Source organism: Haliotis asinina, chromosome 12 (assembly GCF_037392515.1).
Source record: "Haliotis asinina isolate JCU_RB_2024 chromosome 12, JCU_Hal_asi_v2, whole genome shotgun sequence".
Lineage (NCBI taxonomy): Eukaryota > Metazoa > Mollusca > Gastropoda > Lepetellida > Haliotidae > Haliotis > Haliotis asinina.
The window spans coordinates 5,504,306-5,576,394 of record NC_090291.1 but is presented as its reverse complement, the minus strand read 5'-3'; the positions used below and the strand labels follow the sequence as shown (position 1 = coordinate 5,576,394).

Sequence of the window (72,089 nt, the reverse complement as noted above, 5' to 3'; positions counted from 1 at the left end):
GCGGCAGCTGCAGCAGTGGTTGTTGCTAAATCTAAGGAGGAATGGATATTGTCACATGGTGAAATTGGATACCCCAACTCTGGGCCTTATAACATTCCAGTGAGTGAGTTAAGTCTTCGCGACTAAAACTAACCCTGTCTGTCTGTCTGTCTGTCTATCTGTCTGTCTGTCTGTCTGTCTGTCTGTCTGTCTGTCTGTCTGTCTGTCTGTCTGTCTGTCTGTCTGTCTGTCTGTATAAAACATTGTGAATTAAGGGCAGTAAAATTACTAGATTATCACAATGTGAGTTAAAACCAGGTAGGATATATCTTCAAAAGTAGAAAACTATTTTGGGACAATACAGTGTAACACTGAGCTATTGATCAATATTCATCAAATACATCAATTTCTTTTTTGAAAAAGAAAGATGATAATTAAATGAAAATTAACAGTGGTGAAAGAATCCTTACCTCTTTTTGACTTTGAAATATTTATCCTTTACAATCATGGAAAATCATGCAGTCAAGCAAGCAGGATATGGCAGAGATAAACGTTCTGATACAATATATTGTTTTGAGAGAGAATTTGAGATTGAGGCCAAGGAGCATGAGTCAGTGATTCTGACCCGTACTAAGCTGTCATACCAGTGTCCGTGCTGCTATTCAGAAAGGCGAATTGACATGGCTTCTTCCACTGGGACATTCAGGTAGCATTTGTTGCAAGCATGCACTAAAACGTTTTGACATTTTCATTTCACATGTGCAGGCTATCAAGAACCTAAACGCATACTCTTCTTCACTGGATCCCGGTTACAGTATAAATGTCCACATTTGTCACTGATAGTCACCGTTCCTTACATACTTACCTTTCTCTCGGCAGGTCATGTCTGGGTTGTCAGGTCTGCCAGTGCGACGTTCTAAAGTAAAACACAATCGCCGCTGCATCTGTACTGTATACACTAATATTTGTTCATGAGTCTGAAACTCCGACAAACTTTTATTACGACCCTTTAACATATTTATCATGTAGTAAAACCTTGCGTCACTTTACATCACCAGAAACAATTTAAATGCAAAAGAAAACCAAATACGCATTCCTTATCAGTCAACACCCTCACCCTTTTCAGCTTTTGATGTTACTTACCAAATGTATAACTGGCACTGGTGTTCGTATTATCAGCTCCCATCTTCACATAGTCGATATGCTTGAACTCGGGATCATTGACCTCTTTCAATATCACAGTTCCGACGGTGTCCCCGCTTCCCAAAATAATCGTCCCTTCATGCCAAGATATCCAGAAGGGTGTCCTCGTGGAACCAGCACAGGTGACAAGTGGTGTGCTCTCGTGACCACCTGTGCCCATACCGTTATTGGTGCACAGAAGACGTGCAGGATCACAATATTTTTTAATTCCAACTTTATACTTTTGCAAGCTGTCACGATCGATGAAGATCTCGTATTTGGGTAGGCTGAGACTTTTGTCAGGGTACAGCTCCAGTCTGAAAGCTCCGCAAAAGCCCACAGAGAATGTGAATGAACAATGTCCCCTCATGTCTAGTCCATGTTCATCGGACCACACCAAATCTGTTCCAACGTCCGAGATGGTCACTGCAACGACAAAAAGTCTACATCATGATATGAAAGTGAAATCTATCGCTTAACAATACTGTAAATGTTTGAAAAGGAGTGTCGTCGACAGGACGTGTGCAGGGGGTGGGTAAGGTCTGCGAAGCAGAGGACATTGGAGGCGAGGTGAGAAGAGGTGGTGTGGATGAGGTGAGGTGATGTGTCCGAGATTAGATGGTATGGTGAGGTATATAGCAATTCTGTATTCTATGTCTATGTTGCCTGGCACTGAAATTCGAAAACTTGACCAGCAATGACAATGCTTTTGACCGTCGCTTAAAATCACGATACACAGAGGACCTCACTCACTCAACCGTCGCAGCTGCCACAACAATGGGATCCTGGCAACTGCCTAGTTAACACACAGTTGGAAGGTTGTAGATTAGTAACGTCATAAAACAACTTTGTCATTAGGTTAGTATTATGTAATTTTATACCGAATAAACATTGAAGTGAATTTCTGCTTTGTTTATTATGTACTGTTCACTACTGGGAAAACTGTTGAACAATTAACGGTAATAGAAGGTTAAGAACGTTAATACTTTTAACATACGAAGAACCTCCGTGTGACAGCGTATATGAAGGGTTGCATGCCAAGACAACGTAAGTCAGACTTAGGTTGTTTTGGAATAATAGCATAGGTATATGCAGCTTGAGAAGCTCTTTCCAGTGCTATTAAGGTTGCTGGGGTATGATTTATAGTTTTCAAAAAACAAATAGCTTTTACAATCTGGTACTCAGTGCCAAAATGACCTAAGTCAGACTAAGGTTGTTTTGGCTGACACCAGTCATGACTTCGGCAGTTTTGCCATGGCAGATTGTGCTGACTTAGGTCATTTTGACAGGTAATGAAGAAGTCAAAAATGACTTTTTTGCAATAAATGTTGAAATATTAATGGAAACTCGTGTAACGACTCATAATCCTTCATTGTATGTTTCATGTTATGAGTTAAGCTTATTTCCACCTCGCTATCTATAGTAAAAATGGAAATACTGTTTTTCGTCTCTCCTGTAAAGTTGCAAAAAATGACTTAGGTTGTTTTGGCATGCAACCCGTCATATGAGAGTTCACAGAACTACGTTGTAACAACGACAGCATCTCTTTGTGACAACGTAAAATTGTCAGCTAGGTGGCATTCAAGATGATATTGTCTATGTGGTGGCGAGTGGTCCTGTGCGTAGTGCTCAGGTCACCATCAGTTGAAGTTAAGCACCGTCGAGCTCGGACAGTCCTTGGGTGGGTGGCCTTGTTTGGCAGTTTAACTCCTGAGAGTTTCTAGGACTTCGGTCCTGCCCCTCAGCGAAGCACATGGGAAACATGTGGTCTCACCTTAGGCAAGTGAGTTTGTTCAAATTTGCCTCTGTTCACCCAGCAGAAAATGGGTACCCGGTGAGATAGAGTCCTGTGACTATAACCTTCTAGCGCCTAAGAGGGCAGCTTGGGTTATCAAAAACTAATTGTACACATTTTTGTAGAAAATATAAGCTCCATAAGGACCCAGAACTGTCTTTAAACTCCCATTAAATTTGTCAGGGAAGCCAAGTTCCTGGGCCTAATTTTCGATTCCAATTGAATATTCATGCCACATATTAAATCCCTTAAAGCCAAATGACTGAGAGCATTTGAGTTGTTAAATATCTCCAATTCAAAGTGGGGAGGGGATCAAACTACCCTCCTTCACTGATATATATATATCATTGGTGCGATCTACACTTGATTACGGCTCGATCGTATATGATGGAGCCTGCAAAAGCAACCTTTAACTACTTGATTCTGTCCACCAAAAAGGCCTAAGACTTTGTCCTGGGTCCTTTAGAACTTTTCCTGTTTACAGCCACTACGTTGAGGCAGATGAGCCTTCCCTTCCTCAACGCCATGTATATTTAGCTTTACAATATCTTGCAAAATTATATTCTAACGAATCGAAGCCTGAATTCCACTGTGTCTTTAATCCCCTTTATGAAGATCTGTGCAACAAGAAATCTTCTCTTGTTCCGCCTCTGTGGCTTTAAGCCATTCATTGCTGCTGCCGGCATTGGGCTGGAAAACACATCTCCTTCCCGTCTTCATTTTTCTCCTCTTTAGCAGTTGGTTAGGCCGGAAACTAACCTAACACTCACTACATTTCACAAATCGGACACAAATCGTTATGACTTACAGTATGAACAAGAATATCATTAATTTATGAAGATCTGTGCAACAAGAAATCTTCTCTTGTTCCGCCTCTGTGGCTTTAAGCCATTCATTGCTGCTGCCGGCATTGGGCTGGAAAACACATCTCCTTCCCGTCTTCATTTTTCTCCTCTTTAGCAGTTGGTTAGGCCGGAAACTAACCTAACACTCACTACATTTCACAAATCGGACACAAATCGTTATGACTTACAGTATGAACAAGAATATCATTAATTAAAAAGTAAATATAACGATTACAAATCACTATTTCCAGATGCGTCCAAGGACGGTATCTTCAAAATCATAATATTTCCCGACTCTCTTAAAAATCTTTCTTGCAAACATCCACTTTTAATTGAAATTATTGAAATTGTATTATCTTGCCGACATATGACATCTCAGAGCATCAAACTTAAGTCCACTTCTTTTAAAAAAGCTTTTAATAATTATGTGCAGTGGTAAAAAATTGTTTTGACATTGAAATGTTTATCCCTTATGGTGGAGACGTATACAATCAAGCTAGCAGACCATGACAGAGATACAAGTTCTAGTACAACATATTGTGTTGAGAGAGACTTTGAGATAAAGACATTTTGATTTGACATGTACAGGCTGTCAAACATCGAAACGCATACTCTTCTTCACTGGATCCCGGTTGCAGAGTAAATGTCCAGGTGAGGTGAGGTGGTGTGTTCGAGGTTAGATGGTACGGTGAAGCATAACGCAATTCTATATTCTGCCTTGCATTGAAATTCTAAAACTTGACCAGCAATGGCGCTTTACTTGTTCTTTTGACTATCACTTAAAATCATGATACACACACATACAAAATCAAAGGCCAACCTCTTAGTTCATGTGTGCACAACTGAACCCTATCCCCTGCCTCCACAAAACAGAATAAAAGACTCCACAACCCACCTAAAATAAATTATGAACGGTCCATTTTGTTTATTTGTCAAAGATATGGACATAGGAAGACACTATTGTCGTGAAGGCAAGTGAATTATATTTGCCAATATTCTGCATCGGTGCTAATCAAACTTTGCAAGTAACATTTCAAGTATGTCCAGGACACACACATGCTGTTCAAAATCCCTTAAATACATGTACTTTCAAAATAATTGCACACTGAAAAGTACTTCTGGGCTACCGAAACACTATACTTACAATCAACGACTGAAATATACACTGACAGGCAAAAGAAACGTCGTTTGTAAACGTGGTACTAACTGGTGTAATTTTACACACCATATTTATGATGACCAAGGCTACAATGCAAAGACAACAAACTATTATTGGATAATCAATAGTTTAATATTGCATTTCTGGTTACTTGAAACATGGTAATCGTCGATGACGTCACTGAAGGGAGCGAGAGCCAATGCCGGTGTGACCACCGTTAGCAGTGACAACTGCAGCGCACCTCCTGGGCATGGAGTGTACGAGCCGATTCACAAAGGCCATAGGAATTTGTGCCCACTCTCGGGAACGCTGCCCGTAGTTGGTCTCCAGTTGTCGACCGTGGTCTGACGTCATTGAGGCGTCTTTGGATCTCATCCCACAAATGCTCAATGGGGTTCAGGTCAGGGCTCATGGCCGGCCATGGCATGGTTTCCACATTGTGTTGATCCAAGAATGCCCTGGTGAGTCTGGCGGTATGCGCACGTGCATTGTCCTGCTGAAAAACATGGTTCCGATGACGTGCAAAAAACGGCACAACGTGGGGTCTAAGGACTTGATCAATGTACCGGGCAGCTGTCACACCATTCCCTCGTCCTGGACCAAGGTTCTGGAAGATTACAGGCCCAAGTTTCTGGTTAAGTCTGATTCCACCCCATACCATGATGCTCGGACCACCCCAGTCGTTTCTCTCCATCACACAAACATCTTGGAAGCGTTCTCCCCTACGACGCCAAACCCTAGTCCTCCCATCGGCTACGGACACACAATATCGACTTTCATCCGAGAAGATCACTCTTCTCCAACGTCTCTGATGCCAGTGTTGACGCAGTTGTGCCCAGTTTAGACGTTCACGTCAGTGACGTGGTGTAAGAACTGGACCATGAGCAGGACGTCTACAAAACAGATGACTGGCCCGAAGGCGTCGCCGAACTTTACGGTCGCTGATCGCTCTTTGATGGATGCCGATGGTGCCTAGAGCTGTGTCTGTTGCCCTACTGAAGCGATCTTGCACGTGTTGACGGACGATTCAGCGGTCTTGGCGTTGTGTGGTTACCCCGGGACGACCACTACGTGGACGGTCATCTGCGCTGTTAGTAGCGTGGAATCGCTCTCTGAGACGTTCAATCGTTCTAACAGAACAGTTGAAATCAATGGCGATGACAGAAGCGCGTTGTCCAGCATGAAGACGTCCGATGGACTGTTGACGTTGATCACTTGTTAACCGTAATTTGTAATTACAGAGTTATATTTATTCTTGTTTGTGTGTTCAAAGAAATAGTAGTGATGCTCTAAAGTGTTGATATTATAGTGAAGCAGAAGGGATACAGCCGTCACTGACCCCCAGTCCTACATAGAACAAATCCATCAAAATTACATAAACAGGGGAGGCAACTCAAGGAAACGGATGACAAGACAGAAGAACTGATCAGAGTTTGAAAATTCATGTATGATGATAAAATACGATTGAACATTTTACATTTCAAACGGTGCTGATTAGCTGGAACTCTTTCATTTGTTGAATATTTTCCCAGGTTTTGTGAAATATTTTTCGCAATCAACCCAACAATTGAATGTAATGCGTGTGAATGAATTTATTTCTGTTGCGAAAATGATGGATGAAAAATGATTACACACTGATGGATTTTGCTGCATAACAGAAACGTATTTGATAATTTGCTGCAGTTTAATCAACAACTGATAAAGAAAATTAATTCCATCCTGTTTGAAAAGAGTTGGATGGTAATCTGAAAAATATCAGAGATTATGATAATGTGTGAGAGGAGAAAATATATGATAAATTATGAATTGATCCAGCCATTCTTGCCAATTGTGTTATCATGTGAGACTAATATATGTAACTCTATCAATATAAATGCTACCCAATATAATTGAGATTTCAAATTAGCATCCTGTAAAAATTGGTTTGTTAATTCATAAGAATTACAGTTTAAGGCTATTGTTAATGTGTCTATTGTTAGTAGGCTTTTCAATCCTTGGATAAGCTTCAGAAAAGTATTTGAAGCCCTTTCCATTTCTCCGCGATATTCTTGGACTGCTGCACAGTTTCGTAATGTGCCGTTCAAAGGAAATTTGAAACCAGGAAATGCAAATTGAGATTTGCCGCCATTGTGCAAATGTGACCTTGTTCAATTTAACCTCGTTTTGTTACAGATGAATATTCATGGGGTCTCATTAAGAATGGTCTATTGGTGCAAATCACCTGGGACGATATTGCTGTTATCATTACCGCTAAACACACTGCCTCTGTAACAGATGTTAAACCTACATAGTGAACCTACTATAAGTATGTGTGAAACCAATCAATAAAAAAAGAAATGTGCCGTAATTAACGATTTCATTTCACAATTAACTAAGTTCACCAATCAACACACATCACTATGTATAACTATGGCAGTATATAATTATGTGGCACAACAAATTCTCAGCCGCACTAACCCAACTTGCAACTGCAGCTAGTTAGGGTATGGTACCGCAGACATTGATTTTTTCTGTTCTCTTCAGTGGCATAAAATCCGATGTCAGATTAAAAAGGACGTTCGCCGACTGCATCCTGTCCTAAGATCATGATTTTGGAAGAGAACGGCGATTGTAGTCGACGATTCCATAATCGGGACATATTATTCCATTGTGAATTGAACAAAGAAGCTTTGAGTGGAGCTCTGTAAACCCCAGAGAGCATGTGAAACGTGTAGTGTCACTTTACGCAAGCGGGTGTGTTCAAAACAGCCTCTGCTCTCCCAGCAAAAGATCGGTACCCAGTGGGGTAAGTCATGCAACTATATAATCTTCAACCGATAACAGTTGTGAGTTGGAGACCTCTACACTTTGGGTGCAGACAAGAGATTTCAAAGGCCAGTTCCACATATCTAGCATGATTTTCCTGAATCTTGACAACCACGTTGTTGTCAAAAGGGACAGAAAATTAGATACCATTAATGTAATCATCTTCATGATGCTCGTCTATCTCCAGTTGAGGCGACGAGTAGCTCATAAGATACTTGAGTAACTTTAACTCTAAGCAAGGCAATAGTTATGAATCCACATATGACTACCATTGTCAGTCCAGCTCATTATCTCCTCATTCTGGTTGGAGGATGGAAGGTGACTTGGACTTTCACTCAACAGAATGAATAACTTCAAACATGCTAAATTAATCACGTAGTGAGTCCATTGATATCAATTGTTGATCACAGTGGTGTAGTGGTTTGCATGCTGGCCTCTCACGTCGGGTTCGAACCCCGATGGAGACACCAAATATTTGTGACCTGGGTCTCATACTGTGATATGTTCCTGATCAAGGCACTTCGTCTATATTGCACTCAGTCCAATCAGCTGTTAAATATTTGTACATGAGAAGCGGGTGTACGGGCCTGTACATCTGCCTAGCGGTTAGAAGCAGTTTTGATACTACGATCCCGTCAGAGCAACAATGTAACGCCAGCATTATTATCTATCCCAACACTGCAGCCTGCGTGTCATGGGGGCCGTGGTACCGGTGTAATACACAGACACTTTGATGATCTGCGCCAAGAGATCAGGTGGTAGCAAACCAAGGGCACCGAGAACAGTGCTGAACCTTCTGCATTACCCAGGGTGTCTGAAGGTCTGTGCTCCAGGTGGAGAACACGGGTACTCTCCTGATCTGCATCAAGAGATCAGGAGGTACCAAACCAAGGGCACCGAGAACAATTGGGACTCTGACGACAGCGTCAGATGCAAGCGAGACATTTCAAGGGCAACGGGCGCATATTTATCATGCTTCTCCTGAATCTTGCCAGTCGCGTTTCTGTCAAAGGTACAAAGAAATTCAGTGACATGAATAAAGCCATTAGCTTTATCAAGGAGCAAAACATCAAGTTTGTCAGCAGGAATTTTTCAAGGTTGTGTGTTCCTATTCCACAGAAGTTTAAAATCATTTTCCATGATGCCCTGGACATGTTCAGGGTCGTACCGTGGATGGACCCCGGCGTCAATGCTACCGGCATGGCGGAGACAGTAGTAAAAGCAGCGAGCCATCCCATCATGCCAAGATATGCTATTTGTGCTAAGGAATGGCATCGCTGACAAGGTGTTGGACAGTCTCAATAAATTCATTGCATATTCGACATTTCATGTTGATATTTTCTTTTAGAAGCACATTTAGGCGACTGTGGGTAGGGCGTGACTGGTCCTGAGCAGCAAAACGGAAGACCTCAAATTCACATTTAAGACTAGCCGAATTCAGTTTGGCGATGGGGTCGGTTGGATTCCAATTCTGTTCCACACACTGCATTTACGCACGATGCATTGGCTTCTCAGAGAGCTTTTCCACAAATGACAGACTCCCATTACTGTTCCAGACTCCCTTCTGGTCAGGCGGTCAAGACTGATATTTGATATACAAGTTACGTGGAGATGTCACATAAACGACCTGACGTTCAGACACTGTTGTTCAGTGTCAGTTAAGTAAATACTGAACAGATAAATACGTCAAGTTACGAAATTGTCGACTGCGGTGTATATTTTATTCCTTCAAATACTATTGATATCAATACTGCTCACTTTAGTAGATGTGTTAAATCTTTGGCAGTCATCACAATACACGTACGAATACCATTCTCATTTTGTAACAGTATCTTGACATTAGCTGACTCCTACCTCCATACTGTGCCGTGATATCATCAAATCTTCCACCGTACTTCATAAAGCATGAATGTTCTTTTTATACAACTCATACGCATTAGAATTATCAATAGCTGTGATGTAAAACTGCCTAGTCATTTATTAAGAAATGAAAGATACGTAACTTTCACATGTGGTGTGCTTTGATAATAACTTTGTTCAATACTAAATGAAAGGTTACCCCTGTGACCGCTCCTGAATGAAACGAATAACACATATTAATACATACTTTTGTTGGTAAATGTGAAAAATGGTCAACCTACCGCCTGATATGAGATGTGTATACACGACCAGGACATACAAGTCCAGCAGAACCTGCATCTTCGGTGACATCTCGAAACTGGGAAATTGGCAACTCTGATATCAGTCAAGCCATCCGTGTTGTCATAACAGCTCGTTGTGAGCGCCCTCTGACAGCATTCCCACCTCCAATGTTCCCCCACTTAGTCCCCAAAGTGTTGGTCGATATCGTTAGAAATATCACTTCATGTGTGTTTGGTTGTTTTGCTGTGCATCGAACAACATAACAGTTGCAGAGTCACTTGTTACTTACAGCTTTGTTGAACGCATTGGTGGCTAGAATGAGAAGAAAGTTGTCATGCATGTGATTTAATCCTCGTGGGTCAAAATAAACTTGTCCCTGACGGATCTTACGTGATGTGTCAGTAAGTACTGTACGTATAGGGTATTCTTATAACGCCCCAAGCACAACAGCGCCACTTTTCAGAAAGTCATTCAAACAATACCATAACATACATGCCATGACGGGTGTCCATACATTATCAAAGATGGTGGTCCCATGTGATGTGAAAAGCACAAACAAATGTTCTACGAAGAGTGTCGACGTATTATTTGCCTTATAAAAATGTTGTCAGTCTCGGGCTCACAAGATCGTGTGAAGCATGGTCGTATAAAACAGTTGATCTTGAGGGACAAACAACTAGTTTTGCTTCATATGTAACTCGTGTGTGAGTTTGTTACGCGCAGCTGTTCCCACTTAACTACATTGAGGAGTCTTGTGTTAAATTGATATTCTATATACACCACACCAGACAGAACATAGCTGACAACCCAGATGTGCCGTGCGGGTAGATATGGCCCGCTTGCAGCCAAAAGGCATTCTTCATTGTAATCTGTTAAGTTTCAGCTCAATTAACTTGTACAAGAAACTATTATGGATGACAACTTCTTTAATCCTTTTAACACGACGTTTCAAGGCTAATTCTTGCCCCTTCGTCAGGTGGATAATGAGCAAAGGTAACATTGCAGAATATATATAGGTATACATGAAGCCAGAGAGGTAAGATGGGTATACAAGCACATAAATGTAATTAGGTATGTACAATCATAGAGGAGAGATGAAAAGGAGGAATGTTTTATCAGTACATGGTTGTCTACACAGCTGATAGATTGAGAGTCTGTGAGTCCTTGTTGACACACCAGGCAGAGGGTAGTTACACGCCTTGATCTCTATTGATCTGAGGTTCTAATCTTCTGATGTTGATTGCTTCCCAAAGCTTCCTTCTCCGCCAATCACTGATGCTGGAAGCCAGGATCTCGGTGTTTTTCCAGGTGATGTAGTGGTTTGGATAGTTGACGATGTGTTCAGAGAGGGCAATCAACATCAGAAGATTAGAACCTCAGATCAATAGAGATCAAGACGTGTACCTACCCTCTGCCTGGTGTGTCAACAAGGACTCATAGACAACCATGTACTGTTAAAACATTCCTCCTTTTCATCTCTCCTCTGTGATTGTACATACCTAATTACATTTATGTGCTTGTATATACATCTTACCTCTCTGGCTTCATGTATACCTATATATATTCTGCAATGTTACCTACGCTCATTATCCACCTGACGAAGGGGCAAGAATTAGCCTTGAAACGTCGTGTTAAAAGAATTAAAGAAGTTGTCATCCATAATAGTGTCTTGTATTACCTCACCGTCTTCTAAATGCCTTTGAAGAATTAAATTAACTTGATATTCTGTAGTGAAAATCTTGTGCTGTGGGGTTCATGGCGGCCATGTTGAATTTCCTTCGAAACTTCTTAACAGCTAAAACTTCACGTGGCAAATAAACACAACAGACTATTTTATGTTTAGAATTTTTAAATATGGAACCCTGATTAAATATATAATTTAATATTTAAACGACTGCGTCAAAAAACCACAAAAGACACGAGTAAGACTCTTCTTTCTCTCGAGATTGTCCTCATGTAGGGCACACCTGCAACAGGTCTGTTCACTGATCCATAATGCGATCTTCCTATAGGGAACATTTTTCACTGATCCATGAGGTTGACCTAATAGAACACAGGTAGCTCTGCCAAGCTTATTCACCGATCCATGAGCTGTAGCAAGCTAATTCACAGATCCATGGGGCTGTCCATGAACAGGGTATCATGTACCCAGCTTATTCACTGATCCATGAGGTTTTCCTTCAATATAGGACATACAAAGCTGCACCAGGTGAATATGAGGTTGTCTTCGTGGAGGCACCTCTGTGCCAAGCATATGTGGTCGTCACGTCCTGACTCGATTCTCTACAGGGTAGAGATGACATCCATTGAATAGAGATGAAACTCACGCGTAAGGATGACTACTCATGGGTAGGGATGGCCTCTTCTGGGTAGCAAGACTACACTGGGGTAGAGATGTCGTGTGTCGGGTAGGGATAACCATACCTGGGTAGACATGACAACATCTAAGTAGGGATGACCACTCCTTGATAGGGTTGACGACACCTGGGTAGACGGGAGCAGGACAGTTCCCACCTGGGCAATACCCACCTGGGCAATACCCACCTGGACAATTCCCACCCAGTTATTTTCATTATAATCCCCACCATACCACATGAAGTTTAAGTATAGACTGACCAACAAAGATGAAGTCATCATTATGAAAACAAATGAAACACTTTGATGTTAATCATCTGCCAGTGGTAAAAAAATGGTTAGGACTGAAAAATTAAGAAGTCAGTGTGCGTATTAATAGTTTGTCTTATAATCATAATTAGTTTCTTGTTACATTTGCATGTATTTTGAAAGATGTTAAAAAACACAGGGTCTGCATATACGTATAGTGACTTTATAACATGACTAATATCTAAACATTGTACAGATTGCCAAGGTGAATCATATTTCACACACCCGCTATTCGCGACCTAGTGCATGTTTTCTCTAATACAGATTAATTCTCGCACTTTACGACAAGGTGTAGTCAGTATAGATTAGTACATCCACACACATAAACACTGCCTGATACACATCGGCATTTGCTATGTACTTGGGTAAATGGGTATAATCAGTTTTTTTAAGTAAGAAAATTTTCAGATTTCTCTATCAATGGCAAAGCCGTTATTAGTTTACGAATTCAGTTAAATCAAATGTGTGTTTATTATGATAGATAATAAACCAGGGTCATAGCTACCAAAACTTACGTATGATGTTTGCTATGACAGCCGGGCCAACCCTCAAAACTATCTAAATATAAAGCTTTGCATGTTTATATGAAACAAATTACTTGCTACGAGTATGTAGACATCATATTTTCACATGACATGATTAAATATCGAGGTAAAAAAACAGAGAAATAGGATCAAGTTGGATCAGTCACTATGCCATCCAGGCATCAGAAAAAAATACTGCTGGGATATTTTGTTACAAACGGACTAGGAATACCATATTCCGCATCTGTGACCCCTTAATATAATGCTTCTGTATTAAGAGCAGGTACATCTGTGACCCTTTAATATAATGCTTCTGTATTAAGAGCAGGTACATCTGTGACCCTTTAATATAATGCTTCTGTATTAAGAGCAGGTACATCTGTGACCCTTTAATATAATGCTTCTGTATTAAGAGCAGGTACATCTGTGACCCTTTAATATAATGCTTCTGTATTAAGAGCAGGTACATCTGTGACCCTTTAATATAATGCTTCTGTATTAAGAGCAGGTACATCTGTGACCCTTTAATATAATGCTTCTGTATTAAGAGCAGGTACATCTGTGACCCTTTAATATAATGCTTCTGTACTAAGAGCAGGTACATCTGTGACCCTTTAATATAATGCTTCTGTATTAAGAGCAGGTACATCTGTGACCCTTTAATATAATGCTTCTGTATTAAGAGCAGCTACATCTGTGACCCTTTAATATAATGCTTCTGTATTAAGAGCAGGTACATCTGTGACCCTTTAATATAATGCTTCTGTATTAAGAGCAGGTACATCTGTGACCCTTTAATATAATGCTTCTGTATTAAGAGCAGGTACATCTGTGACCCTTTAATATAATGCTTCTGTATTAAGAGCAGGTACATCTGTGACCCTTTAATATAATGCTTCTGTATTAAGAGCAGGTACATCTGTGACCCTTTAATATAATGCTTCTGTACTAAGAGCAGGTACATCTGTGACCCTTTAATATAATGCTTCTGTATTAAGAGCAGGTACATCTGTGACCCTTTAATATAATGCTTCTGTATTAAGAGCGGGTACATCTGTGACCCTTTAATATAATGCTTCTGTATTAAGAGCAGGTACATCTGTGACCCTTTAATATAATGCTTCTGTATTAAGAGCAGGTACATCTGTGACCCTTTAATACAATGCTTCTGTATTAAGAGCAGGTACATCTGTGACCCTTTAATATAATGCTTCTGTATTAAGAGCGGGTACATCTGTGACACTTTAATATAATGCTTCTGTATTAAGAGCAGGTACATCTGTGACCCTTTAATATAATGCTTCTGTATTAAGAGCAGGTACATCTGTGACCCTTTAATATAATGCTTCTGTATTAAGAGCGGGTACATCTGTGGCCCTTTAATATAATGCTTCTGTATTAAGAGCAGGTACATCTGTGACCCTTTAATATAATGCTTCTGTATTAAGAGCAGGTACATCTGTGACCCTTTAATATAATGCTTCTGTATTAAGAGCAGGTACATCTGTGACCCTTTAATATAATGCTTCTGTATTAAGAGCAGGTACATCTGTGACCCTTTAACATAATGCTTCTGTATTAAGAGCAGGTACATCTGTGACCCTTTAACATAATGCTTCTGTATTAAGAGCGGGTACATCTGTGACCCTTTAATATACTGCTTCTGTATTAAGAGCAGGTACATCTGTGACACTTTAATATAATGCTTCTGTATTAAGAGCAGGTACATCTGTGACCCTTTAATATAATGCTTCTGTATTAAGAGCAGGTACATCTGTGACCCTTTAATATAATGCTTCTGTATTAAGAGCAGGTACATCTGTGACCCTTTAATATAATGCTTCTGTATTAAGAGCAGGTACATCTGTGACCCTTTAATATAATGCTTCTGTATTAAGAGCAGGTACATCTGTGACCCTTTAATATAATGCTTCTGTATTAAGAGCAGGTACATCTGTGACCCTTTAATATAATGCTTCTGTATTAAGAGCAGGTACATCTGTGACCCTTTAATATAATGCTTCTGTACTAAGAGCAGGTACATCTGTGACCCTTTAATATAATGCTTCTGTACTAAGAGCAGGTACATCTGTGACTCTTTAATATAATGCTTCTGTATTAAGAGCAGGTACATCTGTGACCCTTTAATATAATGCTTCTGTATTAAGAGCAGGTACATCTGTGACCCTTTAATATAATGCTTCTGTATTAAGAGCAGGTACATCTGTGACCCTTTAATATAATGCTTCTGTATTAAGAGCAGGTACATCTGTGACCCTTTAATATAATGCTTCTGTATTAAGAGCAGGTACATCTGTGACCCTTTAATATAATGCTTCTGTATTAAGAGCGGGTACATCTGTGACCCTTTAATATAATGCTTCTGTACTAAGAGCAGGTACATCTGTGACCCTTTAATATAATGCTTCTGTATTAAGAGCAGGTACATCTGTGACCCTTTAATATAATGCTTCTGTATTAAGAGCAGGTACATCTGTGACCCTTTAATATAATGCTTCTGTATTAAGAGCGGGTACATCTGTGGCCCTTTAATATAATGCTTCTGTATTAAGAGCAGGTACATCTGTGACCCTTTAATATAATGCTTCTGTATTAAGAGCAGGTACATCTGTGACCCTTTAATATAATGCTTCTGTATTAAGAGCAGGTACATCTGTGACCCTTTAATATAATGCTTCTGTATTAAGAGCAGGTACATCTGTGACCCTTTAATATAATGCTTCTGTATTAAGAGCAGGTACATCTGTGACCCTTTAATATAATGCTTCTGTACTAAGAGCAGGTACATCTGTGACCCTTTAATATAATGCTTCTGTATTAAGAGCAGGTACATCTGTGACCCTTTAATATAATGCTTCTGTATTAAGAGCAGGTACATCTGTGACCCTTTAATACAATGCTTCTGTACTAAGAGCAGGTACCGCTGCAAAAAACACTGAATTATTTCAACTTATCCACACGTCTGGTTTATTGTTCTGGTTTATTGTATAATACATTTTCATTTAGACAGTTAAAAGTATCGACTAATTGTATGACACATATCCCTACACACACATAGCCCCTCAGAACAACCGTGTTTGTAAACAGTCTGACAAACACACGAGACGTGTTTATGCAAATCGTTTATTGGTGGAGAAGGAGGCGATATATGTTTTCTTTTTTATGGGTATAGCGTGTATGATGCGTGTATAATATTAAGTATTTCATCATCAGTGATAGTGTCAATGTCAATATCATGAAACCCAATATGTTACTCCCAATACGACCCCAGAACCATGTAACAAGTACAGGGGAAAAACACCCATTCAAAACCACACCTCTACAGGTCAAGCCTGACCCTTTCACCTTATCCCATAAGCCAGAAACTCTGGGTGTATTGAGACACGACCCAGAACTTAGATACCACTTCTTTATATCGTTGACTGCTTACTAAATAGCATACTATACAATAGCGTCTGAGTAGTGTCTATGAGCAGTACTGCCAGCAAACGAAAAAGAGACGACGCTGCCAACTGATGAGCGAGTATGATGCGTGTATAGTGTCAAGTATTTTATCATCAGTGATAGTGTCAATGTCAGTGTCATGTATTACATGTTGAATAATAAACCAGACGTGTGGATAAGTTGAAATAATTCAGTGTTTAATGCAGATGTACCCGTTCCTAATACAGAAGCATCATATTAAGTGTGTGTGTGTGTGTGTGTGTGTGTGTGTGTGTGTGTGAGTCTGTGTGTGTGTGTGTCTGTGTGTGTGTGTGTGTGTTTGTGTGTGTGTGTGTAAGCCAGATATTGGAGTGTTCACTAATATGTGAGTATTTACTGCTACCGCGTGGCACGTGTCGCAAAAACGACGTGGGGGTTACTACCTTAGCAGTCCTCACATATAGAACTACATCCCATAAGTACTACAGCTTAAACAACACATGTTATGGTCCAGTGCACAGACGTGACATTGCAAAGGAAAAACACTTCACAGACTCATATCATTAAGAATTGATCATCTATATCATCCACATTTTCTCCCAATCTAACATAATCTTAGACTTGACTGATATGTGGCAAATAAATAATATATCAAACTCTCAAGCTACCAATACACTCACTATGAAAATTGTCACACAGATTTCGGTAGTTTCAGTACCACCACGGGCCGATGATTTACAGATGTTCAAGCCCATGTTTTATGAATACTTATAATCTTACTCCATGCAAAGAGAACACACCCATTCCTCCCCACTCACGCCAGGTCCAATGTATCGGTAATGAAAGCCCTCGCAACACACGGAACATTTCAGAATGTTTGCGTCAAACGATGCTGGAAGACTGCAGCGACAGTGCAACCAGATATGGATAGACCTGGAAGAGTATGGGCTTTAGGTCAGTTCATATACAAGAGCATGCGGCATGGCGATCAGTGGTTACTTGGATAACAGTGCAGTATATGTGAGTATACTACCTCACCTTGGCTATCGTCGTCGCGTAGGAAGTTTGTATTTTGCTCTTGGGAAACGGGTGAGGTAGCCACTCTGGAAGCACTGTTGTAGATGCTGTCGCATTTTCGGGATATCATACGCTACTTTAAAGTCTACCGGTAACATTTTAGGAGCAAAGCAAAATTCAACTGCATTAGCTATTGCGAATAACAACGCAAATACTTCCATTGTCCTGGCGCATGATATCGGGCATTCTAACATGAAGATTTCGTTCTTGATTAACATATATTTGGGCTAACTGGATTTCCAAACTCTCGGTCGGGGTGCACTGGAGACTGTCAAGAAGTTAAATAGAGTCGTCTAATTTATCATCTCTATGTAACTATAAAACCCAAAAGAGAACTGGAATTATGGTGTCTTTGAAATGATGGGATCTGGGGAACGTTCTAAAATGAGGGTTGGGTAATCCACAGCTTGTGTTTATTCCGGGATGGGACAAGCTCTGTTAGCTCAAGACCGAAAATGTTGGGAAACTGTTTCCTTAAGAGAATGTTAACAGCTTCCACGTGACGAGAGATCAGCCAAGCGCCGGACAAAAGGTCGTCTCTATCACTTGAACAAAGATATAAACATTCCGGTAGCTACTGGGTGGTGATGACGGTCCGGAAACACAAGATGGCGTCCGACAATCATCCCTGAAACGGTAGGTAATCAAATGTCAACCAGCAAACGAGAAAGTAAATTTTGATGTACTCAAAACGAAAGAACTACAATGTACTTCTTCAAAATACGAGAGTAGAACAGAAAACGTAGCTTACATTGGAGGGAATAACTTCCCGAATACCATTTTGACTCTCTGGAGATGTACAGGAAAGGGAGAAGGATATTTTTCGACGAGAGGAAAAAACTGGACTCTTACTTGGCGTTTTAAGGATAGAATGCAATCTAGTGTACCGAGAAGGCGTTGACGCATCTTCCCTGAGTGGACTATTTGCTGAAGCTTGTGAGACGGGGGCTGGCTCAACGTTACACTGATCGACATCTAATTTACGAGGAGTCTTCCTACCAGATTTCTTATCATGACGTTTGTGGCTATTTTTTCATTAAAGTTGTCAGATTTATGGTCTTGTTGCCTTGATCTATTCACTGACCTACCGATAACTTTGAAGCTAAGATATGGTAACAGACTGTCATCGATGGACACAGACAGGTTTCCTTTGGGTGCAGCCGGACAGCATACGGATCCCCTTTGCTCCCAATTACCACAAAACAAGCCCTCTCTGGTACATGAGTTACACCACCAGACTGGTATAATGTCCGGGCTAAGTGTATCTGTGATAGACGTGGACCCTGGCTGGACTGTAGCTTGGCTGGACTCTCAGAAACAGCTGTCACGTTGAGTGATACCTGATCTTTGCCGTGGTTCTTTTCCGGTTCAGGTGTGTTGGGGCCACCTGAGGGTTTAGTTGATTCCACAATCTTGTTCGGTTGCATTGCAGCTTGTGGCACGGTTATATCAGTAGGTTCCAGTGTGAAGTCTGCCATGTTAGATTTTAGCTGGAAGTCGCTTACACCTGCCCGTTCACGTTGAATTTCTAAGTAGAAGAAGTTTTGCAGATGGAATAGGGCTAACAGTACTTGATCGTGTCTGTGTTCTTTGAAATCAAACAGTTGTTTAAGCAGAGAATTCAGAGATTCCGAGCTGTTGTTTGTGATGCCGTTTTTTGAAGCTATGCCACGCGATGTTAAGACAAACTGAGCAACCCTGTTGAAGATGTCTTCTTTCATATTGTGATAGAAGTAGTTTTTAACTAGTTGTGTCCAGCTGGATGTGAGTTCTTCATATTGGATGTTGAACACTCCCAGGGAGTCTCTAAATGACTGGTATAGACTGTCACAGCTATCTGTGACCTTTTGCTTACGCAACCAGTAGCGAAAATCCTGCTTTATGTGACTCCAGCAGTATACTATCTTCGTCTGTGAGAGCTCTTTCTGTATAGCTCTAGTGATGGCTTTCTCTCTGTCCGCTACAAATAGTATCCGGCTGGAATCAAGGATAGGCAGTTTGTCTCTGAGTGCATCCAAGAAATATTGATGGACCCTCGTAAAATTACGTTCATGAATAACGAATGCCAATGGGGTCACTAGTTCTTTTTTTAAATTGCCGTGATGATAAACTATAGTAGTTACATTGAAATCTCCCAAATTGAATGTGGTGTCATATCTAAGAATGATAGGTGTTGTGGGTTTCCTGTCAGCCATGACTTTGAGGTCGTCCATGATGGTATCTAGTGCCAATACTATTCGGAGATCTGGATAGGTGGTGATACCAAGGACAAAAGGTTCAAGGTGATAAGCAAGTTCTTGAACACTGTATATAGTATCTTGATTAAGTCTCTGTTGATTTTGTCGAAGTTCCCCTTGGTTCCGGACATGTTTTTATTTCGTGGGTTCAAGATGGCTTGGAATGTGCTGCAAACGGATGGATCACTTACTAAATCGCGATACGTTGCGGACGGACCTTTGGTGGATTCCCTGGCCTTTGCTAGGATAGACGAAGCAGTTCTGCGATGTGCCTGATTCCCATGTACTCTGCTACCATGGGGCTTGGGCTTGTATGCTATATGGTCTCCTTTGTAATACACTAGAACCAAATGGGGATATCTGGATGGCGGAATTCCTGTTTAGTGAATGGTGGTGGGACGTCTTTCAGAATCTACTGAGAAATAATATTTCTTGAGCATTTACTTGCCTGCTTTTATCGTCGTTTCGGAGATTTTTCTCCCTAAACTCCCTTTATGAGTTGTAGACTTCTTCTATATAAACCTAAAGTGTGCTTCTCACTATATATTAGGTCATCTCTTGTTTTCCCAGAACAACCGCGTTTAGAGTTGGTTTTTTTTTTGTTTGTTTGTTTGTTTGTTTTTGGGGGGGACAGGTTTTAGCAAAACCACTTCCCAGGTTTTACTTTTCCTAACTTTATACGAACATTCAAATGATACATGAGTGTTTGTTTGAAATCAACTGAAAAATATCTTTCAAGATTTAACTGTAAAATGGTTTTACATTGTCTATCAAAACTTCGGAGAAGTGTTTTCTCTAACATATATACCATCAATGATGGGTAATTACAATGTAGATAATCATTTAATGAAGCTACGTAAAAATGACTGAAGAGCGCGTAAAATCAATTTAATGACAGTAACTATAAGTAGATAATTTAAGTCGGGCCGAACAGAGACTTAACACTTTAGGTCGAGGCTGTGTTGAGAATGGAGAGCGAAAAGGGTTTCTCTTTAATTGGCCGGTTTTCCTTACATGTTGCATTTTGTAACATGAAAAGGGGATATTTAGGTACATGTAGATCTAATCTATGGATTTAATTACAATTCAAGATACATGGGTTAAGTTTAAGCTGCTTTTGACAGCTCGGGCCAAGCCGGACTCGTAAGCTTGTGATACTGTGCCTTTATTGAGAGTGTATAGAAAATAGGGTTCACTTTAAGCAACGTGTTTGTTTCAAAAACAACGCTTTGAAACTCTGTAAAGCCGTATTTTGGTAGATATGATACTAAACTATGGATTTAAATAGAATTTGAGATACATCTGTGAGGCGTAAGGTGCTTTTGAGAGGTCGGGCCAAGTCGGGCCGAACAGAGACTTAACACTTTTGGTCGAGGCTATGTTTGAAAGACAGGTAATTCACTTTAACAGACAGGTTATCTTTACATGTTGCATTTTGTGATTACACGATGCCATTTAGAAAGTGGTCAAATGCAACATATGTCATATTTGGGATTTCACTTTCTTAGTACAGTACAAATTCTAGTACTTTTTTCGGTTGAGTCCCATCCGGGATTCGAACCCGCACTCTCAGAGTCAGGCACCTAATCGCCAGCACACAAAGTCAGCCGCCTAGCCCGCTCAGCCACCGCGACTTCCACAAAAATGAAAGTCGGACAACTGGTAGTCTAGACTGCGTACTTTGTGTACCCCTCTGATGAGTGTAAATTGGCACGGCTCCCACGGCCGAAAGCTGTGATTACACGATGCCATTTAGAAAGTGGTCAAATGCAACATATGTCATATTTGGGATTTCACTTTCTTAGTACAGTACAAATTCTACATGATCTGTGATTCCTGCGTATTATAGAAGCAACAAAAGTGTAAACGGCTGTCAAAACATGATCTAATTTTACGCAAGTTTTAAGGGGTGTCGATATGTATCATTTAATGCGCATGTGGCATCTTCTAAGCAGTCAAGTGTTGTTGGGAAGGTGGTTCATGATGTTATGAATCGACTTCTTCACCGTAACGTAGTCTGTGCTTAGGCGGTGTTATACATACCACACTCCACGAATATTCAGACATCTGTTGTAACTAGAAAAAACAGAAAACCAAAACAATCGACGGTACTTGTAGCGCGAGTAAATACAACTCCCCTGATTATTTATATATATATTGTTATAGGTTTTGTGTAACCCTACTGGCTTGCAGGCTTATTTATAGAGTTGGTGTAACTCTGCACAATATTTCATTCTGAGATTTCGTGTGTACGCATGAAAATATATATATTTATATCACTTGTGCAGTTGTGCATAAGGTCAAAATAATGCATCACGTGGTGCGACAATGAAACACTTCAATCAGAGATTTTTGTGGATGACAAAATATTTATAGCACTTGTGCAATTTCGCACAATACCTCTGTGGGTCATCACGTGACACCGGGGTAACCGGAGCTCAGGGTCGGAACGTGATCCATATGGCGAGGTAGTAAATTCTATGTTGAATCGCCATCGGAAAATGTCCTGCTAGCAGTACATATGACACTACTGCGGACATGTATACGATAGCCACGGGGTACGAACGACTGTCATGTGGGGCACCTTGCGTGATCTTTGTACCTGTGACTTGTGAAACACCTGATGATCTTATATCTGCCTTGGTGTAGTCTTAGATGGGAGTAACTCACAACTGTACAGGTAAGTGTAGCTACTGGGGAACAAGCCTATCTGGCACCTTAAAGAATATGTGGAATATGACGGCATCAGAGCGTGGTTGTGAGGGCTTTACCCGCTTGGTTTGTTGGATTTTATCAATTTAGGTAAGGGGCACTGATGCGGAGCAACTTCCGTGGACTGGTGGTTTCGTTTGTTATTGTTGTTTTCCTGTGAGTACCCGGATGATATCCCAGATAGTTCACCTCCCATATGCGCATTGCGCATTTGATAGTTTATGTGTAGACTGATCAACAAAGATGTAGTCATTTTACGTCGTTATTATGAAAGCAAATAAAATACCTTGAAGTTTACTTACCTGCCAGTGATAGAAAAAAACTGTTACGACCGAAAAACAAGGAAGTCAGTATAGGTCTTTATATTTTGATTTATAAACCTAATTAGTTCCTTGTCACGTTTGTATGCATTTAATTTAAACAACCCATACGGTCTGCTTATACTTACAGTGAATTTGTAAGATGATTTTAATATCTAAACATTGTATAGATTGCCAAGGTGAATCACATTTCACACACACCCTATTCGCGACCTAGTGTATGCTTTCTGTAATACGGATTCTGCTGAATGCTACAAGAATTAAAACAAAATGCAAATATTAAATTTCAGACAGACGAAAGATATAGCAACAATGTCAGGCTATTACCTCGTTCAGAAATGTATCCGTCAATATCCACATAAAAGAGCGATATTCCATTCATCTGCAGCTGGTAAATAATCCTTCTCTATGTCTTGTGTCTTTCAACAGTCTAATATGCGAAAAAGTGACACATCGTTTGAGAAATTTTTACATTGGTGTACATGTATACATAGTCTCTCTGGTCACCCAGGACAGCACACCTGGCAACTAACTGCACGATGTCCGCCATTATTTAGCCAATAATGAGCAACAATCAATAAATCAAGGCAGTGGCGGTTACTTCTTGGTAGGACGGGTGTTGTTTTTACACTCGTACTTTACGACAGGGTGTATTCAGTATAGATTACATAAATCTACACTCATAAACACTGCCTTTTGGTAAATCCGCTGTGGAAGTAATTAATCAATCAGTGTGTTATCGGTTAATCCTTTGATCGATGTTTGTTTTTGTAACTCAGCTGATAAACTCTCTTACATCACTTACATGCACATATTACATAACATACAATATATTTGCCATTACAGACCTTAATTTATAATGTTGAGTATTTACTCCAGACAGAAGAAACGCCAAATGGGAACCTATGTCGAGTAATTTTAGTGGTGTTACCACTATTTATACCCGTTATAAATTCATTAACTGACCATCAAGCGAATGATGACAAATAACATGTGTAGGTTTATACCATCAAACGCGGGTTACAGCAAGGAAGATGTAATCTCTGTGTCGCATGCAGCCTGAAAACACTTTTGGGCAGAAACTGTTTTGAGCACACCAACGGAACTTCGTACATAAAAAATGCACATACGTGTTTGCTGTGTACTTGGGTATAATCAGTTTTTCTACATAAGAAACTTTTCAAATTTCTCTATCAATGGCAAAGCCGTTATTAGTTTACGAATTCAGATAAATCAACTGTGTGTTTTATTATGATAGATAATAAACCAGGGTCATAGCTACCAAAATTTACGTATGATGTTTGCTATGACAAGCGGGCCAACCCTCAAAACTATCAAAATATAAAGCTTTGCAATCTTTGGGACTTATATGAAACAAATTACTTGCTACGTGTATGTAGACATCATATTTTCACATAACATGATTAAATATGAGGTAAAAAACACAGAAATAGGATCAAATTGGATCAGTCACTATGCCATCCAGGCATCAGAAAAAAATACTGCTGGGATATCAGACAAAGAATACCATGGATATTTTTAAATAACGGCATGTGATGGGCATCCGGCCTCCTCACTTTTTAGGGTGAAGAAATTCTGCTAATTCTGAGGACAGAAGCCCAGTCCTTTTGTCCGTCACGGTCGAGGGAGAGGGTTCTGACCAATTTACTGCTGGGATTCGTAATTAGACAGTTGGTGAGAAACATTATTCGCTCCGCATCAGTGCCCCTTTAAATTAAACTTCACACGAACTGGTCTAATCTGCAAATAGTTACCCAGATCTGGACAATAACCTTGGCTGACCGTTTTGAAAGTATTCTCAACGGGTTTGTGAAAGAACGGACGAGAAGTTTATTCGCGTAAATCAGGATGATATAGAGAACATACAGTCATTGAAGATGCAGTAACATATGATGAGATATACTGGTTATAATTTTAGAAAAGACTTTGAGCAGTTTTAGCGCAATCGATAGTTTCAATACTAGAGGGCTATAATCTGATTTCATAAGTGAGGTAGATTTCTCTACATGCAGGTTATTACAAAGATAATTTTGGAGTATCTTCGTATACGTTCCACATTATGATGCGTACACGATAAAATAACTTGAAATTCGTCACAAATAACATTATTTGCACAATTGTACATGTTTTGTTTTCTAGATCAACATTAAACCATCGTCCCGTTTCAATGGGTAATCTATGATTAGAAGTTCTTAATTTTGTTTTGGTGGTCTGAAAGGTACTAAGTGAAATTTTATATAAATGATAATATTTTCTTTTAGATGAATTTTGGGCATCTTCATACCATGATTGTTTGAACTGGTCAATTAATGAAGTTTTGACAGTGGATGCTAGGGAACGTTTGTGATTGCCAAATATAAATATAAGGGAGTCCGACGTTTTGAAGAATACTTTTGACTGCTTTTAGTTGGCCGAAATCAGCATTCTGGAGAGATGATCTAAACTTCATAATGTTATACAGAACGCGGGGATATACAGAATTTACTAATTTCAATTATAACCTTACACCAGTAGCTGATGATTTTTACTTTTATGTGAACATCAATATGGTATCTGCCCAATCCACCATAATCCATAAAATGTGGAGTAGACTGTTTTACTTTAAGAATATATTTACAAAACGTTTGGTGCGTTCATTTCAGCATGATATATGATAGAGTTTTCATAGCCCCACACTTCCGAACCGTACAGTGGAATTGGTAGGACGCATTGATCGAAAAGTTTAATTTGATAATCGACTGGTATTTGTAGATTTCTCATAATTTTGAAGATGGTAAGCAGGGCTCTTGAAGCTTGTTCCGAAAGTCTCTTAACTGCATTTGAGAATTTACCAGTAGCATTAAATAATATTCCCAAATATATATATTCTCGAACAACCTCAACTTCATCATAAAAAAAGTACAAATTTGAATATATTAGTAACATAGACTTTTGAAACTATCATAATCTCAGTTTTGTTAATCTGAACTTTAATTTTCCATAAAACACAATATTCTGATAATTTATCCAAAGCTAACTGTATAACTTAAATGCTTTCAAGCAGTAGGAGAGTATTATTTGCTTATTGTAAAACCAGCAGCTTAATATACATATCAATTAAGCCATTTACAATTATTGTGAATCATAGTAAAACCTCGTACATTGTTTTCACAAAGGAAGGAATCAAAACCATTTAAATGTGTATAAAGCACGTGACACCGGGGTCACCGGAGCTCAGGGGTCACGGCCGTGGTCGGGTCGGAACGTGGTCCCTATGGCGAGGTAGTAAATCCTATGTTGAATCGCCATCGGAAAATGTCCTGCTAGCAGTACATATGACACTACTGCGGACATGCATACGATAGCCATGGGGTACGAACGACTGTCATGTTGGGCACCTTGCGTGATCTTTGTACCTGTGACTTGTGAAACACCTGATGATCTTATATCTGCCTTGGTGTAGTCTTAGATGGGAGTAACTCACAACTGTACAGGTAAGTGTAGCTACTGGGGAACAAGCCTATCTGGCATCTGTGCGTGGTTGTGAGGGCTTTACCCGCTTGGTTTGTTGGATTTTATCAATTTAGGTAAGGGGCACTGATGCGGAGCAACTTCCGTGGACTGGTGGTTTCGTTTGTTATTGTTGTTTTCCTGTGAGTACCCGGATGATATCCCAGATAGTTCACCTCCCATATGCGCATTGCGCATTTGATAGTTTATGTGTAGACTGATCAACAAAGATGTAGTCATTTTACGTCGTTATTATGAAAGCAAATAAAATACCTTGAAATTTACTTATCTGCCAGTGATATAAAAATAACTGTTCGGACTGAAAAACAAGGAAGTCAGTATAGGTCTTTATATTTTGATTTATAAACCTAATTAGTTCCTTGTCACGTTTGTATGCATTTTGAAAGTTAATTTAAACAACCCATACGGTCTGCTTATACTAAGAGTGAATTTATAAGATGATTTTAATATCTAAACATTGTATAGATTGCCATGGTGAATCACATTTCACACACACCCTATTCGCGACCTAGTGTAAAGTTTTCTGTAATACGGATTCTGCTGAATGCTACAAGAAATAAATTAAAACAAAATGCAAATATTAAATTTCAGACAGACGAAAAGAGCCATATTCCATTCAACTGCAGCTGGTAAATAATCCTGCTCTATATCTTGTGTCTTTCAACAGTCTAATATGCGAAAAAGGGAAACATCGTTTGAGAATTTTTTACACTGGTGTATACGTAATCTCATTGGTCACCCAGCACAGCACGCCTGGCAACTAATTGCACGATGTCCGCCATTAGTTAGCCATTAATGAGCAACAATCAATAAATCAAGGCAGTGGCGGTTAATTCTTTGTAGGACGGATGTTGTTTTTACACTCGTACTTTACGACAGGGTGTATTCAGTATAGATTACGTAAATCTACACTCATGAACAATGCCTTTTGACAAATCCGCTGTGGAAGTAATTAATCAATCAGTGTGTTCTCGGTTAATCCTTTGATCGATGTTTGTTTTTGTAACTCAGCTGATAAACTCTCTTGCATCACTTACATGCACATATTACATAACATGCAATACATATGCCACTACAGACCTTAATTTATAATGTTAAGTATTTACTCCAGACAGAAGAAACGCCAAATGGGAACCTATGTCGAGTAATTTTAGTGGTGTTACCACTATTTATACCCGTTATAAATTCATTAACTGACCATCAAGCGAATGATGACAAATAACATGTGTAGGTTTATACCATCAAACGTGAGTTACAGCAAGGAAGATGCAATCCCTGTGTCGCATGCAGCCTGAAAACACTTTTGGGTAGAAACTGTTTTGAGCCCACCAACGGAACTTCGTACATAAAAAATGCACATACGTATTTGCTGTGTACTTGGGTATAATCAGTTTTTCTACGTAAGAACATTTTCAGATTTCTCTATCAATGGCAAAGCCGTTATTAGTTTACGAATTCAGATAAATCAACTGTGTGTTTTATTATGATAGATAATAAACCAGGGTCATAGCTACCAAAATTTACGTATGATGTTTGCTATGACAAGCGGGCCAACCCTCAAAACTATCTAAATATAAAGCTTTGCAATCTTTCGGACTTATATGAAACAAATTACTTGCTACGTGTACGTAGACATCACATTTTCACATAACATGATTAAAAATCGAGGTAAAAAACACAGAGATAGGATCAAATTGGATCAGTCACTATGCCATCCAGGCATCAGAAAAAAATACTGCTGGGATATTTTGTTACAATCAGACAAAGAATACCATGGATATTTTTAAATAACGGCATGTGATGGGCATCCGGCCTCCTCACTTTTTCGGGTGAAGAAATTCTGCTAATTCTGTGGACAGAAGCCCAGTCCTTTTGTCCGCCACGGTCGAGGTAGAGGGTTCTGACCAATTTACTGCTGGGATTCGTAATTAGACATTTGGTGAGAAACATTATTCGCTCCGCATCAGTGCCCCTTTAAACTTCACACGAACTGGTCTAATCTGCAAATAGTTACCCAGATCTGGACAATAACCTTGGCTGACCCTTTTGAAAGTATTCTCAACAGGTTTTTGAAAGAACAGACGAGAAGTTTATTCTCGTAAATCAGGATGATATAGAGAACATACAGTCATTGAAGATGCAGTAACATATGATGAGATATACTGGTTATAATTTTAGAAAAGACTTTGAGCAGTTTTAGCGCAATCGATAGTTTCAATACTAGAGGGCTATAATCTGATTTCATAAGTGAGGTAAATTTCTCTACATGCAGGTTATTACAAAGAGAACTTTGGAGTATCTTCGTACGTTCCACATTAAGATGCGTACACGATAAAATAACATGAAATTCGTCACAAATAACATTATTTTCACAATTGTACATGTTCTGTTTTCTAGATCAACATTAAACCATCGTCCCGTTTCAATGGGTAATCTATGAATAGAAGTTCTTAATTTTGTTTTGGTGGTCTGAAAGGTACTAAGTGAAATTTTATATAAATGATAATATTTTCTTTTAGATGAATTTTGGGCATCTTCATACCATGATTGTTTGAACTGGTCAATTAATGAAGTTTTGACAGTGGATGCTAGGGAACGTTTGTGATTGCCAAATATAAATATAAGGGAGTCCGACGTTTTGAAGAATACTTTTGACTGCTTTTAGTTGGTCGAAATCAGCATTCTGGAGAGATGATCTAAACTTCATAATGTTATACAGAATGCGGGGATATACAGAATTTACTAATTTCAATTATAACCTTACACCAGTAGCTGATGATTTTTACTTTTATGTGAACATCAATATGGTATCTGCCCAATCCACCATAATCCATAAAATGTGGAATAGACTGTTTTACTTTAAGAATATATTTACAAAACGTTTGGTGCGTTCATTTCAGCATGATATATGATAGAGTTTTCATAGCCCCACACTTCCGAACCGTACAGTGGAATTGGTAGGACGCGTTGATCGAAAAGTTTAATTTGATAATCGACTGGTATTTGTAGATTTCTCATAATTTTGAAGATGGTAAGCAGGGCTCTTGAAGCTTGTTCCGAAAGTCTCTTAACTGCATTTGAGAATTTACCAGTAGCATTACATAATATTCCCAAATATATATATTCTCGAACAACCTCAACTTCATCATAAAAAAAGTACAAATTTGAATATATTAGTAACATAGACTTTTGAAACTATCATAATCTCAGTTTCGTTAATCTGAACTTTAATTTTCCATAAAACACAATATTCTGATAATTTATCCAAAGCTAACTGTATAACTTAAATGCTTTCAAGCAGTAGGAGAGTATTATTTGCTTATTGTAAAACCAGCAGCTTAATATACATATCAATTAAGCCATTTACAATTATTGTGAATCATAGTAAAACCTCGTACATTGTTTTCACAAAGGAAGGAATCAAAACCATTTAAATGTGTATAAAGCACGTGACACCGGGGTCACCGGAGCTCAGGGGTCACGGCCGTGGTCGGGTCGGAACGTGGTCCCTATGGCGAGGTAGTAAATCCTATGTTGAATCGCCATCGGAAAATGTCCTGCTAGCAGTACATATGACACTACTGCGGACATGCATACGATAGCCATGGGGTACGAACGACTGTCATGTTGGGCACCTTGCGTGATCTTTGTACCTGTGACTTGTGAAACACCTGATGATCTTATATCTGCCTTGGTGTAGTCTTAGATGGGAGTAACTCACAACTGTACAGGTAAGTGTAGCTACTGGGGAACAAGCCTATCTGGCATCTGTGCGTGGTTGTGAGGGCTTTACCCGCTTGGTTTGTTGGATTTTATCAATTTAGGTAAGGGGCACTGATGCGGAGCAACTTCCGTGGACTGGTGGTTTCGTTTGTTATTGTTGTTTTCCTGTGAGTGCCCGGATGATATCCCAGATAGTTCACCTCCCATATGCGCATTGCGCATTTGATAGTTTATGTGTAGACTGATCAACAAAGATGTAGTCATTTTACGTCGTTATTGTGAAAGCAAATAAAATACCTTGAAATTTACTTATCTGCCAGTGATATAAAAATAACTGTTCGGACTGAAAAACAAGGAAGTCAGTATAGGTCTTTATATTTTGATTTATAAACCTAATTGGTTCCTTGTCACGTTTGTATGCATTTTGAAAGTTAATTTAAACAACCCATACGGTCTGCTTATACTAAGAGTGAATTTATAAGATGATTTTAATATCTAAACATTGTATAGATTGCCATGGTGAATCACATTTCACACACACCCTATTCGCGACCTAGTGTAAAGTTTTCTGTAATACGGATTCTGCTGAATGCTACAAGAAATAAATTAAAACAAAATGCAAATATTAAATTTCGGACAGACGAAAAGAGCCATATTCCATTCAACTGCAGCTGGTAAATAATCCTGCTCTATATCTTGTGTCTTTCAACAGTCTAATATGCGAAAAAGGGAAACATCGTTTGAGAATTTTTTACACTGGTGTATACGTAATCTCATTGGTCACCCAGCACAGCACACCTGGCAACTAATTGCACGATGTCCGCCATTAGTTAGCCATTAATGAGCAACAATCAATAAATCAAGGCAGTGGCGGTTAATTCTTTGTAGGACGGATGTTGTTTTTACACTCGTACTTTACGACAGGGTGTATTCAGTATAGATTACGTAAATCTACACTCATGAACAATGCCTTTTGACAAATCCGCTGTGGAAGTAATTAATCAATCAGTGTGTTCTCGGTTAATCCTTTGATCGATGTTTGTTTTTGTAACTCAGCTGATAAACTCTCTTGCATCACTTACATGCACATATTACATAACATGCAATACATATGCCACTACAGACCTTAATTTATAATGTTAAGTATTTACTCCAGACAGAAGAAACGCCAAATGGGAACCTATGTCGAGTAATTTTAGTGGTGTTACCACTATTTATACCCGTTATAAATTCATTAACTGACCATCAAGCGAATGATGACAAATAACATGTGTAGGTTTATACCATCAAACGTGAGTTACAGCAAGGAAGATGCAATCCCTGTGTCGCATGCAGCCTGAAAACACTTTTGGGTAGAAACTGTTTTGAGCCCACCAACGGAACTTCGTACATAAAAAATGCACATACGTATTTGCTGTGTACTTGGGTATAATCAGTTTTTCTACGTAAGAACATTTTCAGATTTCTCTATCAATGGCAAAGCCGTTATTAGTTTACGAATTCAGATAAATCAACTGTGTGTTTTATTATGATAGATAATAAACCAGGGTCATAGCTACCAAAATTTACGTATGATGTTTGCTATGACAAGCGGGCCAACCCTCAAAACTATCAAAATATAAAGCTTTGCAATCTTTGGGACTTATATGAAACAAATTACTTGCTACGTGTATGTAGACATCATATTTTCACATAACATGATTAAATATCGAGGTAAAAAACACAGAAATAGGATCAAATTGGATCAGTCACTATGCCATCCAGGCATCAGAAAAAAATACTGCTGGGATATCAGACAAAGAATACCATGGATATTTTTAAATAACGGCATGTGATGGGCATCCGGCCTCCTCACTTTTTAGGGTGAAGAAATTCTGCTAATTCTGAGGACAGAAGCCCAGTCCTTTTGTCCGTCACGGTCGAGGGAGAGGGTTCTGACCAATTTACTGCTGGGATTCGTAATTAGACAGTTGGTGAGAAACATTATTCGCTCCGCATCAGTGCCCCTTTAAATTAAACTTCACACGAACTGGTCTAATCTGCAAATAGTTACCCAGATCTGGACAATAACCTTGGCTGACCGTTTTGAAAGTATTCTCAACGGGTTTGTGAAAGAACGGACGAGAAGTTTATTCGCGTAAATCAGGATGATATAGAGAACATACAGTCATTGAAGATGCAGTAACATATGATGAGATATACTGGTTATAATTTTAGAAAAGACTTTGAGCAGTTTTAGCGCAATCGATAGTTTCAATACTAGAGGGCTATAATCTGATTTCATAAGTGAGGTAGATTTCTCTACATGCAGGTTATTACAAAGATAATTTTGGAGTATCTTCGTATACGTTCCACATTATGATGCGTACACGATAAAATAACTTGAAATTCGTCACAAATAACATTATTTGCACAATTGTACATGTTTTGTTTTCTAGATCAACATTAAACCATCGTCCCGTTTCAATGGGTAATCTATGAATAGAAGTTCTTAATTTTGTTTTGGTGGTCTGAAAGGTACTAAGTGAAATTTTATATAAATGATAATATTTTCTTTTAGATGAATTTTGGGCATCTTCATACCATGATTGTTTGAACTGGTCAATTAATGAAGTTTTGACAGTGGATGCTAGGGAACGTTTGTGATTGCCAAATATAAATGTAAGGGAGTCCGACGTTTTGAAGAATACTTTTGACTGCTTTTAGTTGGTCGAAATCAGCATTCTGGAGAGATGATCTAAACTTCATAATGTTATACAGAACGCGGGGATATACAGAATTTACTAATTTCAATTATAACCTTACACCAGTAGCTGATGATTTTTACTTTTATGTGAACATCAATATGGTATCTGCCCAATCCACCATAATCCATAAAATGTGGAATAGACTGTTTTACTTTAAGAATATATTTACAAAACGTTTGGTGCGTTCATTTCAGCATGATATATGATAGAGTTTTCATAGCCCCACACTTCCGAACCGTACAGTGGAATTGGTAGGACGCGTTGATCGAAAAGTTTAATTTGATAATCGACTTGTATTTGTAGATTTCTCATAATTTTGAAGATGGTAAGCAGGGCTCTTGAAGCTTGTTCCGAAAGTCTCTTAACTGCATTTGAGAATTTACCAGTAGCATTAAATAATATTCCCAAATATATATATTCTCGAACACCCTCAACTTCATCATAAAAAAAGTACAAATTTGAATATATTAGTAACATAGACTTTTGAAACTATCATAATCTCAGTTTTGTTAATCTGAACTTTAATTTTCCATAAAACACAATATTCTGATAATTTATCCAAAGCTAACTGTATAACTTAAATGCTTTCAAGCAGTAGGAGAGTATTATTTGCTTATTGTAAAACCAGCAGCTTAATATACATATCAATTAAGCCATTTACAATTATTGTGAATCATAGTAAAACCTCGTACATTGTTTTCACAAAGGAAGGAATCAAAACCATTTAAATGTGTATAAAGCACGTGACACCGGGGTCACCGGAGCTCAGGGGTCACGGCCGTGGTCGGGTCGGAACGTGGTCCCTATGGCGAGGTAGTAAATCCTATGTTGAATCGCCATCGGAAAATGTCCTGCTAGCAGTACATATGACACTACTGCGGACATGCATACGATAGCCATGGGGTACGAACGACTGTCATGTTGGGCACCTTGCGTGATCTTTGTACCTGTGACTTGTGAAACACCTGATGATCTTATATCTGCCTTGGTGTAGTCTTAGATGGGAGTAACTCACAACTGTACAGGTAAGTGTAGCTACTGGGGAACAAGCCTATCTGGCATCTGTGCGTGGTTGTGAGGGCTTTACCCGCTTGGTTTGTTGGATTTTATCAATTTAGGTAAGGGGCACTGATGCGGAGCAACTTCCGTGGACTGGTGGTTTCGTTTGTTATTGTTGTTTTCCTGTGAGTGCCCGGATGATATCCCAGATAGTTCACCTCCCATATGCGCATTGCGCATTTGATAGTTTATGTGTAGACTGATCAACAAAGATGTAGTCATTTTACGTCGTTATTGTGAAAGCAAATAAAATACCTTGAAATTTACTTATCTGCCAGTGATATAAAAATAACTGTTCGGACTGAAAAACAAGGAAGTCAGTATAGGTCTTTATATTTTGATTTATAAACCTAATTGGTTCCTTGTCACGTTTGTATGCATTTTGAAAGTTAATTTAAACAACCCATACGGTCTGCTTATACTAAGAGTGAATTTATAAGATGATTTTAATATCTAAACATTGTATAGATTGCCATGGTGAATCACATTTCACACACACCCTATTCGCGACCTAGTGTAAAGTTTTCTGTAATACGGATTCTGCTGAATGCTACAAGAAATAAATTAAAACAAAATGCAAATATTAAATTTCAGACAGACGAAAAGAGCCATATTCCATTCAACTGCAGCTGGTAAATAATCCTGCTCTATATCTTGTGTCTTTCAACAGTCTAATATGCGAAAAAGGGAAACATCGTTTGAGAATTTTTTACACTGGTGTATACGTAATCTCATTGGTCACCCAGCACAGCACACCTGGCAACTAATTGCACGATGTCCGCCATTAGTTAGCCATTAATGAGCAACAATCAATAAATCAAGGCAGTGGCGGTTAATTCTTTGTAGGACGGATGTTGTTTTTACACTCGTACTTTACGACAGGGTGTATTCAGTATAGATTACGTAAATCTACACTCATGAACAATGCCTTTTGACAAATCCGCTGTGGAAGTAATTAATCAATCAGTGTGTTCTCGGTTAATCCTTTGATCGATGTTTGTTTTTGTAACTCAGCTGATAAACTCTCTTGCATCACTTACATGCACATATTACATAACATGCAATACATATGCCACTACAGACCTTAATTTATAATGTTAAGTATTTACTCCAGACAGAAGAAACGCCAAATGGGAACCTATGTCGAGTAATTTTAGTGGTGTTACCACTATTTATACCCGTTATAAATTCATTAACTGACCATCAAGCGAATGATGACAAATAACATGTGTAGGTTTATACCATCAAACGTGAGTTACAGCAAGGAAGATGCAATCCCTGTGTCGCATGCAGCCTGAAAACACTTTTGGGTAGAAACTGTTTTGAGCCCACCAACGGAACTTCGTACATAAAAAATGCACATACGTATTTGCTGTGTACTTGGGTATAATCAGTTTTTCTACGTAAGAACATTTTCAGATTTCTCTATCAATGGCAAAGCCGTTATTAGTTTACGAATTCAGATAAATCAACTGTGTGTTTTATTATGATAGATAATAAACCAGGGTCATAGCTACCAAAATTTACGTATGATGTTTGCTATGACAAGCGGGCCAACCCTCAAAACTATCAAAATATAAAGCTTTGCAATCTTTGGGACTTATATGAAACAAATTACTTGCTACGTGTATGTAGACATCATATTTTCACATAACATGATTAAATATCGAGGTAAAAAACACAGAAATAGGATCAAATTGGATCAGTCACTATGCCATCCAGGCATCAGAAAAAAATACTGCTGGGATATCAGACAAAGAATACCATGGATATTTTTAAATAACGGCATGTGATGGGCATCCGGCCTCCTCACTTTTTAGGGTGAAGAAATTCTGCTAATTCTGAGGACAGAAGCCCAGTCCTTTTGTCCGTCACGGTCGAGGGAGAGGGTTCTGACCAATTTACTGCTGGGATTCGTAATTAGACAGTTGGTGAGAAACATTATTCGCTCCGCATCAGTGCCCCTTTAAATTAAACTTCACACGAACTGGTCTAATCTGCAAATAGTTACCCAGATCTGGACAATAACCTTGGCTGACCGTTTTGAAAGTATTCTCAACGGGTTTGTGAAAGAACGGACGAGAAGTTTATTCGCGTAAATCAGGATGATATAGAGAACATACAGTCATTGAAGATGCAGTAACATATGATGAGATATACTGGTTATAATTTTAGAAAAGACTTTGAGCAGTTTTAGCGCAATCGATAGTTTCAATACTAGAGGGCTATAATCTGATTTCATAAGTGAGGTAGATTTCTCTACATGCAGGTTATTACAAAGAGAACTTTGGAGTATCTTCGTACGTTCCACATTAAGATGCGTACACGATAAAATAACATGAAATTCGTCACAAATAACATTATTTTCACAATTGTACATGTTCTGTTTTCTAGATCAACATTAAACCATCGTCCCGTTTCAATGGGTAATCTATGAATAGAAGTTCTTAATTTTGTTTTGGTGGTCTGAAAGGTACTAAGTGAAATTTTATATAAATGATAATATTTTCTTTTAGATGAATTTTGGGCATCTTCATACCATGATTGTTTGAACTGGTCAATTAATGAAGTTTTGACAGTGGATGCTAGGGAACGTTTGTGATTGCCAAATATAAATGTAAGGGAGTCCGACGTTTTGAAGAATACTTTTGACTGCTTTTAGTTGGTCGAAATCAGCATTCTGGAGAGATGATCTAAACTTCATAATGTTATACAGAACGCGGGGATATACAGAATTTACTAATTTCAATTATAACCTTACACCAGTAGCTGATGATTTTTACTTTTATGTGAACATCAATATGGTATCTGCCCAATCCACCATAATCCATAAAATGTGGAATAGACTGTTTTACTTTAAGAATATATTTACAAAACGTTTGGTGCGTTTATTTCAGCATGATATATGATAGAGTTTTCATAGCCCCACACTTCCGAACCGTACAGTGGAATTGGTAGGACGCATTGATCGAAAAGTTTAATTTGATAATCGACTTGTATTTGTAGATTTCTCATAATGTTGAAGATGGTAAGCAGGGCTCTTGAAGCTTGTTCCGAAAGTCTCTTAACTGCATTTGAGAATTTACCAGTAGCATTAAATAATATTCTCAAATATATATATTCTCGAACAACCTCAACTTCATCATAAAAAATTACAAATTTGAATTTATTAGTTACATAGACTTTTGAAACTATCATAATCTCAGTTTTGTTAATCTGAATTTTAATTTTCCATAAAACACAATATTCAGATAATTTATCCAAAGTTAACTGTATATCTCCAACGCTTTCTACCAGTAGAAGAGTATTATTTGCTTATTGTAAAACCAGCAGCTTAATATACATATCAATTAAGCCATTTACAATTATTGTAACTCATAGTAAAACCTCGTATATTCTTTTTACAAAGGAAGGAATCAAGACCATTTAAATGTATATAAAGCAAATAGAAACCAGATTCTCCCATGTCGAACACCAGTGTTACATGAAAACAGGCGTGACGTGACGTTTAACACATGACTGATATGCTAGTACATGTTACGAACAGTCGAAGTACGTTAACCCCGTGTTCTTCGTTACACTCCTTCACTGGGGGTCTAACAAAAGCCAGTAGGAGGTCGCGTCAGGTAACCTTTGAGCGACCTATGATCGTCCAATGAAACGCGAGACCGCTAAACTGCATGATTTGTTAATCAGATAACGGCTACTGTTACGGTTAGATGTGACTTACAAAATACACCGGTCACTGACCCTGATCTCTCACCAAACGAAAACCCACATGTAACACTGATATATAACCTGCAGCATGTACGCTTTTTGGTGTGTGTTGACATGGTGGTTACCATTAGATATTTCAGCAAGCTGACATCCTTTAATGGTTTTGATGTGAATGTTTTCTTGACAGAGCGCTTACAACCGAAAGTGGATTTAGCGGCAGATGTAAATTTGTCGCAACTAGAGTTGGTAAATTTATCAATATAGTTTCTTGTAAACCAAGCTGGTTCAAAATCAACGTTCAGACTGGGTGATTCGCAGCAATGTACCAGCAGTAGGTCTATACAAGCCTCATGCAGCATTATGCAATAATGAAAGCAAATGACAGTCGTTCTCGCCACTGTAGATGAACCAGGTAGGTAGTTTTATCAAACATACACTCCTAGACAGAGGATGTTTTGGAAGATATTCGAAAGTTCCCAAACCGTAGGTCTATACAAGCCTCATGCAGCATTATGCAATAATGAAAGCAAATGACAGTCGTTCTCGCCACTGTAGATGAACCAGGTAGGTAGTGTTATCAAACATACACTCCTAGACAGAGGATGTTTTGGAAGATATTCGAAAGTTCCCAAACCGTAGGTCTATACAAGCCTCATGCAGCATTCTGCAATAATGAAAGCAAATGACAGTCGTTCTCGCCACTGTAGATAAACCAGGTAGGTAGTGTTATCAAACATACAGTCCTCGACAGAGGATGTTTTAGAAGATATTCGAAAGTTCCCAAACCGTAAGAGATAGTTTAAAGGAGATTTAGTTTACTAGTTATAGTTGTACGGTAATAATGAACCCACTTTGCCATGTGAAGAATTATGCGGAGGCCTGTAAATAATCTGGACCAGACAATCCAGTGATCAACAGCATGAGAATCGATCCATTATGAGGTTCAGGTTGAGGCAACATTGATTCGACCGGACGTTGTACAGGCAGAGAATCAGTCATTCAGCAAAACGGTAATTAAATATAACATATAATACACGGGCAACTGCCTTAAAGGGGCAGTAGGGTAGTCATGTGGTTAAAGCGTTGGCTCGTCACGCCGATTACCCGTGTTCAGTACCCTACATGGGTACAATGTGTGAAACCTATTTCTGGTGCTGACCGCCATGATATTGCTGGCATATTGCTAAATGTGGTATTAAACCATACTCACTCCAGAAGGGAACAGATTCTGCGGTGGATCGTTTATGGAATTTTATCGCTGGAATATTGCTAAAAGCGGCATGAAACTAAACTCATTGACTCATCACCACCTTTAACGGTACTACTGCATATTAGCTTGATCACGTTTTGCTCTAAAGGCATGCGGCCAGTGCCTTAAAAGACTTAACATCGTAAGATTGGAGGATGTGGAATTTTTTGTTAGGAAGAAGTAAAACAATTATGTGTTGACAGTGCATTCACAGGTTACTTGTTTCATGCTTCTTCATTATGTAAACAGTGAGTGAGTTAAGTTTCACGTCGCGCATAGCAATATTCCTGTGATACGGCGCCAGTCTGTAAATAATTGAGTCTGGACCAGACAATCCAGTCATGAGCATGAACACAGATCATCGATCTGCGCAATTTGGATATGATGACATGTGTCAACCATGGCAGCGAGCCTGACCACCCGATCCTTTTAGTCGCCTCTTACGACAAGCATGGGCTATTCTAGCCCGGATTCTTCATGGATCTCATTTACAATGAAAATATGACAGAATAATATGTATGCATTATATTGATCAAACGTTATTGGATGAATCACTCTCCACCAAATTTCACTTTTTCAGGTCAGGAAGATGAACTCTGAAGAGACTAGTCCAGTGATTCCCGTTGTGGTCGGTGTCGATGTTGGTGGTACCAACACCGACGCTGTGATTGTCAGCAAAGGCAAGAACAACTCCACTGTGATAGCCACAGTGAAGGAGTTGACGTCGGCGGACGTCACTTCCGGTGTCCGAAATGCCGTCCATGCCGTTCTCCAGCAGGCAACAGACAAGGGACATCGGGTGGCGGTAGTGCAGGTCAACATTGGTACTACCCACTTCGTGAATGCTGTTGTAGAGGGTAGAGGACTTGCTCGGGTCTCTGTGATACGCCTTTGTGGCACAGCGTCTCTAGCTCTTCCACCTTTCAGCGATTTTCCCCCAGATCTCAGAGAAACCATATGTGACAGTGTTTACCTTCTTAATGGAGGTTATAGATTTGATGGTAAGGAGATTGACCCTGTGGATGAGAAACAGATTACTGACGCCCTTTATCAAATAAAGGTAAACAATATCAGGAATATTGTAGTGTCAGGAATATTTTCTCCCGTGAAATCCGACCAAGAAGAAGCAGTTCTTAAAATTATCGCAGACACGTTCCCAGAAGCGTCAGTTACACTTTCTCACAAGATTGGACATATTGGATTACTGGAAAGAGAGAATGCTGCCATTCTAAACGAGTGTCTGAAACCACTTTGCAAGAAAACAGTTGAAGGTTTTCAAACTGCACTAGCAAGTGTTGGTCTATCATGTCCAATATACTTGACTCAAAACGATGGCACCATCATCAGCTCTAATGAAGCTCTACTGTACCCCGTGTACACCTTTGCATCCGGACCAACAAACAGCATGCGAGGAGCGGCTTTCTTATCAGATGTCCAGGATGCCATTGTTCTGGATATTGGTGGCACCACCACAGATGTAGGAGTTCTGAAGAACAGGTTTCCAAGAGAAGCTTCAACTCACGTAAAGATTGGAGGGATCAGGACAAACTTCCGAATGCCGGACGTTCTCAGTATTGGCCTTGGTGGAGGGTCGTATGTCACAGAAAGCCCAGAGGGTTCAGTTACTATTGGACCGCTCAGTGCTGGGTTCAATCTGAAGAATGAAGCCTTCATATTTGGTAATGGTGACACCGATTCTGCACGAAGCTTAACTACATCTGATGTTGCTGTTGCTGCTGGATTGATGAAACTTGGAGAGGAAAGATATGTTGAGCATTTATCCAAGGAATTGGTTGACAAAGTACTAGCAAAGATAGTGGTTATGATAGAAGATGCAATCGATATGGTCAAACTGAGTGGGGAAACTGTACCTGTCCTTCTGGTGGGTGGCGGGAGTGCTTTAGTTGACAGGAATCAGAAAATAAAAGGAGCCTCTGAAGTCATAGTCCCCGAACATTCAGGAGTTGCTAACGCCATTGGTGCTGCACTAAGCCAAGTGTCTGGCAGCTATGATAGTGTCGTGTGTCTCCAGGATATTGTGGATAAACATCAGATGGATGAAGCTGTTGAAGTCGCTGTAGCGGCCCTCCCGGATGATGTAGATGAAAAGAAAGTTGATCTTACTGTGGAACAAGCTCGAAAGCCTTTCTTTGCCAAAGCCAGAGATATTGCATTAGAAGATGCAGTGCGTAAAGCTAAGGACATGGCAATAGAGTGCGGTGCTGACCCGTCATCCATTGAAATTACACAGAAGGAGGACATGACACTCTCCTATATCCCAGGACAAGCAGTGAGAATAAGAATAAAGACAATCGGAAATTTGGAGGAATTGCAATCTGCCCATGCGATAGAGTGGATCCCAATTCCTTTGGGTAAAGGCGAATCAATGTCTGTCAAACTTGAAAAGCAAACAGGTACTTCAACTGGGAAAAGGTTAGGTGATGACAGTGAGACAGGAGACGCTACAAAACACCCAATGGATCCTCAAATTGACCCTATTACCGGAGAATGGATTCTCTCAGAATGGGACCTGGAAGCAATTGTGATTGGTGCAGGTATTTTTGGGTGTGGCGGTGGCGGAAGTCCTCACATTGGCCGACTCAGGGCTCTTGCGTATATGCGGAAAGGCAAGAAAATACGAATTATTTCTCCAGAAAAACTATATGAACAGGCAGATTCTGACAACGATCTTGTTGCTACAGTAGCATTCATGGGGGCTCCTCTGATTATATATGAACAACTGGTGTCCTCCAACGAAACTACCGGAGCGTTCAGATGTATGGAAGATCTTTATACAATTGGTGGATATAAGGATGGCATTTTGAAGAATTCAGAGGGAGCTGAAATCCAGATGAAGGATGGGAGGGCCTATATAGAGAATTACCAGACAAGGTTAGCAGTGGAACAGCCAAAACGGATAATTGCTTTTATGTCTGCTGAGATAGGAGGAATGAACGCTATAGAACCTCTTCTTGTGGCTGCTGACCTTGGTCTGCCTGTTGTTGATTCTGATGGAATGGGAAGGGCTTTTCCAGAATTGCAGATGTTCTGTCCGTATATATATGGAGTCCCTGCTCACCCTGCAGCTCTGGTGGATGACAGAGGCACACGAGCTGTGATGCTGCAAGCACCTTCACCGAAACATCTTGAAAATCACTTCAGAGATACAGTTATTGGGATGGGATGTGCAGCTGGGCTGTCCCTCAGTCCTCTCAACAAACCCACTATTATGGAAAAAACAGTTCTGTATTCCGTCAGCCACGTGTGGAGCGTTGGTAATGCTGTTCTGAGGGCCAGAGTGGAAAAGACTTCCCCTATCGAGGCCATTTTGAAAGCAGAAAGATCCTTCCACATCTTAACTGGTAAAATAAGCGAGGTGCAGAGGGAAACAAGTGGTGGATTCAACAGGGGTAGAGTTCTGATAGACGGCCTTGATTCATTCGCTGAGCAAACCGTCTTGGTTGAATTTCAGAATGAAAATCTGGTTATTTTCCCCTTGGATGCCGAGAAGAAAGCAGGGAAGGCACTGGCCTCGGTCCCAGATCTCATCACCATGGTTGATGCAGACACAGCCGAGCCTATTCCCACCGAAAAAGTGAAATATGGACTCCGGGTTGCAGTTCTCGTACTGGCCTCCCCGGAAATACTACGAACTGATCAGGCTTTGCGATTTGTCGGACCGAAAGCCTTTCATTATGACGATGTTGAGTTTAAACCAATAGGGAACCCCTATCCTGTTCATCCAATACCTCCAAGACGCTAAATAGTTTGCGGACTGATTTTCTGAAAACAAAGACAGTACAAAGACAGATTCTTGTTTATTATTTATTGTGTGTCCGTGAAAACTGTTGTCGAACTGTGGTGTAACGATTCTTTGATACGCATCGATCCATGGTCTGACGATACAGTGAATCGATACAGGGTTTTACATTATCGTATATTCCGATACTTCAAATGGGCATCGATGCTTAACCTTGAATGTTACCGAATTGCGATATCCGTCAAGATGTTTGATGATTAAAATATGCATGCTTTTCCTCTTCATAAATACAAGCTTTCTCGGAAATTCGTGGGTCAAATACTGTGTCAGACATGACGCTCGCAAGGTCTGTGTATGAACTTGTCACGTTTCCGAATGAACATTGATCAACGTTACCGGACATTGACGAAATACTTATAAAACAGTTGGTTATGTTTACTTGAAATCACTGTACATGTATACGAGCTCGGCATATGGCTATATATAGACTGACCATGTAAATACACTGAAATTAACACCCAGAAGTGTATGAAGCACTGCCCACAACTCTGTACTCTTTTAAAATAGCCTATGATAATGTTTTGTTCGTGGAAACCATGTTTTTTTTAAAGCTACTGTTTGAATGCATTTGGATTTCTACAAGTTCTACTGTTCCTATAGTATTATGTTTTCTGTTCTGTCATTTAAACATTTTCTGTGTTTTTATCTTAATGTGTTTTATAGTTGGTGCTGGAATTAAATGTTTAAGTATCGTGACACGCCTCGTGTCGCACCCTTATATCTAGCTTCAGTGCAAAGTACTTTGGCAAAATCGTAGCGACTAAAATTTTAGTGTGGTGATAGATGGTATCGCAGTCTGTATGCCAATACCAGCACTGTGTTCCGGCATGTTTTACAGTCGTCATATTGTCAGATGTACACAATCAAAGAGAATATAGGTAACCTTCCCTGGATTTAGCAACACCTGTAGGCTGAAGTTTGGGCCATGTAAATCTTTTTTTCTGGAGCGAGAGGCCATATTGTGTTTCTAAGGGCAACCCAAACAAATGCATCAAATGGTGATATATTTGTTTTTTTTTTGTCGAAATGCCCATTTCACCCTCAAAGAAACAGATCTACATCGTTTCTCCTCTGATCTAAGGACTCATTTAGCAATGTTCAAGCTATATGCTGGCACTGTGTAACTGATCGAGTCCAGATCCAGAGACCGATACAATGAGCATCGATCTACGCCACTAATTATACCACGAAAGACATAGATTAAATGATAATGTTTCAAGGTGATAAGATAAAGCTGACTGTGTCCTCAGCTCATACTGCTGGCCAAGTTGTTTAAAATACACGCACGCACACACGCACGCACGCACGCACGCATGCACGCATATATGGAATCAGGAATCAACTGGAATTCTTTTCCAGATGAATGCACAAGGATCACGCATTCAACTTGCTGAATAGCATGAGAACGTGAGAACAACTGGATTTGAGTGTAAAGAATGCTCATAATTCACTAGTTTTCACAATAATAATGTTTTCATAGCAATAACCCTTTGAACATTACAAATTAATTTTAAATACATCAGTTCATATGCAAACGGTATCTGTTAATAGTATGGGATTTGTTCCAACATTTAGTGTAGAACAGTTGAAGTTAGTGAGTACATTTACCCTCGTTCTACCTGTTCTGTATTTTGTGGTAAATATTATTTTATATGTACATACAAAGAAATATGCGTATAATATTGCAAATACACACATGTATAAACGCACACACACACACGCACGCGCTAATTGTTACAGATTTAAGTATGAAGCGACTAGGCATCTAACCCTGGTTAGGATTAAAGGGTTCAGGTAGTCATCCATTATCTCCTGTTATTCAGGCTCTTAACACTTTCGAGACAATGTTTTCCTGAACAAAACATTATTGTTGTGAGTAAATGTTCACTTTACAGGTGATTTAATCGATATGCACCAGTCACCAATGTTAAAAATAAATCTACGCTCTTTATGACTTGTTAGTTCGTTTTATTCATATTTCTGTAGGCACTTTACATTACAGTATGTAAATACAGTGCAACGGCACATGTCCATTAGTCGTAGACGATATCAAAGACAGAAAATATACCTGTCCACATCTCTAGAAATCTCTTGTACTTTTCACCTGCAAAACACCCGGCGGCGTATGAAATTACAGGTACTAGCTACATGTTGTTTATTTAGATGACAAAATATCGTGTGCGGATCAGCGTAATCTAAAACGAAAAATGTTGCACCTATTATAGTTATCTATGAAGAAGAGCTGTGTATGTAGATAATCTAGGTGGATTAATGCTTTATATAGATACATGGATGTGTAAGTTAGAAGGTTGGGAACGTGTTATTAGAATGGGACACGTAGTTGAGATAAATACATACGTGGTTAGTAGAAAATATAATAAAGCATGTGGAGGTTACACATCAGTATGTAAGTAATTAGTTGTATTTGTTACATAAATCTGACTAAGTCTAAGTATATTTAAGTACACCTAGACAATTCTGAATCAATCAATCAACTCACCAATCAACAGATTAATCAATCAATCACTTGCTCGATCACTCAGATAACCAAACTCTTAACTCAACCAAACACAGCCCAACAATCATTAAGTCTGCACTCTATGAACTGATCTCAACGACAATTTCCAATGGTTTGAGTAAGTGAGTGAAATTTACGCCGCTTTTAGCAATATTCCAGCCATAGCACGGCTGGGGAGATCAGAAAGGGGTGTATGCATTGTACCCATATGGGGAATCGAACCCGAATCTTCGGCTTGAAGAGCGAAAGCTTTAACCAAAAGCAAGTAGGCAACCCCACCACCGCTGTTTATATTGGATATGGAGCCAATACGTAGATGCAATCAAACACCCTGATATATACCGGGAATATAGCTGAATGAAAGTCAGTTTGTTTCCAAAGGTCTGCGGTGTTTACTCTGTTGGCGGAACTGGTACCGTTACTTTGCTTTGCCCGAATGGTTGAAATTTGACAGTGTCGGGATACTGAAAAGCTTGTGGGCCCACATACTTCAAGGCAGTGTCTGTTCTCAGTATGTCAGGGGACGCTATCACTATTACAGACACCCTCATGCCGTACCGGACCTCCTCTGTTGTGATTGGTTCAGCTGTATCGGCGTCGACGATTGAAATGAGGTCCGGGACGCAGGCAATGATGTCACCTTCTTCATTGTTTTCATTGAGAGGTATTATGACTAAATGCTCGTTCTGGAAGTTGATGAGTACATTTTGTCCAGAATATGCATCAAGTCCTTCTATGATGACACGGCCTTTGTTGTATCCGCCACTGGTCTCCCTCTGGATATCTCGGATCTTTCCAGTCATGACATGGATAGAGGTCTCTGTCTTCAAAATTGCTTCAATTGGCGAGGTCTTTTCGATTCTGGAACGGAGGATAGCGTCTCCTAGCCTCCATGCACGACTGATGGTGTGCTGAACACATTTCGTCAGAACTTCCTCCTTGACGAGAGGTGAAAAGGAACATCCAGCTGAACATCCCATTTCGGTCACAACATCCCGGAAGTGATGCTCAACCAGAGTTGCATTCGGAGCTTCCAGCATCACGGCCCGTCGGTTTTTGTCGTCCACCAATGCAGTTGGGTAGGCAGGCAGGCCGTACATATATGGACACATCATGCTGAGTTTAGGGAATGCCCTCCCCATGGCATCAGCGTCCACCACTGGGAGATTGAGATCAGCAGCAACCAGGTACGGCTCAAGAGCATTCATTCCTCCAATTTCAACTGCCATCAAAGCTTTGATTTGCTTCCCTTTGATTGAAAGAGAACTTGAGTTGTGATTGCCCGTTTGCTGGTAATCACTTATGAACCGCATGCCAGCTCTTTCTTCAATTGTGACTCCTGATTTGTTATTCAGTGTCCCATTTTGAAACTGACCAATGTTGAAAATATCCTCTACACATCTTAGGGCTGCTGATGTTTCTTTGGAGGAAACAAGCTGCTCATACATTATTAGTGGCGCCCCATAGAAACAAACAATGCTGACGAGATCGTTTTCGGGATCTGCGTCCTTGAGCAGACGTTCAGGGGTTAAGACTTTAATTTCCTTCCCACTCCGAACAGCTTCTAAGGCACGGAGCCTTCCCATGTGGGGATTTCCACCCCCTCCACATCCAAAAATACCAGCTCCAACAACAATACATTCGATATCCCATTCTGATAAACTCCACGCCCCAGTTTCAGGGTCAATGGCGGGGTCCTTGGGAACCTTTGTTGCATCATTGTCATCATCCTGTCCAGACAGTTTAGTTCCCCCAGAAGACACCTCCTGCTTTGTATGCATAGTTTCCAGTGATAGAGATCCTAAATCCTCATCTTCACATGGAAGCCATTTAACACCCTTGATATTTCTCTGCTCATGGTCCGAGAGATCACCGACGACCTTCATCTTGATTCTTGTTGCCTGCCCCGGCATGTACGACAAGGTTATATCCTGTTTTTCTGCAACTTCTACAGTGGATGGATTAGCCCCTGCTTCTACTGCTACTGCTGTAGCTCTTTCTACAGCTGAGGCTAATGCTTGGTCTCTTGCCTTTATGATGAATGGTTTCCTTGCAAGCTCTTCTGCCATTTCACTTTCCTTTCCGTCAGGATCGTCTTTAACTTTAGCAAGAGCGTTCGCTACACATTTGTCCATGGCTTCCCTGTCTGTCATATCTAAAATACTGACGATGTGATCAATACTACCGGACACCTGACTCAGAGCAGCTCCAATAGCGTTTGCGACACCGAAATGTTGTGGCAAAAAGACTTCCGTGGCCCCAGTTAAAGATCGCTTCTGGTCCACTAGGATACTGCCACCTCCCACAAGGATCACTGGTAGTGACTGATCACTCAGTTTAACCTTATCAATTGCCGCTGCAATCATGCCCTGCACTTTATCCAGTGTCATCGTTACCACGGTTTCTGAAATATCTCCTACAAAGTCCTTGTTGCCAAGATCAACCAACCCTGCAGCAACAGCAATGTCAGTTGCTGTGATAGACCTCCCTTCCTCTCCAACCTCATTGCTGAACACCAGTGCCTCGTTCTTCAAGTTGAACCCAGCACTTAGCGGTCCCACGGTGATGCTCGTGATCTCATCTGACTCATTTGTACGAGGAATGACATAAGAACCACCTCCAAGACCAATACTCAGAACATCGGGCATGCGGAAATTAGTCCTAACGCCGCCTATCTTCACTTGGCTAGACGCTTCTCTGGGGAAGCCATTCTTCAGAACGCCCACATCGGTCGTTGTACCGCCGATATCAACCACTATTGCGTCCTTTTTCGATGACAGGAAAGCAGCTCCTCGCATGCTGTTGGTGGGACCGGATGCGAACGTATAGACCGGATACTTCCTGGCTTTGTCTGAGCTTATTATGGTTCCGTCATTCTGTGTGAGGTAAATAGGACAATCCAGGCCAATACTCCCCAAGGCGTCTCTGAAACCGTCGATCGTACGTTCACAAAGTGGCTTGAGGCATTCGTTCAGAATGGCAGCATTTTCTCTTTCAAGCAGTCCAATATGGCCAATGTCGTGTGATAGCGACACGCTGGCATCTGGGGATACCTCACGGATGATATTCTCAACTTCACGTTCTTGGTCATATCTAATAGGCGAGAAAACTCCACATATAACAAAACCTATGTCTCCCGATTCCTTCACAATCTCTTCAATCTCGGCTCTATTGACATCATCAATCGCCCGTCCATCAAATCGGTATCCACCAGCGACAAGATGTGTCGTGTGACAAATGATATCCTTCAAATGCTTCGGAAAATCGCTAAAAGGTGGGAGACTTTCGGATACAGAACCACAGAGTCGGATAACAGACACCTTGGCTAAATCCTTCCCCTGCACAGCAGCGTTGATGAAATGTGTTGTTCCGATGTTGACTTGAACAACTCCGACTGAAGTCCCAGACCTGCATGCCTCATTCAGAACCTTCTTGACCGCTCTCTGTACTCCGGTTGTCACGTCCTTGGTGGTGAGTTCCTTCACTCCAGCAATAACCATAGGCTTGTCCACGTCCTGCGTTATGACCACAGCATCAGTGTTGGTCCCTCCTACATCAACGCCGACGACGACTGGAATCACGGGCTTATCAGTCATGCTTCTAAACTGAAAAAGGTACACATATGAAATTTTTAACTAAATGAATAATGCATAACTATGAATAATATATAAAAAACACAAGCCATTTATACATCAAATATGTTACAATCAGCAGCACTGCGCACATTAATATATTCATTCATTTAATGGCCAGTGACAAGACAAAATTATAGGGATGCCATTCTCCCCATCTATGAAGAGATTTGGATTCGTTCGTAACGTTCATATTTTTCTTGCACGTCGCTGACAATTGTCAATATGCTCAAGGAAAATGGTCAATTTCATGTTCGATTCCTTTTATATACATGTATTGACAAAACGTGCTGGAAAAGACATATGATGGGTTAATGTTTCTCATGCTACATACTGTGACTGTGAAGACAATATATGACGTCCGGCTTCGGAAGGATTCAGAGTCCAGTAATCAAGCGATGTAGAGGTGATCTTGTACCACATCATGCTAACACAAGGCCTTTGCTCCCGGGTCAAGGGACATATGAAGCGTTATCGCCGTGTCCTCTAAAAGAAAATAGGCCAGAGGTTAATACAGCAGATGCTTCAAAGTCCGATAATTACCTGGTCAGCACTTTTAAGGGCACAAGTAGCGGTTCTGTGAGAGTTTACTGACTAGTACAATAACAAACTTTAGTCTGTATGCAGTGAAAACGTGCCGATGAAGTTCACTTTAAACAAAAAAGTTAATAAATAAAGGGATTTGAAAATGCTATCGTTTGTTAAACAGCTTTTATCCTAAGTTAAATAAAATTCTAAGATTTAAATGTGCATTTTGTAAGTTGAAATAACGAGGATTCGTAATCCTAATTTCACTTTATTCGATTTACATTTGTGTTCAATGTAATATTCATCGGTACGTTTTCACTGCAAACAGACTATAGCACGAATAGTTTCACACACGTATACAGTGATCATTAACGGGATGTTAGACACCATTTCACTTTGTCGTTTTGAAAATATAAATTAATAATGAGCAAGCACCTTTAGAATGATAGCAGTGTAGATTGTCGTCCAAAGAGTGAATGTTTCGTCAGTCGTGTAGGTAGTTTGGTCATCCTACTTGACTGTATTGATTTGACCATCACAAGGGATAAATATTTCAATGTGAAAACGGTAAAGGATCTTTTTAATAATGGTAATCATCATTTAATAATTTAATTTTCAAAGGAAATAAAACTGTTAGATAAATTTTGAACATATTTTGTACTGATAATTTGAACGTGGTAGCATAAATTGGCAACTGCGATGGTTAGTGGCTGTCCCTTCCATAAACATGCAAAGTCAATTTTGCTCACAGATACTCTTTAATTGTAGCATTTCTGTAGCATTCTGGCTAAATCTCCCTGCGGCTGAAGGCATTATGTAAATCCAGCTAGGGTCCACCTTCAGTTGTTGGTACAGCCCCTGTTTTCTGTTGTTTTTGTCCAAATAGTGCTCTCCGTTTTAACTTTCCATGCTGGTTTTAATTTTCACTGTGATATTCTACTACTTTTATTGTCATTTGACGACAGGTGTCTTATTATATACACATATTACCTTTCAATACCAAACATGTTCTTGTCATCATATGGCTGAATTATTGCCGATGTGACGTTAAATATGAACTCACTATTTTTGTCATCGATTGTTGCGTCTGTAACATAATATGCGTTCGTCCATGCTCCATGGCGCATCCTGTTTGATACAACATACAGAACCAGAAGCTTGACTAGTGATACTAGAGAGTGTGTATTGTATTGTCAGTGTACCCGGCAGCGATCGATAGCACAGCGAAGGAATGCCTTCACATGTGGAGAACCGAACGTGATATGATAACGATGTAGGTCACATATAAATGGGATTTCTGTACATAATGTGGTTTACGATTTCATGTCTGTATTATCGCATCAACCTGGATCTTGACAGTTACCAGACATGTGACACTAACATAGATAGTAACACATTGTTACACGTGACAGTTGTGCCAAACTCTTGCTATAATTCAGCAATCAACGTCCAAGTTTTAATGTACTGTAAGCGAGTTTAGTTTTACGGCGCTCTGTGCAATATTCCAGCTACATAACAGTGGTGTGTAAATAATCGAGTATGTTGATTCATCGATCAACTCTATTGGGGTAAAATGTGTCAACCAGGTCGCCATGTCTGACCACCCGTTAGTTGCCTCAGAAACCTGGGTTATTGAAAACCAATTCTAACCCGCACCCAACTGTATCAGACTGTACCCGACTGTATCAGACTGTATCAGACGGTGAATTTAAAGTTGATGTAATGCGTTTCATTTGTGATGGAGGCTGTGATGTAATACATCGTGAATTTGCACTAAGGGATCTCAAAGGCGTATTCCGTGAGCTACAGTGTCCCAAACATACTCTATGGGATTGAGGTCAGGACTACTGGCGAACCAAGGTCAAGGTAGCTTGAGGTACAAAATCACCAGCGACGATGTATTCTAGCATTGTGTTCAGGGGATAGTCATAGCTCTGTCTGGCATGTCAGCAATGAACCGTTGTCGTTAACATTGTGTTTGATCTTCACAATCCTATGAAACCCACCTTAACGCCATCGAATTACCCACAAACGGTATTTGCGCCTAGATATTCTGTTGTGCAAATGCAGTGTTTCTGCGGCAGCAAACGCGACCACGACCACCTGTCATAAACAAACATAAACCGACTTTCGTCCCCGTAAATTCAAATCCCAATGAAGTGGAGCTTGCTCGGCAATGTAGGACAATATAGACAATAACGTGTTTTGACACTGTTGTCACCATGAAATCATGAACTTGTTCTACTCGTACTGGCCGTAATAACCTGCTTCAGCACACCGTACTTCTTCTAGGTTCACGTCCCAACTCGACGTTATACATTCATCAGAGATACAGATGGACTGTAGGTAAAACAAGAAACAAACACACCCATGGCACACTCCTGGTTTAAATACCTGTAACATACGTCAGCAAACATGTCCTGCTATTAAGTTGTTCTCAGTTGATTTGAATATCTAAGTTGTTGTCTTGCAACTTATCAAGGTGATTACAAAATGTAGACAACGAGGAGAATGATCCAAACACAGCTTGAATAATTTCTATTCATCATTCACAAGGCTGTGTAGCGTACAGTGATATCTGCGTTATCGGCAACTGCAAGACTTGAGATGCAATGCATGACTCCGCTGTAGCAAAATTGTGTTCAAACTGTGTCTGATTTTGATACATAATACCGTGTTGTGTATGTGTGTACATTCCAGTGCACAGTAACTTCATCCTTTGAAAAGACAGCATTACATGACGTCAGTAACTTTCATTCATGACGTTGTGTGAGTGAACGAACCTGTCATCTACGGTCACGTACATGACATTGTCCTGATCAACATACACAGCCCGTGGATCCGACACCTCATCAGCAAACGTGAGTCTATCTTCCACAAACCTCCCCGTGGGACTCAGCTGAATGACCTTATGGTTACCCTTGTCCGCTATGTAGATATCTCCTGTCAGGCTCTGACACACCCCCAGAGGACAACCCATCGTCACGTTGTCTCCTGGTTGGTACTCAAACTCCAGTGTCCCGTCAAGGCTCACACACACAACCTTGTTACATTTCCAGTCCGACACGAGGAGTTTGTTGTCCAGTGTTGCATGTAAGAACAGAGGTTTCAGAAACATATCAATACCGAAACATCGGAGTCTCGCTCCTGACAGATCTATAACATCTATGGCTGCCACATCCTCACAGCTACAAGCCAGAGTAGTTGCATCCAAACAGGCCAACCCAATATATCGAAGCTGGGTTTTGATTATCGAGTCTTTGTGTAGTCTGGAACCAACAGATAAAACAACTAACTGTTTCTTCTTTGGAACTGCAGCGACAGTCTTTGGTGGTTCTAAGTTTGTGATTCCGTACGGGGGACTGTCCAGTTTTAGGAAGTTCTTGTTCGATGTTCCAAGTGATATATGAAACGAATGCACCGCTCTGTCTCCGGGATGTGTTACAACAATAGTTTTAGTGCCCTCAAGCGAGACCACAGTCAGATCATGCACTCCTGTCCGTCCGATATCAAACTGTATCGCCTTAGTACCCTTGTCATCCTTCTCTGTTCCTTCGATTATGTAGCCAACTTTCACTCTTCGCAAAGACGTCATTAATGAGGTTGTGTTATCAATAAATCTAGCATCCACAATGCCTCCTGTATCAAACTCTTCATCTTCTGATTTGTTCTTGGTGCCAGCAGCTGAGAATATTTTGTACACTTCATAACAGTCCATCACTGTTGATGATGATAAGGCTTTGTTGGCAAACATCATCCTCTGCTGGGCATCCTTCAGCAGCATGTCGCTATGTCTCACTCCCTTCATCAGAGCCTGGTCAGCCTCATCCTTTATCTGCTTCAGCCGGTCTGTCAGCTGGCTCTGCTGATGTCGTATTTCAGCAACAAGGTCGTCGCAGATCTCGTTGATCCTTTCCTCATCCTCTTCATAATTCCTATCATGTCGCTCAGTCTTTTCATTCCAAAAACTTATGCGTTCTTCCAGTTTAGGGATTCTTGTTTTCAAGTCACATTTCATGTTCTGCAACAGGGATTCTATTCTTAAAGCCGATTCTTCTAATGGCAGCACCTTCTTGCATCTTTTGTGATCCAGGATGCAACATCGGGGGCACACTGCTTCATCGCAGTCCTCACAAAGGAGATCAATGATCGCATCGTCATGCCTTTCGCATCTTGCACGTCTTGGTACTGTTTTCACAACGTCCTGTGTGACATCTGTCGCGGTATGAGATGAATGAAGTTTTCTATGTACCTTTTCACAGTCCGAACACAGCGACTCTCCACATTCTGGACACCACACAGCCGCATCCTTTGTCTCTGTGCCATCCGTACAGATGCTGCAGTTGATATGTTCACTCGCTGTAACATAGGTAACGTTTGAATCTAGAAATTGATCTATATAATTATGGATAGTTTCTATTAAATTTTGTTATTACTTAAATTATGTTGAACATTATGGTTTTAAGTCGAGCATGTATTCTTTTGCACTACGTTTATCCCTAACAATGACGAAGCGGTCGTGGCGAAATTCGTTATGCAGAGTGGCGTCCCTTTGGTATGACAGAAGCCTATGGTGGTAAGTTTGAATCCCGATTCGGCCCAGGTATTATTGTAGGTTTGTTAGCACCATAGTCCTGCTCGAAGGTTTCACCAAAGTGTAAAAGTCAGCGACCTATAGCACTTCTTATATAATGCATATAGAATATGCAATACCCTATTAGAGGAGAACATGGGCTCCAGTAAATAAATCTTGTGTACCTGCATGTTCTGTAACAGTGTCAGCGAGATTCTTGACAAAGGTGACCGTCCCCACCTGTCGCGCCCACTCCTCAAGGGGTTGCTGGGGGTCAGGCACTCTCGTCTCCCCATTACACAGTGGGCAGCTCAGGACGTCAAGAGCTGTAAGGTACATAGGCACAATTTTCGTAACCTGTTTCATGAATAGCCTCAGTTCCAAAAGATACGCGAATAACGTCAAACTATGATACAGTGGTAAGAAAGATTATAAAAAAACATACAAAGGAAACAACGTGAGTCCTTATCCTGAACATAGAAATGATCTTATTCATAACGAGAAGTGCTTTGTTTCTATCATAAAGACGTATTTGGATTACGCCAGTCTGTAATGTCACCAACGAATCATGGGGAATGGCATGTTAGTATCGACTGTGGCCTCCAGGAGCGGTAATTTCGGCTTTATGAAAACACACAACTGACGAGAATGTCTATCTGAGCATCGCAAATAGCACAATTTCGTCTTGATTTTGTCTCATTTAATGTAAATCTGAACGGTCCTAATACTTTCTTTTCGAACTGAGTATATATCTACTATTTGTTTGAACTACGTTGTGCAACACACATTTCTTTATATGCATTCAAATCACTATATAATAAAAATGCATATGAAATAGAGAATGTCTCAATTTAAACATTTATTGAATTATTAATTGCAATATTGTTTGTGATAGGCTGCGAAAGGATGAAATGAGGTGAGTTGTATCGGGGCCTTGCGTGACTCCTGAGACACCACAGTCCCAGAATGGCTAACCCCACTTAGACGTATCTCAATGGCACCGAGCACACCGGCACACTTTCATCGGTTTACCGACGAGAAACTAAATGTGTCATCTTTTAAGGTCAGGTGGTCTGACGTAAACTAAGCATCGGAACACCGACCCGCCTCTGTCCTGGCATACAATGTGTCCTTTTGACCATAGAGGAGGCCTTTTTATATTGTCATGGTTATATAATGTTGGGCGCATTGCTCGTCAGACTGTAATAGCCACTCTTCGGTTTGAGAAGAAAGCGACACCAACCACTCATCGACTTGATTGTAGGCGTATGCAGTTAGCGCCCTCTTTGGTGGATTGCGTAATACCGCTTGCAAAACAATTGTTGTTTGCAACGCACCTGTGGGGTACAATCAAAATATTTCCTATCTGATGCTTATTCGGTATATCAACACAAACGATCGACAGTGCATTCTTCAGCAACAGACTGATGACGTCATTCATTCGTGACATCATTAAATTAGCATTCTGATGTTAGTGAATGTTGATATCAGCTTCCACACTTGTATTAGTATACACATGTATTAGGACATATTTCACTGGACGTGTATTGTAAAACGTCTAGTTACATCTGGCGTCCGGCCGTTGCTGGATGTGGTAGGTGTGACCGGTGACGCACGATGCACAGAAACTGTGGCCGCAGTGGAGCGTAACAGGAACTGTGATCACATCATCACAACTTATACAGGCGAGTACTGTCTGGGAATCATCAGTTGCCATGGCAGCACAGGTGGAACCAAACTGAAAAGAAAATCGGATACAATTTTATGATACAGTTCATATGATTACCGCCTATCACTCATTACCTGTACTCTTTAAGTCACTCAAGAAGTGAGCAAGTGTTGCAAAGTTAGTCACACAGATAGTGTCTGGTGTCTGGTTTCTGGTGTTCCCCTGCTGTGATATTGCTGGAACACTACTACAAGCGGCGTAAAACCATACTCACGTATGGATAGGGAGATTATGCAAAACTGAGCGATACACACATATGAACGTGGATGCGTATTTCAAGAATGGTAAAACCAGGTTTGTCATCATCGTGACTGACATTTCACTCAAGTGGCCAACAGCTCAAGACCTGACTTTACTTTGGGCTTTCATTTCAACACACCGCGATATAACTAAACTACTGACTGTGTTTACATACACGCATACACAGGTGCAGTGCCGGATACATTGAGGGATATGATTTACTAAGTAAAGACATCGGCGTGTCTGAAGTCCACGGTTAAACACTAGTCAGATTTCCACAAATCCATCACACATTATAACTATAGGTAGTTTCTTTCACATCCAAATGGTTCTTAACGACCTCTTATGATATGTTAGGAGCGGCACATGCTTTGCAAACCGCGGCTACGTCTGTTCTCATATATTTGTTGGTACTCTTGTTGGCAGATGAATGCATTCACGATAACCAGCAGTTAACAATTTGCAACAAACGTTTGCCAGATAATAGTAGTAAACGAGGTGAGGGGCATTTCACAGCCTTTTCATTGCTGGCGCTTACTGATTCACATTGATTCGTGTTTCGTATAATCCCAGGTCAAACGTACCAACACGTTCCTATACGCGAATGAAAGGGGCGTTATTCTATAATGACTGCATACAAAAACCTAAGATATTTTATTTACTAACGCGTTGGAATTAACGATTAAGGGGGATTAGTTAAGTTAACTCACAAGTGCACCAAATGAAAACTCAAATATGTGTGGAAATTTATATTCCAGTAGTAGTGAGTTTTATGAGTGTTAAGGCTTGTAGTGCTATATATCAAACAATCACGTTGTGCTTGTTTGTGGGCAAGGCAAGTGGTGATGACTGGTACTAAGCACTTACTAAATGTCTGGCTATGCGGACCACCGACTCAGACGGCTCAAAAAACGAAAATCTGAACATCTTAAAAACAAATTCTTAAATGAATTATACAGTAACGACAAAAATATACAGAGCAGTATACACATAATGAGCGTTATGCTTTTAGACTCAACAGTAAATGTTTTAGATAAGATTTAACAAACGGTTAGAGCCTGAAACCTTCCACGGCTAATAGTTGATTAGACAGACGTCTCGTTCCAAAACTGATTTTCAGCAGAATAGAACACAAATGATTCATATCAGCGTTAACGCACAGAATCTGTTTTGGGGGATAATTGAGACTGTTTTTAACTGACTATGGCTGTTTTAACCAAGTCTTTAATGACCACCATATCATGTTTCAAAGCATTAGTCATGATTAAATAAGCAGTTGTTTACCTTTTTTATAATTATTCTTACCTTGATGGGTTTGGTTACCCGTGTAATGCTTCGTTATCGAGTGTGTATTTACCTGGTTGTCCAGCGCGACGGCTGGCAGTTGGTTGCCCGGTGCCTCCACGACACTTCGAAGAACGCTGCCCAGCAAATATGTGCTGATATATAGCACCGGAACAATCAGTTGTCTATGTACAAAAGATGCCAGGTCACGATGACATACATGCATATAACGCACAACAGGGCCCGTGTCCACAAAGCGGTCTTAGTCCTGTGGCTATTGATGCGTATGTTAAAGTAAGTGATCTGAGACAATCATAGTTTCCGTAAAGACGTACGGCAGCTTTTAGCTCTATGATTGTGTTGTGCAAGCGAGTCGTAAAAGTTAGTCACTTCTTACCATAAATATACATGTATGTATGTATGTATGTATGTATGTATGTATGTATGTATGTATGTGTGTGTGTGTGTGTGTGTGTGTGTGTGTGTGTGTGTGTCTGTGTGCCTGTCTGTCTGTCTGTCTGTCTGTCTATATGTATGTATACATATATAGCAAAAGCAAAAGAGGCGTGCTGGAGATTGTGCAGACGCCCAATGGCTTGTTGCCGCTAGCCTCTAATTAACCTAACCATAGAGGCTGTGTTTAGAAATCAATTGACCGACTGCCATTCACGTCGGCAACTTATCATCAACATTGGATGTATATCATATTATATTTTTAAATAGCGCACATATCCATGGAACTGTTGCTTGCTCAAGGCGCTGGCATATGTTTCCCTCGATCACTGGGTGTCAATCTTGGCGTCACAACGCCCTTGGGAGTATACAAATAGAGTACTATTGCTGCCACTAAGACGCACCGAGTTTGAGGCTCTCTCATCCTAACGAGGTACCTACTTCAAAGCTGGCCGGACTGAGACACAGTCACTGTACTTTGTCCACGTTTACTGCACATTGTTGTACCCTCAACTAGGTGTATGAAAGAATTTATGTGGCCACCACTAACGGATTCGTATGTTCTTTTATTTCTACAGCATTGTGTATTTTAGACTGAGGGTTGTGACAGCACAGAAAGAATCTGTACATAAAGCTGACTCCAAGGTTTTTACAGGTGGATTCGATCCCAACACCTCAACCTCGATGGATCACTAGCCTGACGCTTTAGGCATCCCTCCCACCGTGTCCACTGCGTCCGACTGCATGCATGATGCAGATCCATGTCGGTTTCATTGTTGTATTTAAGCAACTCTTCCCATTCCGCACACAAAAGCTTTTCTAACCTCGATCTCAAACAATTCTCCATTTAGCAAAACTTAGTTCCATAAATATCACCCCATAAACGACAATTCAGAACCTTCATATGTTTCTGTTTATTCATGTCGACAGTTGAGATCATAGAGGAAAGTAGAGGATGTACAAGTAGATTCTAATTATAGTAGATTTACTGCAATACAGTCAAAGCTAAATGAAGTAAAACAAGTCAATGATTTCTACACTTCTACCATGTCAGTTACACTGTTTAATAGTTGGAAATCAGATATCTAGCACATGGAAATCAGATATCTAGCACATGGAAATCAGGTATCTAGCACATGGAAATATAGCCTATATCAATGGACATGTTTCAGATGATAATTGCTGGAGTGTCGAAATAAGCTTCTGAAGCATGTCGAATCAAAACGTGAGAAGAAAAATCAGAATTATCTCCCTTAGAGACCTTTGATGGACCGCAAATAAAATTCGTGAATCGAAGAAGAGTTTTGTAAAAATTGACAATAAGAAATAAACATATAAATCCTACGACACGATTCCTGTTCCCCTGAAACTTTTATGTTTAAAAAATATAGGTTCAAATGCTACATTTGATCATTAAATCTCATCTCCAACATTAAGACATTTCGATTGCCAGTATACAAACTCGCACCCTATGTCAACATCCATCAAGTTAACTGATGGGTTGTTTGGTTGTTTCACGTTCCGTCACTGTAGCTCTTTGGCGTATTTACCGTAAAAACACACATAGACACATAGACAGATTCGGGTTTTCCCATCCTCAGTTTTGTGTACCTAACCTTATTACATCTGTTGTCACATTCACCAAGTTTTTCCTCATCTGGGACACAGCAGATCTGAAGCAGTCCAGGGTAAAGGGTTGTTTAGTTTGACGGCACGTGTGTTTGCGCCGGGTACACAGTGTGGCAATAAATTGGCCTCTTCAGAAGAAAGAACCCGTGGAACAAGTGGGGACAGTGTTCCCGGTCCGCCCTTCCTTGTACATCTTCTCATATCAATACTGGTTGCAGGGCGGTACGTATAAAACATGGGCCCGAGCTGAGTGTACAGCATCCACGTGTTTTCCTGATCCAGAAGACCAGAAGAGATGCATTCAAAGAATGAAATTGTTCTCGTAGGTGACAGGAGTCTGTAACCGCCATATTGCCCACGTTACCGATGAATTAGGAAGCAGTTTGTGTTGGATTAAGTGTTTGACTGCACACTGTAGGAAACAGCGAACTGGATGTACCAGCGAAAGTGATGATGATGTCAGGTGTGTGGTAAAAGCCTGGAGTCAAGCACCCGGTAACACCTGCACTTACTGACAATGGCGGCAACTCTCCATTCCTGTCCGTTTATCATGGGAACGAACATCAAAATGTTGTTATTTTACACTTTGACAGTGTTTGCTGTAACAGGTATCAAGGCCAATAACTCTTCAAGTTCCATTAGCTTGATTCCACCAAAATGGGACTCTATGTGTCATCTGACTCTCGGCAACTACACAGTGGTTGAATGTGAAATAGGACACAATGACACCATCAAGTGGAGGTTGGACGAACTAGGAAACTGGACAGTCAGCAACAATGTAAATGTATCATACCACTTGAATCTCCGCTGTGTAGATGGCGCTTCAATATCGCTCCCCTGGCCGTTCAAATCCCCGGGTCTAACTGGATTAACCGTTTCACACTGCGGTATAGAAGATTACTACAAAGACTATCAACGTCATTTTGAAGGTTATCCTGACAGACTAGAGACGCTTTTGATCGAACAATGCGTTTTCGTGGAATACGTGATGGATAGCATTAAGGTTTTAAAAGGGCCTACAACAAAAGCCTTTGTGTGTGGACAGAGCGACAGTATAACGAAGTACTCTCTCAGAAATAACAGCATAGAGAGTAGAGGACAAATTTCGGACATTTATGAGTCAAACATTACCGACTTTAATGATGAAATTAACACGATTGGGATTCAGTGTAAGTTCCCATCCCTTCAGACGATAGAGAACACTCACAATGAATACTTATCAGAACGTCATTTTGAAGTCATCGGCAAGGACCGTAACTACCCGTCCCTTACACACTGCAACTACTCTCACAACTTCATCAACAAGTTGCCTTTGGTCTTTCAGAACTTCAGGTCATCGTTTCCGATGTTGGAAGTTTTGGATCTGTCTCACAATCTCATAACAGTTTGGGATTTCACGTTCCAGGTAACGTCATTAGTTAAATCTACGCACATTGACCTTCGTTACAACAACATCACAGGGATAACGCTGGGTGACATGGAAACACTGAAAGGATTGGAACCAGCGTTCGTTGACATCCGGGACAATCCGATATCGTGTGATTGTTCAATGAAGGCGTTTATAAAAGAACTGAAATCTGGTTCTGTGTTTGAACCAAACATGTTGAAATATAAATATATCGAAAATATGACTTGTGTCACCCCTGCGTCTTTTAAAGGGATTCGTCTGAAAGATTTCAACTCGGAAACCCTGTCCTGTGAGAAGCATCATTCCCACTGGTCATATCCCTCTGTGATTTGTGCTTCTGTTACTTTGATCATCCTGCTCGTGATTCTCTTCTGTATATTATACCCAAATCGGGAGTTACTTAAGATTCTGTGTGTGACTAGGCTTAAAGTCCTCCCTCCGTTGACAGCATGGGACACCGCCGTCAAGAACTATGACGTCTTCATCGCAGCTTCAGATGATGACGAGGACTGGATATTGGACAATCTTCTGTGTCAATTAGAAGACATCGAGTTGATTGACGATACTGAAAGTGCTCGAAAAACCAGAAAGGTAAAGGCGTGTGTTCCCGGACGTGACTTCCGGCCGGGGGCATTCACCGTTGATGAAATCATTGATAAAACAGAGAAAAGCAGACGGACTTTCGTAGTTCTGTCCAGAGGTTTTGTGGCATCTAGAATGTGCGGGGAGATGTTACGTCAAGCTTACTTCCAGAGCATAATTGAACGGAAATGCCATTTGGTTTTTCTGAAAGTTGAGCAAATTGATTTAGATAGAATGGACTCTACCCTGAGGAGGAGTTTAAAACTGTACACTGTACTGGATGTCACCAACAGGTATTTTTGGGACAGGATCAAGTTTCTCTTGAAGACCACGTCCCAGAAAGGTTGTGCTAACAATGCAACAACTGGAGAGCCTTAAACCTGATCCACATTAGCATAAAGCTTTTGATGTGGTGGGGCCGTTGGAAATAGCATCGAAGAAACAAAGCGAATGTTCAATGCAAATTCAAACAGTATTTAAAATATTACATGTCACTCTATCTCATTATATGAAAAGGGCCCAAGAAGTCTCCATGTGGGTAACTCACGTACAGATCTCTCTGGACATATTCCTTTGTTTTTCAAGTGAAATGCCTTCTGGGTCTACCCATAAAAAGCAACAAAAGGAAGGAAACACAGATATGACGGAACGGTAAGTATTGCATAGGTTGAGCTCTCAGATTCAGCAGTCGAACACAGACGTCAGTGATGTCGTATGAGAGTCCCCTGCTCTTATGTAGATAACCTAGTCATCTTGGTTATCACTAGTTTCCTGGTACTGATAGTTATATGATCAACTATCCTCCAGTTAAACTTGGTGTGTTGGGTCATTAGTAGAGTGAACGTTGTAGCTGACTGACACTTGTAAAGACAGACAGATTCCTCGTAACATGTTCATTAGGTAAGGTCATTGTATAAACCGATTTTCTGTCTGTCCTCTGTTGACATGATCCTGTAAATTGACAGTGTGATTGTACCATAATAACAATGTAATTTCCTTTTGATATTCCATATAAAGACTGATGTATGTTGTACAGGATACCGTATCTCATGTCACTGTGTCAAGGTGAGTGAGTGAATGAGTTTATCAGGTTGTGTGGATTGATGGAAGGGGTGCCCGAAATGATACATTTATCAGATATTTACAAGTCCGTTGGAGTTGAAGTCCGTTAATTGCTTGAATATTGCTTATACCGACGTAATACTTATTTCATTCACTCACCATGGCGGGCCTGGATTCGAACCCATTCAAACATGGCGCGAATTGTGGCACTTTAGGCGACTGATATGTGCCACCAAACATCGTAGGATCGTTTGATGTATGTTGTTTATGTTCTACATTAATAACCTCGCATTTCGCAGTCAAGGTCAAGGCAGATATTGTGCAAGTTCATTTTTTTCAGGTGATCTTCTTAAAATGTAGTTGTGTGTTTTAATATATAGTTGTGTGTCTTAAAATATGTCTTTTACGTTTAGAACGTTACGAAATAACTCTTTATCTGCACATATCCGTCTTCTTTTCACATCCTTTTTGAAATGAGTTTAAATATGTATATATTAGAGGGAAGCGAAATAAATCAGTTCCGTCTTCACAATAGCACGGGAATGAACGGGTAAATACTGATGTCAAAACCATCATTTATGGAAAGACGTGAAGTTCCCCTTCGACATCCTTTAATCCCGGTTTGTTTGCTCGATCAACAACCCTGGCCCCGACAATTGCGAAAGTCCCGACGAGAGGTGGTGAATAACATGTCGACCTAATACAATGTAATACGAAAACAGGGATGATGAACTTTCAACTTTTGACAGAACCCAACAGTTGAGGACGTATCGCCTTCCTTGCAACAGTTTAAGAAGAGTTGCCTCCCTTACATCAACAGGTCTCGTCCTATGGCTTTGAGGTATTCTGAGAAGCGGACGTACAAAATCACTGTTACCATTATAGTCACACTGTATATAATTTACTCAATTTAATCTCTCAAAAATTATGCAGTCTAGTGTATTACCCTTAGTGTATTATCCCTATAGCAGGAAGGTGCGTGCTCCGTTGTCGGTCTAGAACCAGGCCTCACGATGGGATAGCAGAACACGACCCCAGTCTTCAAAGAAATCTGAAGTTCAGAATTGTCCCACTGAAGCGCAACCCGATTTCTCGAAACAAACAAAACTCTGAGTTTCGACTTAAATCAAAGCTTTTACTCAAATTTGAGTGGTGGGTTGCTTTCTGTTGTAAAAATGCAGGTGAGTTAAAGGTTCAGCTGTTTGGAATCGCAAGATGTAGTTTCAAATTTGAGTATAATATTTAGTTTGTTTCGAGAAATTGTTCCCTGGTCTATACACAGAGAGACAATTGATCAACGGTTACCTCTCATTTGTCAGACACTTCAGGTAACGCCTACCGGTAAATTGGATCAGTACATTGTCTTGTGAGTAGAGTAGGGTGAGCCTGAAACAGATTCGTGCCTGAGAACAGGATTTTGTTGTGGATAAATGATAATCTGTCCTTTCTTCTCAAACTTGTTTTTGCCATTTACCACTATATAAACCAGGTCTTAGATTTGATTGTGTTTATTGATTGAAACATAATTCACACATTCAAGAAAGGGATTGGGCACAACTTAGGAAAACACTCTCACAGTAATGGGATGTGTATATGAACAGCCGAAGTTAACTGAGAAAATATAGAGAGATATAGATATGTACATATTGGAAAACATTCTGATTTGCATTCAGTGAGAGAACTATATTGCATGTAAGATAATACCAGTCAGTGTTCTAATTTTAACAATACTGTCTAATGTTTGTAACATGTCTTTGAATGGTAAAGAATGGAAATTTCTTTGGCCATCTATCAAAGTAAAGGATATAGCTTAAGTTTGTTTTTTTTTCGAGAGTTTTATTTGGACTATTGCAATGTGTGATGTAATGTGTAGGAAACAGGTTGTAGCTAATCTGTTCACTGAACCGTATATATTGTATTAAGGCGTCTTCGAACTGCCCGTCTCACGCCTCATGAACAGGTCTCTCAGCTGGAACAGACACATCAGTCCCTAGTTAGGCTCTAATTGTCCCAACAATTAACTGTCAGATGCTTGATTAGGGGGCGTACCAAATAGACATGCAGAGAGAGGTGCGCCAGACTGTCATTTGTATGGTTGACATGAAATGTTGACATGAAATGCTCGAAAAGTGCTTAAAATTAATGTTTGTAATGTGTGAAAAGTGTTTAAAATTTGATGTAATGTATGAAATGTCCCTGTACAGTTTTTAAATGTGAATAATTAATTTCTGTGTAAATGAGCTAACAAGTCTATAAGATGTACATGTTTGTAAGACGATGTAATCACAGGTTTGGTCAACCGAGCGTTTGAAGTGTTCACCCGTCACCCCGGTTCCATTACCCACTTGGGTACAATGTGTATTGCGGTGTTACTGTCGACAATTTTGTTCTTTTTTATTGATTATCTTATATATTGTCTTAATAAATATCTCTTTGAACTTGTATTCTAGTTAGTTATCACTAGTGTCCTGGTATGGGGAAATATAATTGATCAACTCTCCTTCATACCATACGTGTACTGGTGAACACAACAGAGACAGTTCTCACCTGAATGTCTGACCAGTTAAAACCCTGGCTGCTGTCACCAATGGCAACGTGTTCACTCACAACTTGGAATTCTCTCCTATGCTTTGAATACACGATGCCATGAGGAAAATACTCAGATCTAACAAATGGTATATTTTGGATTACACTCTCCCAGCACAGATTCTGATATCTCCTTTCTGAGTAAGGTACCAAACTGCTAACACACGAAGCCTAGTCCAATCCCGGATGACAATCAACACTTCAAATACCAGAATCTGTACTTTACAGAAAATGTGTAAATCCAGATACAACACAAGTTATTGTCTCTGATTTTACCGTGTACTACAAATACCATGCCATCTGTAAAACTGCCAAGTCAGCATTACATTTGCCTTAGTACCATCGTGTATGTGTTGCTTAAAATCTTAATGTCGATATTATATCCACGTCAGACAGACAAAATGGATTCGACAAGTATTACAAATAAAATAACAAAATTAACAAGCCTCTGTCTTTATCCATAAGAAATCTAGACTGTACTATGGTTTGTTTGTTGTTTAACGGAGCACTCAGCAATATTTCAGCTACATGGCTACAGTCTGTAAATAATTCAGTCTGGACCAGACAATCCAGTGATTCACATCATACCCATCGACGTCATCAACTGGAATATGGTTACGTGTCAACCAAGTCAGCGAGCCTGAGTGCCAGATACCGTTAGTCGCCTCTAACGACAAGCATCTGTTGATGAAGGCCTATTCTAATCTGGATCTTCACGGGTAAATTGCACGATGGTATAAGACAAGAACACTTAAAAACATAAGGTCGGAAACACCACTATGATTCATATAGATCCAATACACCAACATCCAATAACCATGTCGATCTCCCATTAAACAAGGGTGTATACTTTCTGTACCAATGTGCTTGCTTTTCAAGTTTTAAACTTGTTTCCACTTGAAACGTCTCAATGATATATCTGTGATACATCATTGAAAGTTCATTACCTAAATCATAAGTGTGTGAGTGGGTGTGTTTAGTTTTACGCCGCACTCAGCAATATTCCAGCTATATGGTTGTGATCTGTAAATAATCGAGTCTGGACAATCCAATGACAAACAGAATGAGCATCGATCTGCACAATTGGGAACCGATGACATGTGTAAACCAAGTCAGTGAGACTAACCACCCGATCCCGTTAGTCGCCTCTTACGACAAGCATAGTCGCCTTTCACGGTGAAGCAAGCATGGGTTGCTGAAAGCCTATTCTACCCCGGACCTCCACGGGTCTATAGCACGCATGGGTTGCTGAAGGCCTATTCTACTCCGGACCTGCACGGGTCTATAGCAAGCATGGGTTGCTGAAGGCCTCTTCTACCCCGGACCTCCACGGGTCCGTAGCAAGCATGGGTTGCTGAAGGCTTATTCTACCCCGGGACCTTCACGGGTCTATAGCAAGCATGGGTTGCTGAAGGCATATTTTACCCCGGACCTCCACGGGTCCGTAGCAAGCATGGGTTGCTGAAGGCCTATTCTACCCCGGGACCTTCACGGATCTATAGCAAGCATGGGTTGCTGAAGGCATATTTTACCCCGGACCTCCACGGGTCCGTAGCAAGCATGGGTTGCTGAAGGCCTATTCTACCCCGGGACCTTCACGGATCTATAGCAAGCATGGGTTGCTGAAGGCATATTTTACCCCGGACCTCCACGGGTCCGTAGCAAGCATGGGTTGCTGAAGGCCTCTTCTACCCCGGACCTCCACGGGTCCATAGCAAGCATGGGTTGCTGAAGGCATATTCTACCCCGGGACCTTCACGGGTCCGTAGCAAGCATGGGTTGCTGAAGGCCTCTTCTACCCCGGGACCTTCACGGGTCTAAAGCAAGCATGGGTTGCTGAAGGCCTATTCTACCCCGGACCTTCACGGGTCTATAGCAAGCATGGGTTGCTGAAGGCTTATTCTACCCCGGACCTCCACGGGTCCGTAGAAAGCATGGGTTGCTGAAGGCCTATTCTACCCCGGACCTCCACGGGTCTATAGCAAGCATGGTTTGCTGAAGGCCTATTCTACCCCGGGACCTCCACGGGTTCGTAGCAAGCATGGGTTGCTGAAGGCCTATTCTACCCCGGGACCTTCACGGGTCTATAGCAAGCATGGGTTGCTGAAGGCCTATTCTACCCCGGACCTTCACGGGTCTATAGCAAGCATGGGTTGCTGAAGGCCTATTCTACCCCGGGACCTTCACGGGTCTATAGCAAGCATGGCTTGCTGAAGGCCTATTCTACCCCGGGACCTTCACGGGTCTATAGCAAGCATGGGTTGCTGAAGGCCTATTCTACCCCGGGACCTTCACGGGTCTATAGCAAGCATGGGTTGCTGAAGGCCTATTCTACCCCGGGACCTTCACGGGTCTATAGCAAGCATGGGTTGCTGAAGGCTTATTCTACCCCGGGACCTTCACGGGTCTATAGCAAGCATGGGTTGCTGAAGGCCTATTCTACCCCGGGACCTTCACGGGTCTATAGCAAGCATGGGTTGCTGAAGGCCTCTTCTACCCCGGGACCTTCACGGGTCTAAATCACACATGAAGGTGAGGCATATTCAAGAGAGTAAACATCATGAGCACACTAGTGAAATCATAAAACATCGATTGCAGTATTTGTTCCCAGACGGTCAGATGACGACCAATGCTTCTCGACTATTCTCGCAATCGCCTCATTCAACAATACTTCATAATTTTAATTGTAAATTCAATTGTAATTCAAAAGTTTTCAAAACTAGCAGAGAATATTCCCAAACAAATCTGAGGTGACTTTCATGTATAACAATTCATCAGCAAATAGTATTCGTGTTGGTAGCAAGTATTTCGTCTAGAATCTGCAGCGAACAAATTGCGATTATCCGACAATACGGTCTTTTATTGGGCTGCCAAATAATAAGTTTCTTTTTTCTCACTTTTTCCGGCAAGCAGAATATTTTCCCTCCCCGCGCTGTTCCCAATACGGGGCTGATGTTCAGTTTCTCAATGACTTTCTTTCTGTAGAACCAGTGACATTTTGTTTCCATGGCAACGAGACTTGGGGCACTCGGGACCTCATTGAAAGAAAAGGGTTTTACTTTCTTGTGTACGACTGTAGCGTAGGAATGGAGCTGTGTTGTGTGGAGTTGTTTGTTAAGTTGTGGAGGGTGCTGTGCGAAAGGGTACAACCAGATCACCAGGATCAGTTCATTGTATGCATGAACCAACGTGGATCCAAGTTACCCTTTGTAACTTCATGTTGTATCATGTATGATGAACTTGTGTGATGTGTTCAACGATAAAATGATGATATGTCCTGAGCTGTATGTAATGCACGTTCTTTAAATTGTGTTGTGTACACCATGATTACTGATGCTGTACTGTATGTTGTATTGCGTTGTGTTGGAGGATGTATCATGTGTTGTGATACGTTATAATGATTAATGCTGCTTAGAGTTGTATGAGCATAACGTGCAATAGTGCTACTAGTTGCAGTAATAGTAGTAGTAGTAGTAGTGGTAGTAGAAGTTGCAGTAGTGGTAGTAGTAGTAGTAGTAGTAGTAGTAGTAGTAGTTGCAGTAGTGGTAGTAGTAGTACTAGTAGTAGTGGTAGTAGCAGTAGTAGTAGTTGCAGTAGTAGTAGCAGTTATAGCAGTAGTAGTAGTGGTTGCAGTAGTTGTAATAATAGTAGCAGTAGCAGCAGTAGTAAATGCAATAGTAGAAATCCATTGTGATCACAGCGTAGCAGCTGTAGTAGTAACAGCAGCAGCAGCAATAATAGTAGTAATACTAGCAGAAGCATTAATAGTAGCAATAGTAGTCATAGTAACGGCACTAGTAATAGTAGCAGCAGTAGCAATAGCAGCAGCAGTAATAGTAATAGTAGCAGCAGTAATAGTTGCAGCAGTAACAGTAGCAGAAACAGTAATAGTAGCAACAGTAGCAAAAATAGCAGCAGTAATAAGAGTAGCAGCAACAGTAAAAGTAGTAATAGTAGTAGCAGCAGTAATATTAGTAGCAGGAGTAAAAGTAGTAGTAGTAGTAGTAGTAGTAGCAGTAAAAGTAGTAATAGTAGTGGCAGCAGTAAAAGTAGTAATAGTAGTGGCAGCAGTAATATTAGTAGCAGGAGTAAAAGTAGTAGTAGTAGTAGTAGTAGTAGTAGTAGTAGCAGCAGTAAAAGTAGTAATAGTAGTGGCAGCAGTAAAAGTAGTAATAGTAGTGGCAGCAGTAAAAGTAGTAATAGTAGTAGCAGCAGTAAAAGTAGTAATAGTAGTGGCAGCAGTAATAGTTGCATCACTAATAGTGCTAGAAGTAGTAATAGTAGCAGCAACAGTAATAGTAGTAATAGCAGTAGCAGTAGTAATTGTAATAATAGTAGTGGCAGCAGTAATATTAGTAGCAGCAGCACTAAAAGTAGCAGCAGCAGTAATAGTAGCAAATGTAGCAGTAATAGTAGCAGTGATAGTAATAGTAGCAACAGTAGCAGTAATAGTAGCAGTGATAGTAATAGTAGCAGCGGTAGGACAGCAGCAGTTACATCTGGTGAAAGTTACTGAAGTCATAGTAGCAGTAGTAGAAGTCGTCGTCGTGGTATAGTAGTAGCATTATGTCAGTATCAGTAGCAGTAGTAGCAACAGTGGTAGAGGCAGTTGTCATAGTAGTAGTCGCCGTGGTGGTGGTAGTAGTAGTAGTAGTAGTAGTAGTAGTAGTAGTAGTAGTAGTAGTAGTAGTAGTAGTAGTAGTAGTAGTAGTAGTAGTAGTAGTAGTAGTAGTAGTAGTAGTAGTAGTAGTAGCAGTAGTAGTAGTTGAGATAGTAAGTTTGGTATTTAGTAAGTTCCTTACTTCCACTTGGCTGTGTAGTCTACAGAATGCAAGGAACGAATGCAAATGACAACAAAAAATTGTAACTTGAGAGAAATTTATAGCAAATTAATGACCAGGGGTTCAGTGTCTTAAAAACACGTCATAATAAAAGAAAAATAGCAAAACTGAAAAAACACACAAGCATAAGTTTATACCATACGACTGCAGTATAATCCGAGCACGGCCCAAGTCATAAATACTAGCTAACTGTTTCACGGAATATAAATAACAGATACAGACAGTTTTATAGCTCATACACGTCTTTCTTCCCTCCGCGCTTAAACAAACAAATGAGTTCAAAATTCTCCTTTCAAAATTGCCACTAGTCACTATTACATCTGGCCCTAGACTAATTGCTGCGGATAGTTTTGAGACTTGACAAAACCTGAATAGGTGGTGATTAAAAAACCATAAGTGAGAATTATAGAAACACGAGTGAGTGAGCGAATGAATGAGTGAGTGGGCGAGTAAGTGGGTGTGGAGTGTTGAGGTGTCGGGTGTGGTTGGGCGTGCGGGCGAGCGAGCGAGGCAACAACATGTTGTAGTCCCTGCATCTCGTTCGAAAAGCAGTGCAAATCTTCACTCAGTTCACTTAAAACATTCTAAAGAAAACAGCGACATTTGTGCATGTTACAGCGCGTAAGATTCGTTTCATGTAAGGAACATACCCTGGATCTAGAGAGGCGCTGGGTGCATGGACGTATAAATGTGCTCTGTGTATAGATAGCCAACACCAGCCGTGTACACGGTTTCAGAAACAAAGGTGTTATGTAACATATATACACAAACACAGACATATGTACACACAGGAAAGTACAGACAGACACTGACCACCTGGTGTTTCGGGGAGAGACGCCCAGGTCAGATCTGCGTGTTACGGGTACGGGGTGTCTTGAGAGAGCGCTTGTTTTGCAAAACAATCTGTAATAGAAAACTGTATATGTGCGTGTTAATGACACCTGATACAAAGGTATATACACTAAACAATGATGTACAGATTCCACAGTGAGTTGACACAGTGTTACGATGAGTACTCTGTTCACATGCATGTTTTGTTTGTTGTCATGAAGTATGACGTCACGTGGTTTGACGTCACTGAGCGTGACTTTCGACGGGAGCGGCACGCATTGTCTTACCGTGAGAAAACGTATATGTTTCATTTGTTTGTTTGTTCGTTGTTTAACGCCGAGCTGGGATTTTTTTTCCAGACATGTGACGCCGGTCTAGATCAGATAATTCAGTGACTGATATAATGAACATCTTGACATTCATCAACGAAGTCAGCGAGCTTGACTACCCGATCACACTTACAACAAGCCCTGTTTGCTGATGTCTAATTCTAACCGGGATCTTCTCGGGTCTATTTAACTGAGCATCAATAAATACAGGCGTAAGTACAGCAATCTACTGCTTGCTAGTTCGACGACCATGTAATGACACATATATTATGCAATGATAAATCTCCTATGTCAAGACACACCCTGGTTATAATGCCACTGTTTATCCATGAGGACATGTCATGACCAGGTAGGTCAGTCACAGGCTGGGCAATCAACAAGGTAACTGAGCTGGTGTCTTCTGTAATAAACCTTGGATGACTAGATAATTCCAGCTTCTTAGAGCTGCAGGTGACTTGATGTTGTAACCAATTAAGGCATGTATACTGTTAGCAGCCACTGTAATTGGCACTATATCCAAGGAAAATGACTTTGAAGATGACGTTTCTTCCAAATCCCTTTGACAAATGGCATTATATTCATTTTGGCAGTATCACCAGGATGAGGTGTGTATCCTTTGTTTAATGATACATTTTCAACAAGCATCTATTAGTGCATACATACATACTTACATACATACATACATACATACATACATACATACATACATACATACATACATACATACATACATACATACATGTAGAGAGGACAAGGTATAAGGGAAAATAATATGGTTCAGTGACTTTGAGACAGAATGTATAGGCACCAGTGTGTCACATCATAGTGACTTCAGGCATTTTATAGCATATGAGCAGTTACCTTAAATACACTTTTATAGCATATGAGCAGTTACTGTAATTACACTTTTAGGGCAGAACAGCTATGCACGAATGGAATGTCTCTGTATTACTTTCTTCCGTCACACATGAATGTCGCTTTCTGATTGGTTGAGCACTTTTCTAATATTTTCCATGTACCTTGCTTATACAAACGAGTAACATTTCCTACATACCCAGCTTGGAATGCCGAACTAATCTGGTTCTTCGTAGTAGTACATTTTTATCCCGAATAACATTGAATCCTGTATAATG

The 72,089-nt window shown here is 40.3% G+C and overlaps 4 protein-coding genes across 5 annotated transcripts; 2 read left to right on the top strand and 2 right to left on the bottom strand.

Moving 5' to 3' along the window:
* Positions 1-22,271: 22,271 nt before the first annotated feature.
* On the top strand, positions 22,272-44,682 carry LOC137258927 (uncharacterized). Of its 2 annotated transcripts, none has more exons than XM_067796621.1 (2): positions 22,272-22,533; positions 39,492-44,682. In XM_067796621.1, exon 2 carries the CDS (start codon positions 39,501-39,503, stop codon positions 42,672-42,674), a length of 3,174 nt encoding a protein of 1,057 aa, XP_067652722.1. In that variant the 5' UTR covers positions 22,272-22,533; positions 39,492-39,500; the 3' UTR covers positions 42,675-44,682. The 2 variants fall into 2 exon arrangements, with proteins under 2 accessions (XP_067652722.1, XP_067652723.1); XM_067796622.1 differs by lacking the exon at positions 22,272-22,533 and adding an exon at positions 33,755-33,911 and having other exon boundaries at positions 39,492-44,032.
* Positions 44,683-45,641: 959 nt separating this feature from the next.
* LOC137257333 (uncharacterized) lies at positions 45,642-48,845 on the bottom strand. Its single transcript, XM_067794621.1, has one exon. It carries the CDS (start codon positions 48,843-48,845, stop codon positions 45,642-45,644), a length of 3,204 nt encoding a protein of 1,067 aa, XP_067650722.1.
* A 3,076-nt stretch (positions 48,846-51,921) lies between these two features.
* On the bottom strand, positions 51,922-55,714 carry LOC137258966 (E3 ubiquitin-protein ligase TRIM71-like). The gene is made up of 3 exons (XM_067796661.1): positions 55,549-55,714; positions 54,168-54,308; positions 51,922-53,768 (listed from the first exon to the last, which is right to left on the bottom strand). Exons 1-3 carry the CDS (start codon positions 55,697-55,699, stop codon positions 52,153-52,155), a joined length of 1,908 nt encoding a protein of 635 aa, XP_067652762.1. The 5' UTR covers positions 55,700-55,714; the 3' UTR covers positions 51,922-52,152.
* A 4,120-nt stretch (positions 55,715-59,834) lies between these two features.
* Positions 59,835-61,685, top strand: LOC137258687 (toll-like receptor 4; the record flags this gene model as incomplete). The annotated part of the gene is made up of 1 exon (XM_067796380.1): positions 59,835-61,685. A coding segment is annotated over one exon (1,851 nt), but the record flags the coding sequence as incomplete, so codon positions are not given.
* Positions 61,686-72,089: the final 10,404 nt, after the last annotated feature.

Bases quoted from the DNA above. Each gene is read 5' to 3' on its own strand.
- LOC137258927 (XM_067796621.1), top strand. From the start codon at position 39,501: ATGAACTCTGAAGAGACTAGTCCAGTGATTCCCGTTGTGGTCGGTGTC.
- LOC137257333 (XM_067794621.1), bottom strand. From the start codon at position 48,845: ATGACTGATAAGCCCGTGATTCCAGTCGTCGTCGGCGTTGATGTAGGA.
- LOC137258966 (XM_067796661.1), bottom strand. From the start codon at position 55,699: ATGGCAACTGATGATTCCCAGACAGTACTCGCCTGTATAAGTTGTGAT. The intron at 54,309-55,548 runs GTAACTAGACGT...TGTACCTTACAG, and splicing joins GCAACGGCCGGACGCCAGAT to CTCTTGACGTCCTGAGCTGC. The intron at 53,769-54,167 runs GTACACAAGATT...CCTATGTTACAG, and splicing joins CACTGTTACAGAACATGCAG to CGAGTGAACATATCAACTGC.